At 39.8% G+C, this 72,089-nt stretch overlaps 2 protein-coding genes across 2 annotated transcripts; both read left to right on the top strand.

Annotated features, from left to right (window-relative positions):
- Positions 1-9,843: 9,843 nt before the first annotated feature.
- LOC149121345 (uncharacterized) lies at positions 9,844-11,977 on the top strand. Its single transcript, XM_089317153.1, has 2 exons — positions 9,844-10,882; positions 11,872-11,977. Exons 1-2 carry the CDS (start codon positions 10,347-10,349, stop codon positions 11,885-11,887), a joined length of 552 nt encoding a protein of 183 aa, XP_089173279.1. The 5' UTR covers positions 9,844-10,346; the 3' UTR covers positions 11,888-11,977.
- A 22,025-nt stretch (positions 11,978-34,002) lies between these two features.
- LOC127486729 (uncharacterized) lies at positions 34,003-55,898 on the top strand. Its single transcript, XM_089317152.1, is given in 6 exon segments — positions 34,003-34,321; positions 46,570-46,657; positions 48,447-48,573; positions 48,815-48,907; positions 50,963-52,252; positions 52,255-55,898. Coding segments are annotated over 4 exon segments (2,100 nt in total). The 5' UTR covers positions 34,003-34,321; positions 46,570-46,657; positions 48,447-48,449; the 3' UTR covers positions 52,848-55,898.
- The last annotated feature ends 16,191 nt before the right edge of the window (positions 55,899-72,089 follow it).

Raw genomic sequence — 72,089 nt, 5'->3', positions numbered from 1 at the left:
AACTTGACTCTCACTGGGATTAAACATGACAATAGGTCTGCTCTGATTTCATCATCATTTAAAAAAATCATCTATTATTTTTCACTTTCTGTTTCTGTGTGGGAGCAAACTGTTGAAATCCATACTTAATGTATACTAAGCTGATCTTCTGTATATTAAGATAATCGAAAATGAATCTTGATGTGAATGGAAGGGGAGAGGGAGTGGGAAAGGGGAGGGTTGTGGGTGGGAGGGACGGTATGGGGGGAAAGCCATTGTAATCCATAAATCGTACTTTGGAAATTTATATGCATTAAATAAAAGTTTAAAAAAAAAAAAAAAAGATTTCAACAGTTTGCACCCCCATAGAAACACAAAGTGAAATATATTGTTTGAGTACTCGTTATAGCGTTAAATCTCAATGCACAGCACATTAAGGACAGAGATCCTACATGAGGAGTAAGTGCACAGTGACTCCTGTTGTTGACTTTACCAATTGACACTCCTGTCTATGGCATCAGTAATCTCCCTATGCTCCAGTCATGAGTTTCCAAGGCTATGGAAGCCCTCTGAGGTCTCCGACTCCTATCTTGTTTAGACAAGGTCATAGTCCAAGTGGAGGTTCTCTCCTCCCTTCAGAGAAAGGTACCTCCTTCTTTGAAGACCTGTTCTTTCCACTGGGATCTCACTCACAGAGATCTTTTGCCCGAGTGTCTTGGCTTTCCATGCCTGAAATACTCTCATGGGCTTTTCAGCCAGATCTGAATGCCTTTAGGGCTGATTCTGAGGCCAGAGTGCTGTTTAGGACATCTGCCATTCTATGAGTCTGCTGAGTATCTCGCTTCCCATGTTGGATCACTCTCCCCTTTATTTATTCTATCGGTTAGTGTTAGCAGGTACTAGACTTGTTTATGTGCTCCCTTTGACTCTTAGTCCTTTCATTATGATCAATTGTGAACTGAAATTGATCACTTGGACTGGTGAGAAGGCATTGGTACATGCCACCTTGATGGGATTGAATTGGAATCCCCTGGTATGTTTCTAACTCTACCATTTGGAGCAAGTCAGCTTGAGCATGTCCCAAATTATACCTCTCTTCCCTCTCTTATTCCCACTCTTATGTTTAACAGGGATCACATTTCAGTTAATTTTCAACACTTAAGAATAACTGTGTGATAATTACAGAATTAAACCAGTCATATTAAGTAGAATAGACCAAAAAAACTACTAAGAGGGATAATGTATTAAGTTGTTCATTAACAGTCAGGGCTATGCTGATCAAGTCACCGTTTCCCATAGTGTCCATTTCACTTCAACAGGTTTCCTTTTTGGTGTTCAGTCAGTTGTCACCGATCAGGGAGAACATATGGTATTTGTCCCTTTGGGACTGGCTTATTTCACTCAGCATGATGTGTTCCAGATTCTTCCATTTTGTTGCAAATGACTGGATTTCGTTGTTTCTTACTGCGGTATAGTATTCTAAAGAGTACATATCCCATAATTTCTTTATCCAGTCTACCGTTGATGGGCATTTAGGTTGGTTCCAGTTCTTAGCTATTGTAAATTGAGCTGCAATAAACATTAAGGTGCAGACCGCTTTTTTGTTTGCCAATTTAAATTCCTTTGGGTAAATTCCAAGGAGTGGGATGGCTGGGTCGAATGGTAGGGTTATCTTCAGGTTTCTGAGGAATCTCCAGACTGACTTCCATAGTGGCTTGACCAGTTTGCATTCCCACCAACAGTGGGTTAGTGTCCCTTTTTCCCCACATCCTCACCAGCATCTGTTGTTGGTAGATTTCTGCATATGGGCCATTCTACCTGGGGTGAAGTGAAACCTCATTGTGGTTTTGATTTGCATTTCCCTGATTGCTAATGACCTTGAACATTTTTTCATGTGCCTGTTGGCCATTTGGATTTCCTCTTTTGAAAAATGTCTATTGAGGTCCTTAGCCCATCTCTTAAGTGGGTTGTTGGTTTTGTTTTTGTGGAGTTTCTTGATCTCTTTGTAGATTCTGGTTATTAACCCTTTATCTGTTGCATAGTTTGCAAATATTTTTTCCCATTCTGTCGGTTGTCTCTTCACTCTCCTGACTGTTTCTTTTGCAGTACAGAAACTTCTCAGTTTGATGCAATCCCAATAGTTGATTTTGGCTTTGACTGCCTGTGCCTCCTGGGTCTTTTCCAGAAATTCTTTGCCTGTGCCAATATCTTGAAGGGTTTCTCCAATGTTCTCTAGTAACTTGATGGTGTCATGTCATAGATTTAGGTCTTTAATCCATGTTGAGTGGATTTTTGTGTAAGGTGTAAGGTAGGGGTCTTGCTTCATGATTCTGCACGTGGAAATCCAATTTTCCCAGTCAATAGACTGTCCTTGCTCCAGGAATTGGTTTTAGATCCTTGATCAAATATAAGTTGGCTGTAGATGTTTGGGTTGATTTCTGGTGTTTCGATTCTGTTCCACTGGTCTATCCATCTGTTTCTGTACCAGTACCATGCTGTTTTGATTACAACTGCCCTGTAGTATGTCCTGAAATCTGGTATTGTGATGCCTCCGGCTTTGTTTTTGTTGTACAAGATTGCTTTAGCTATTCGAGGTCTCTTGTGCCTCCATATAAATTTCAGCACCATTTTTTCCAGATCTGAGAAGAAGGTCTTCAGTATCTTGATTGGTATTGCATTGAATCTATAAATGGCTTTTGGGAGAATGGACATTTTGATGATATTGATTCTTCCAATCCATGAGCATGGAAGATTTTTCCATTTCTTGGTATCCTCTTCTATTTCTTTCTTTAAGGTTTTGTAATTTTCATCGTAGAGATCTTTAATGTCCTTGGTTAAGTTTATTCCAAGGTATTTGATTGTTTTTGTAGCTATTGTGAATGGGATTGATCTTAGAAGTTCTTCCTCAGCCATGGCATTGTCTGCGTATACAAAGGCTGTTGATTTTTGTGCATTGATTTTATACCCTGCTACTTTGCCAAACTCTTCTATGAGTTCCAATAGTCTCTTAGTAGAGTTCTTTGGGTCCCCTCAATAAAGAATCATGTCATCTGCAAAGAGGGATAGTTTGAGTTATTCCTTTTCAATTTGTATCCCTTTAATTTCTTTTTCTTGCCTAATAGCTCTGGCTAGAACCTCCAGAACTATATTGAATAGCAGTGGTGAGAGTGGACATCCCTGTCTGGTACCAGATCTCAGCAGAAATGCTTCCAACTTTTCCCCATTCAATAGGATGTTGGCTGTGGGTTTTTCACAGATTGCTTTGATTGTATTGAGGAATGTTCCTTCCAAACCCAGTTTGCTTAGAGTTTTCATCATGAACGGGTGTTGTATTTTATCAAATGCTTTCTTGGCATCTATTGAGATAATCATATGGTTTTTCTTCTGCAGTCTGTTAATGTGGTGTATCACATTGATTGTCTTGCGCACATTAAACCATCCCTGCATACCAGGGATAAATCCCACTTGGTCTGGGTGGATGATCTTTCTGATGTGTTGTTGCATTCTATTGGCGAGAATTTTATTGAGGATTTTTGCATCTATGTTCATCAGGGATATTGGTCTGTAATTCTCTTTCAGTGCTGCATCTTTTTCCGGCTTAGGAATTAAGGTGATGCTGGCTTCATAGAAAGAATTTGGGATGATTTCCTCTTCTTCAATTGTTCTGAATAGTTTGAGAAGAATTGGAGTTAGTTCTTCTTTAAATGTCCGGTAGAATTCAGCAGTGAATCCATCTGGTCCTGGGCTTTTCTTTGTTGGGAGGGCCTTTATTACTGTTTCAATTTCTGTCTCAGTTATGGGTCTGCTTAGGTTTTCGATGTCTTCCTGGTTCAATTTAGGTAGGTTGCATGTGTCCAGGAATCTATCCATTTCTGATAGGTTTCCCTGTTTGCTGGCATACAAGTCCTTGTAGTAATTTCTGATGATTCTTTTTATTTCTGTGGTGTCTGTTGTTACGTTTCCTTTTTCATCTCTGATTTTATTGATTTGGGTCTTTTCTCTTCTTTCTTTAGTTAGTTGGGCCAATGGGGTGTCAATTTTGTTTATTTTTTCAAAAAACCAGCTCCTCGTTTGGCTGATTTTTTGTAATGTTTTTCTTGATTCAATCCTGTTGATTTCTTCTCTGATTTTAATTATTTCTCTTCTCCTACTAGATTTGGGTCTGGTTTGCTGTAGGTTTTCTAGATCCTTGAGGTGAATTGAAAGCTCATCTATTTGGTGCCTTTCCAATTTCTTGATGTAGGCACCTATTGATATAAACTTTCCTCTTAACACTGCTTTTGCTGCGTCCCATAAGTTTTGGTATGTTGTGCTGTTATCCTCATTTACTTCCAGAAAGTTTTTGATTTCTCTTTTGATTTCTTCTATGACCCATTGTTCATTCAGGAGCATGTTGTTCAATCTCCATGTGTTTGCATATGCTCTAGGGATTCCTGAGTTGCTAATTTCCAACTTCATTCCTTTATGGTCTGAGAAGCTGCATGGTATGATTCTAATTCTTTTGAATTTGCTGAGACTTGCTTTATGGCCTAGTATGTGGTCAATCCTAGAGAAGGTTCCATGTACTGCTGAGAAGAATGTAAAATCTTTAGCTGTAGGATTGAAAGTTCTGTATATATCTGTTAGATCCATTTGGGCTATAGTGTCGTTTAAATCTACTGTATTCTTGTTGATCTTCTGTCCTATTGATCTATTTCTGAGAGTGGAGTATTGAAGTCCCCCAGTACTATTGTATTGGGGTCTAAGTCTCCCTTTAAGTCCGTTAACAAATCTTTTAGATAAACCGGTGTCCTGTAGTTAGGTGCATATACATTGATAATTGTTATATCTTCCTGTTGAATTGATCCCTTAATCATTATGTAGTGTCCCTCTTTGTCTCTCTTAACAGTTTTTGTGGTAAAGTTTATGTTGTCCGATATGAAGATGGCTACGCCCGCTCTTTTTTCATTTCTGTTGGCATGGTATATCTTTTTCCAGCCTTTCACTTTCAGTCTGTATGGATCTTTGTTGGAAAGATGTGTTTCTTGTAAGCAGCAAATAGATGGGTTTTGTTCCTTAACCCAATCAGCCAATCGGTGTCTTTTAACTGGACAGTTCAGGCCATTCACGTTCAATGTGACTAATGATAAGTGGTAACTTTGCCCTGCCATTTGCCAAAGATAAGTTCTAATATATGCTTTGAATTCCCTGTGATCTTGGCTGTGAGGTTTCCTTCCTTGGTTTCCTTCCTTTACCTTCTTTCATATTGATGACCGTGTTTCTGTGTTTCTGTGTGTAACACATCTTTAAGCATCTTTTGCAGGGCTGGACGAGTGGCAACAAATTCTTTCAATTTCTGTTTGCTATGAAAAGTCTTTATTTCACCTTCATTCACAAATGATAGCTTTGCAGGATATAATATTCTGGGCTGGCAGTTTTTTTCTCTTAGTACCTGGGCTATATCTCGCCATTCCCTCCTAGCTTGTAGAGTTTCTGATGAGAAGTCAGCTGTGAGTCTGATTGGAGATCCTCTGGGAGTAATCTGACGTTTCTCTCTTGCACATTTTAGGATCTTTTCTTTATGTTTCACTGTGGAGAGTTTAATTACAATGTGTCGTGGTGAGGATCTCTTTTGGTCGTGTTTATTAGGGGTTCTGTGAGCTTCCTGTACTAGGATGTCTCTGTCCTTCTCCAAACCTGGGAAATTTTCTGCTAATATCTCACTAAAAAGGCCTTCTAATCCTTTCTCCCTCTCCATGCCTTCAGGAACTCCTAGAACCCGAATGTTGGGTTTTTTAATAGTATCCTGAAGATTCCCGACAATATGTTTTAGATTTCTAATTTCCTCTTCTTTTCTTTGGTCAGACTGTATCCTTTCCTGTTCTCTGTCTTCTAAGTCCGATATTTTCTCTTCTGCTTCACCCATTCTGTTTGTAAGGCTCTCTAATGTGTTTTTCATTTGATCTATTGAATTCTTCACTTCAGTCACTATCACAGTTTCCTGTTGTACTAGTTGTTTCGTTTCATTTTGATTCCTCCTTAATATTTCATTTTCACGAGAGAGATTTTCTATCTTGTCCATTAAGGATTTCTGTAGTTCAAGAATTTGTTTTTGAGAACTTCTTAATGTTCTTATCAATTTTTTGAGATCTGCTTCTTGCATTTCTTCTATGTCATCATCTTCATAATCTTGAATTGGGGTGTCTTTTTCATTTGAGGGCGTCATGGTGACTTCCTTGTTTTTATTACCTCGGTTTTTGCATTTGTTATTTGGCATATTGGAGATATTTGGTTTCTTCACTGTGGTGCTTTTTCTTGTTATACTATGACTCTAGATTAAGTGGACTAACTGATGAAAAGTTTAAAAAGTCTTTTGTCTAAGATCAGAAATAATACAAATATGTCCATGCTTATCATTTCTTTTCCATGTAATGCTGAAAATCCTAGAGAGAATTATTAGGCAAGAACAAAAATATCATCTGTATATGAGGAAGAAGTAAAATTGTTTCTATTTGCCAGTGATAATAATGAATCCAATAAAAAACTGTTAGAAAATAAATAAATTAAGGAAATCTCAAGTTCTAAAATCAATATAAATATCATTAGTGTTTCTACAGACTAATAATATGTTATCTGGGAAAGAAATTAAGAAAATCATCCCATATATAGGAGCATGAAGAAATAATGTTTTAGGAAATAATGTATCCACATAGGTGAATATTTTATATACTAAAATTATAATACATTGATGAAATAAAGAAGATACAAATAAATTTAAAAAGTCTCTCATAATAAATTGGAGCAATATTATTAAAATAGGCATATGACCCAAAGCAATCTATGCATTCAGTTCAATTCCTATAAAAATAAAAACAATCTTTTATTCAGAAATAAAAAAAATTCTAAAATTTCCTTGGGACCAGAAAATATACTACATAGTCATAGTAATCTTGAGCCCAAAGAACAAAACTGAAGGTATCACACTTCTCCCTTGAAAATATATTATAAAGCTATTGTAATTAAACAGTATGACACCAGCATGAAACAGATACATAGGCCAATGGAATAGGATGGAAAGTCCAGAGAAAATATCCAAGGATTTAAGTCAACTTATTTTTGACAGACATATCAAGGAAGCACAATGTGGATAAGATAGTCTCATGATAAATGGTTTTGGGGAAACTGTAAATGCAAATATAGAAGAATGAAATTAGTCTCTTTTCCATGTCATATACAAAAATCAACTAAAAGTTGATGAAACACTTAAATGCAATACCCAAACTATAAATCTACTGTAAGAAAACACGTGGTGGAAGCTTTACTCTTCTGAGCAGTACTTTCTTGGATAGGACTCTAAATCTGCAGACACCAAAAGCAGGGATGGACAAATGGGATTGTGCAGTTGGTGAGAATGTAAAGTAGGACATCAGTCATCATGGAAAACAAAGCAATGAGAACAGAAAACTGTCAAATAATCCACCAACTGTGTTCCTGGATATATATATACAAAAGAACTAAAATCATTATATTAAAGGGATAGCCCCACTCCCCTGCTCATTTCAGCACTGTTAACAACAACCAACATAAAGAAGTTACTTAAGTATCAATAAAAGGATGAATAATTAAAATATCTATGTGTATATATATATGTAATGAAATACTAGTTAGCTTTAATAAAGAAAAGAATTCCACAATTTGCAGAAACATGGGTGAAATTACAGGACATTATATTGTGAAATAAGCTGAATAGACAAAGACAAATACTGTATTATCTCATGTATATGTGGAATTAAAAAAAATCTCACAGAAACAGAGAGTAGAAAAGTGGTTACCAGAGGCTAGGGTATGGGGCAGGATGGGGAAAGGAAAAATGTTGACCAAAAGGTACAAATTTTCAGTTAGTCAGGAGGATATGTTATAGTAATCTATGAAACCACTTGTTTGCCACAATTAATAATGCATTGTGTATCTAAAATTGCTAAAAGAGTAGTTTTTTACCATAACCAAAGATAATTTGGTAATTAGCATGATTAAATCTTTCTACAAACATACATACATTTTAAAGGTAACATCGGGGGCTAGTGCTGTGGCATAGCAGACTAAGCATCCACTTGCAGAACCAGTATCCCGCATGGGTGCAAGTGCATGGGCTGGCTGCTCCTCTTCCGATACAGCTCTCTGTTTATGGCCTGGGCAAGCAGCAGATGGTGGCTCAAGTGCTTGGGCCCCTGCATCTATGTGGGAGAACCAGAAGAAGCTCCTGGCTCCTCGATTCTGATTGGCTCAGCTCCGGCCATTGCTGCCACTTGAGGGGTGAACCAGGATGCTGAGCTGTGTAGACGCTGGCTTCTGATTTCAGACAACAGTCATCAGGGATCCAAGAACTGCTTCTGGAGGCCCAGGATGGGTGGAATTGTTTGGCCAAGGAGAGAGGCACAGGTTACAGCAACCAAGACCTGGCCCTGGGCTGCTGCAGAAAATCAGCTGGAGCAGCAAGGGCCAAGGGAAAAGGCCAGTGCATGCTGTGGGGACAGCAAGATGCAGCGTGTGACACAGGGATCTGGTGCCGGGAGCTTTTCAGGTATCTTAGGATCAAGGCCGGGGGTGCAGAGGCTGAAGGACCTGGAGCTGCAACAGGAGCAGAGCCAAGCTAAGGCAGCAGGTTGGGGATCACAACTTTCTCAGGCTCGGGCAGCTCCAGTATCAGCCTGGAAAACCAATATGGAACTAAGCTCAGAGCTGTCTGACTCACTGTGCACACTGCAGCCTGAGGGCACACCCCTGGAGATCATTGCCAGTGCTTCCAGAGGAGAGACAAGTGGAAATCAAAGTACAAAGTGAAGCTCCTGGAGAACTGGGCATCCTAGAGACCCAGCTAGAGCAGTATTGCTGTGGGAGCCACCGCCCTTCAATAACAGCAATAAAATTTAAAATGAACCAAAACTGATGTACACTTAAAAATGAGGATGTGGGCCGGTGCCGCGGCTCAATAGGCTAATCCTCCTCCTGCGGCGCCAGCACCCTGGGTTCTAGTCCCCATCGTGGTGCCGGATTCTGTCCCAGTTGCCTCTCTTCCAGTCCAGCTCTCTGCTGTGGCCCGGGAGTGCAGTGGAGGATGGCCCAAGTGCTTGGGCCCTGCACCTGCATGGGAGACCAGGAGAAGCACCTGGCTCCTGGCTTTGGATCAGCGCGGTACGCTGGTCGCAACACGCTGGCCACAGTCTCTCTCTCTGTCACTGTCCACTCTGCCTGTGAATAAATAAATAAATAAATAAATAAGGATGTGATAAACATTGGAGACCATGGGTTCGAATATCTCAGAGTATTTTATCATGGCTCATTAGACAAAAAAAATTATTATTCTCAAACAGAATGGAAAAAAGGCATCTTGGGCCAAATATTAGACAGAATGTAACTGAAGTTTAAAGCCTTTAGCAAAGAACTATGATATTTTGGCAAAAAGTAAGGAAATATTGTACAAAAACACAGCAAACGAGAAATCAATGAGGCAAAATGTATTGCAATTGGAAACTCACACATAAGTTATAAAAGATTTCAATTACCCAGGTATGTTGGCTATATTAAACAACAAAATAATAAAGATTTGGAGAACATAAACCCAATTTTAAAAATCCATATTTGTAGGTTTAGATGAATTAGATTAAAATGAGAACATCATATTTTTATAACTCACTACATTTAATCTACACTACAACTGAAAGTTTTCTTGCCAGATAAAATACAGAAAGCAGTTAAATCTGTTTTAGATATAAAGGGAACACATGGGATGCCACTGCTGAAGGCCAAGGCATTAAGGGGCTGAACCACAGCATTGGCCCCTGGCTTGAAATTTACATACAAGTAGTTTCTCTGCATTTCTATTTGCAAAATTAGTGGCCAGGCTTTAAAGAAATCACACTTGCTACATAAAATAGAATTTTGCATTTAAAGCAAGATTCACAAAAATTAAGTAATAAATGAAAACAGAAACCTTAACTCCCCCCAAATCATACAAACGAAACCTATATTAAATGAAAATTGAGAAATACTCTCTGGAAATTCAATTAACCAAAGAGTGAATAAAAGGAGAGAACACAATTAGGAGCTTGTTTTTAAATTACAATTTAAAAACGACACACTGTGCCCTAGACTCACAGCTACACAAAGAATGGCTCCATGAAATCGCAGATCCAGCATCACACTGGCGCTTGTTAGACCTGCAGAAATTTATGTTCATTTAAAACTAGTAAGTCATTTTCCTGCCGCGCTCAGGCAGAGGGCCGGGGCCGCGGGGAGAGGCGGAGCCCGGGAGCAGGGCCTGGGCGCCCCGCGGGGAGGTCGCGGCCCTGACCTTGACGGGGCTGGGCCCTGCTCCCCTCCCGCCGGAGATGAGGGAAGATGGCCGTGTCTGGGCTGAAGGCCGAGCGGAAGTTCCTGGCGTCCGTCTTCCCGAGAACCACGGGCGATTCCGCATGGTCAGCGGGAAGCTGGAGGAGCTGCACTGCCCGTTCCTGGTGCCGCCGCCGGCGCCGCCGCTGCTCTCGCCGCACCGCAGCATCGCGGATCTGAGCCCTCTTCTTCAGAACGCGCTCCTCGGACCTCTCTCGGCGGCGGAACTGCACTATTATGACATCAAAATCCTGCAAGATTACGTTTTTTACACCACCGGGTCTGATCGGACAGCTCGCATAGCCGTCAGCATGGACGACACAGAAGACGCAACAAATCAGCATCTTTACAGCAGGGACGGGAACTCCAGGCCGCTCCAGATGGTAGAGAGGCGAGGCCTGGGTTCAGGGGCCAAGGGCCTCCCCCAGGGCTGCGCCCTTTCACCAGCGGGATCCTGCCACCTGCTGGGCCCCTCCTGCCTCCCCACGGGTCTTCCTGGGAGAATCCCACCTGAGGCTGCAGTAACCTGCTTAGGGTGAGGTAGAGAGTATTGGCTGTTTATTGGCTTCTGGGCCTTTTCCTTTTCTTCATATTTGTAACTCATTTCTCTGTGTGTCATTTGTGGTGGTTTTAATATTTATCTTGTGAATGTTTACAATTTTAACATAATTTAATCTTTTTAACTCTTGTAGATATTTGTTTTCTACTCTGCTTCTTGCCCTTTAATATTTTTTTTATCTCTTGCTGGTACTTAGTAAGTAGTGGAAATCTTTCTAGTAATCTCATTAAATTTGTTTATTATTTGTATTTTTTTAGATTTTTATGAATTATCTCTATGTAAGTGTCATACTATATGACAGTTTTATTCCTTAGAAATTATCTTTACACCTTTGATTTACTTTTTGCCATTTTATTTCCCTGACGACCCTCCAGTAGGAAGTTGAAGATAAATAGTGGCAGCCTCCTGATCCAGGCTTACTTCCAGGGAAGAAAGCTGTCAGTGGTCCTGTATTAGCTGTGTTGTTCGTTGTAGGTTCCCTTTGTTCTTGACCAGATTGAGGAAGTCACTTTTTGTTTGTTTATTTTTACTGATAGCACGTATTTTTTCACTAGATGCAGAATTCTATTAAATGCTTTTCAACATGTAATCTAACTGATCACGTGATTTCCTTTTTGTATTTTTCACCTGTTTAGATGACCTGGTAACATTAACAAATCTTATATTTTTAATTATCTCTTGCTTGTAGTTTATCTATTATATTTTCATACATGATTTCATTTATTATTTCATAATACTTTGCTTAGCCTATTTGTATCTCTGTTTGTGAAAGGGCTGCTTTTAAATCCTGGTCCACTTGCCTCATCATTGATGTTAATGTTAGTTTTACAAAAGAAATTTAAAAATATCTTCTGCTTATTTACACTTTGCATAGGTCTGGGAATTTTTGTTTGTTTCCTTAGAAGTTTGGAGTATGCCATGTTTAATTTGAACTTAGATTTCACTTTAAAATTGTGTTTCTGAAGGATTTTCAGAGTATAGAATAAAATATTCAAGGACAACTTAAGAGAATCCAGAACAAACATGACAATGAGGGGGGATTTTGGACAACTGGCCTTTGTTTCTGGTAAGTCAATGAAATTTTAAAGCAAATGTGCAAGATTAAATGACAGAAATGGGCTAAAATACAGATCAGTCATTAGTCCTGCTTTGTTCCTTGGACATGTCTGACATGTTGAAAAAGGGAAGTAATCATTCTTCATTAAACTGGGTAGAGGCCGGCGCCGTGACTCAATAGGTTAATCCTCCACCTGTGGCGCTGGCACCCTGGGTTCTAGTCCTGGTCGGGGCACCAGATTCTGTCCCAGTCACTCCTCTTTCTGTCCAGCTCTCTGCTGTAGCTCGGGAGTGCAGTGGAGGATGGCCCAAGTGCTTGGGCCCTGCACCCGCATGGGAGACCAGGAGGGACACTTGGCTCCTGGCTTTGGATCAGCGTGCTGGCTGCAGCGGCCATTTGAGGGATGAACCAATGGAAAAAGAAGAGCTTTCTCTCTGTCTCTCTCACTGTACACTCTGCCTGTCAAAAATAAATAAATAAATAAACTGGATAGAAATGCACTGTTGAACAAAAATAAATATTCATGAAATCATATAACCGTGATGCTCATAGAATGTTCTCATACAGGAAAAAGTAATGCTGTATTTTCATTATGAGATCTGTGATGATATGAGTCTTAAAAGTTAATAGAAAATGTGTACTATGAAAAAAACTATGCAGATATGTAAATATTTTTGCACAAAATACGTATCTTTTAATTCCATTTTTCTACAATCTCAATATTCCATTGTGTATATATGCTAAGCAATCTCCTATGAATCCCATGTTGTTTTTGTACTACCCAGTATTCAGTGTGAGTCTTAACCTACTTCTTCTAAGGTTGTACATTATGACTAAAAAGAAATAAAACATCACATCTGCAGTTGTTAAATTTTGGACTTTTTTATTTTCAAAGCTTTACTTATTTATTTGAAAGGCAGAGTTGCAAACACACAGAGAGATTTTTTCATCCACTAGTTCACTCCCTATATGGCCACAGTGCAGAGCTGGGCTGATCTGAAGCCAGGAGCTAGAAGTTTCTTCCAGGTCTCCCATATGGGTGCAGGGGCCCAATTAGTTGGGCCGTCCTCCACTGCTTTCCCAGGCACATTTGCAGGGAGCTGGATGGGAAGAAGAGCACCGAAGACTCAAACCAGCACACATGAAATTCCAACACTACGGTGGTAGGTTTACCTGCTTTGCTTCAGCACCAGCCCCAAAACTTTGGACTTTTAAATCAGAAACTTCATGGATTGGAACTTAAAGATGCTGATCTTGCTTTCTCTCATAAATATTTGGCACTGATTACCAATAAACTCAGGGTGCCAAACTTCACTATTTGGATTCCTGTCTATGCTGATAAGCATCCACTGCCAGCTGTCTCTTTTATTTGAAATTTGGTTGTATTTAAACACAAAGCGACAGAAATACCAGCACTGCTGACACACATACAATTTATGGTAAAATAAACAGTACTTAAACCTTCAGTTGCAACAGTCTGTAGTTTCTGTTTCATCCTGTAAATTTTCAAAGCAGCCAAAGCCAACAAGAATAAAATGAGGAACAGTAAGACTCAAAGACAATACTTAGCAATACTAGTAATGTCAATGATGTTAAAATTTTAGTTACGTGCCCTGCACAAATTAAGTTCTTTCACATTCTGACCCAAGAACATAGATCCCCAAAACTACCTTAATGTATGCTTAGAAATCTGAAAACAGATGTGGAAAAGTACTAATCTAAACCAACCCTCATTTGACAAGGGAAGACAGGAATCTACATATGCACACTGATTTAACACAGTAACAGGGAAAGAAAGCCAAAGCAAAACAGTCCAAATGAGCAAAACTCTGATTATTGAGATTTCACATAATAAACTTTATAGCTGTTCTCATGGATAATCTGCACATACATAATTATCCTTCATTTTCATAGATTGCATTTTCCAAATGAGGGCAAAATAGTGTCAGTAAGCTCTTTGAAGGGCATTATAAAAGCTATTAGCCAACCTTTTATGTGAGTGTAATCTACACATTCATTTCTCCAAGCTGGGACAATGAAGATACTTAACTAGTGACTGATATGAATCAGGATTTTTTTTAATGGGCAGAGTGGACAGTGAGAGAGAGACAGAGATAAAAGTCTTCTTTCCATTGGTTCACCCCCCAAATGGCCGCCACGGCTGGTGCACTGCACTGACCTGAAGCCAGGAGCCAGGTGCTTCCTCCTGGTTTCCCATGCAGGTTCAGAGCCCAAGGCCCTGGACCATCCTCCACTAAACTCCTGGGCCACAGCAGAGAGCTGGACTGGAAGAGGAGCAACCAGGAAAGAATCCAGTGCCCCAACTGGGACCCAGGGTGCCGGCACCACAGGCAGAGGATTAGCATAGTGAGCCACGGCACCAGCCATGAATCAGGATTTCTAATACCCATTAAAAACACTTGAAGAGAATTACTTACCTAAACTATTTTTGAAAATCAAATTAGGTAAAACTCAAATGAAAAAGACTACTTTAAGCATGTCTCCACTCTCACACTATTCTAAACCTTCTACTCTGGTTTCAAAAATTATCTAAAAAATTTGTTGTCAAACACCATAAATACTAAGAATATAAATCAATGATATGATACCAGAAATTTGGCTAGCTATATTGAGAATTTGAAAAATATTGAGAATAAAGAAAATACTGAGGGGGCAGCATATGGTGTGGTTACAGTAGTCTCATATGAGTCCTGTATATGATTCACATTCACAAATAGGTGTATATGCAAACAAAGACCTAAAATCAACCTTAAATCTACATTTATGGCCATTGCCATGGCTCACTAGTCTAATCCTCCACCTGTGGCGCCAGTACCCTGGGTTCTAGTCTGGGTTGGGGCACTGGTTCTGTCCCAGTTACTCCTCTTCCAGTCCAGCTCTTTGCTGTGGCCTGAGAAGGCAGTGGATGATGGCCCAAGTGCTTTGGCCCTGCACCCGCATGGGAGACCAGGAGGAAGCACCTGGCTCCTGGCTTTGGATTGGCACTGCACGGTGGCTGTGGCGGCCATTTGGGAGGTGAACCAATGGAAAGAAGACTTTTATCTCTGTCTGTCTCTCTCTGTCTAAATCTGCCTGTCAAAAAAAAATCTACATTTATTTCTTCTCCTACATGTAGTTTGCTTATGTTTTTAATCTTATTTAAAATATTTTTAGACATATATTCATTTTATTACTTGTCTGATGCTACATTCTTAATTTATTACCTATGATTCTCACTGCACTCAAATTTTCAGATCAACTTTTTAACAGTTGTTATTGCCTTCTCATTCAAGTTAGCTGAAAACATCACTATAAACTCCACACGTAACTTTATCCCATCATTCATGGTTTCTGGTCTTGAGGGTTTTGCTGTTTTTTTTTTTTTAATACCTTAGATTTTATTATACCATCCAGAATTTTTATTTTGTTTGAATTTCCATTGTTTTTCAAATAAAGTGTTTTTAATTTTATTTGCTTTTCTTTTTTTTTATTTGACAGATAGAGTTATAGACAGTGAGAGAGAGAGAGAGACAGAGAGAAAGGTCTTCCTTCCGTTGGTTCACTCCCCAAATGGCTGCAACGGCTGGCACTGCACCTATCTGAAGCCAGGAGCCAGGTGCTTCTTCCTGGTCTCCCATGTGGGTGCAGGGGCCCAAACACTTGTGCCATCCTCCACTGCCTTCCTGGGCCACAGCAGAGAGCTGGACTGGAAGAGGGGCAGCCGGGACTAAACCCCGGTGCCCATATGGGATACCAGTGCCACAGGTGGGGGATTAACCAAGTGAACCACAGCGCTGGCCCCTAATTTTATTTGCTTTTCAAAGAAAGAGTTTTACATTTTTTTCAAAGTGTTTTTCACTTTATTTGAAGGACACAGACAGTAGAGACAGAGAGATCTCCTATCAGCTGGTTCACTACTTCAAATATTCATAACCGGCAGGGATGAACCAGACTGAAGTCAGACACTTGAAAGCTTGTCTTGGTCTTTCATGTGGGTGGCAAAGATACAGGTATGTGAGTCATCACCTGATCCCTCCCAGAGTTCACATTAGATGGAGTGTGATAGAAAGCAAAGGAGCAGGGACTCAAACTATGCATCTAATATGACACACAGGCATCGAAAGTGATATCTGGGGGCTGGTGCTGTGGCATAGTGGGTTAAAGCCCCAGCCTGCAGCCCTAGCATCCCATATGGGCACTGGTTCAAGTCCCAGCTGCTCCTCTTCTGATCCCACTCTCTGCTATGGGCTGGGAAATCAATAGAAGGTGGCCCAACTCCTTGGGCCCCTGCACCCACTTGGGAGACCTGAAAGAAGCTCCTGGCTCTTGGCTTTGGATCATCTCAGCTCTGGCCATTGCGGTCATTTGGGGAGGGAACCAGTGGAATGGAAGACCTCTCTCTCTCTCTTTCTAACTCTTTCAAATAAATAAAAAAATTAAAAAGTGACATCTGAACTGTTGTGCCCATCACCTTCCCAGTTAAAAAGTTGTATCAAACTAAATTTTGAGCCTATTCAGGGAAAATTACTTATTGTCCTGACAGCTTTCTTGGACTACAGTAGAGCCCGGCCTCTGAGCACTGCCCTTTTGCTGGAACTAGTATGGGGCAGCTCATGGAATCCAAGCAGTCTTATGCAAGAGAGAAAATTGCATACCCATTTGCTTACATATTCATTTTTCTTTTGCTTCTGAAATAACCCTGTAAAATATTCACATCACTTTTATGGAGACTAGCCAAATTAGATTGGTTATACAAAGTGTTTTCATTTTGATACCAGCAGTATAATGATATATACTTAACTTAAAATCAGCAAAAAAGTTGAATAGAGAGAACACCTCACTTTTCATAAAGATAATAGTTTATAAATTGTTCTGCCTTTCTTAAGTGGTGGGAAACCTTCAGAGTGCTTTGAGTGCTTTATTTGATGAAGACAAATAAAGCCGTTTCTGAACAGTAATGCTTTCTTCACCACTTCTTTAATGTTCAGATGACAGAGAATAAAGCAAAAATAAAAGCCTGTGCTGCTGTTATCTTTGAAACTAACTTTATTTAGTGAGATACACACACACAGAATAAAACTCATTTCAAATAGATAATACATGCAAAGGACTGTATATTTCAAATATATTTATAGTAAAAATAATTTTTGTGAAGTTACATAACTCCCAACATTCCTTTCTTGTCAAGGTAACATAAAATATCAATATTTCACAACACTTGATAAAACATAACTATCATTTTAATAACTGCAGAGAAACAAGTACAGCTGGCGCTGTGGCTCAATAGGCTAATCCTCTGCCTGTGGTGCTGGCACACTGGGTTCTATTCCTGGTCTGGGCGCCAGATTCTGTCCCGGTTGCACCTCTTCCAGTCCAGCTTTCTTCTGTGGCAAGGGAGTGCAGTGGAGGATGGCCCAAGTGCTTGGGCCCCTGCACCCACATGGGAGACCAGGAGGAAGCACCTGGCTCCTGGCTTTGGATTGGCATAGCTCCAGCTGTAGCGGCCATTTGGGAGTGAACCAATGGAAGGAAGACCTTTCTGTCCATCTCTCTAACTGTCTAACTCTATCTGTCAAATAAATAAAAAAAGTTATTTTTCTTTTGTTCCTTTTAAGATTATGTATTCACATTTGGTCAATAATTAAGTAGGATGCTTCTCAGTGTGTATTTTTATAGGTCATTTTCCTTGAGTTCACTGACAATCTTACATGTGTAGATAAATGTATTTTGTCCTATTTGGATATTTTTAGCCATAATTTTTCAAATATCATGTCTCTCCTCCACTACGATGTGTATATTGGTACAATTGTTGTTATACTACAAAAAGCTGGAAATATCTTTATTTTTTATTATGTCCTCTACTCAGACTAGACAACTTCCTTTGCCTTCTCTTAAAGTTTACTGATTCCCGTGCATCTTGAAAATTGAAATTGAAACATTTCATAAATAGTTCTAGTATTGCATTTGTCAATTCCATAATATTGTTTCAGGATAGGTTACAAAAAGGCAAACAGAAGAAACACCAAGGTGATGGAATAGGAAGGGAGTTTACTACTCTAATCTAGGGGGAGATAGTTTAAGCAAAATAGAGAGAGTGCAATCTCAGGAAGAGTTAGAAAATGACAGAGGAAACTCCATGCATGTTAGAGGGACACTGCTTCAGCACCAACTTTGAAGAGTGAGGTGACACCAGACTGCAGCATCCAAAGCAACTGCCAATAAAGCTGTGGAGAGACACTCATGAATGCAGCTTGGAGCCCTATGGGGAAAAGTATATCTGTCAACCTACAGGCAAAACAGGGAGGCACATTTCTCTTTCCCCAACCACCCAACGTTACCATCCTGTAACTAGGGCAAGCACCATTATCGACATATACATAACAGCTGCACTAGCTTGTGTCTGCATGTCCAGCACCCAGCTGAGAGGAGATGCCCAAGTCTTGCTGAGAGAATTGGCAGGGGGCTGGGTACTCATGACTGTGGGAACCTTGGATCTTGGACTGTGAAAACACTGTGGCTGCATATGAGGGCACAGGGTGTGACAGAGTCATTGATAGTCACCATGGGCAGCTCCACATGCTCAAAACTCCCTGATCCCCTGATGAGGGTCATTGCTACAGGATCTATACTCACACTTAGGATGGCACAGATTCTTTGTGTGGTTCTTGTGGGAGCAGGGATGAATTTGATATCCACTGATCTAGAGACTACACCAACTGAATTAATTACACTTCTCCTCTGATTAAAAAAAAAGGAGATTCACCATGCCCAATTCTGGTGTCACCCTGGAAACTCCCCTCACCCTGGAACACTGAATAGAGCTCCCTCGCCACCCTCAGCACATATCTCAGGGTATTCACTGACAGACCAGAAACTCCACCAATCCACAGAGGCAGAGTCCAAAGATAAAAACCATCAGAGGGAAAAAACCAACAAGTGTCTCCACAAATTCCTAAGAATAAATGCAATGATTCAAGAAACAAGAATAAGGAAGACAGCATGACAGTTTCATAGGAACACAACAAGACTTCAATACTAGAATGTGGAAATGAAGAGATTAAAAAACAGAATTCCAAAATTTTTTGTAGGATTACTTAGAAGTAATCAGAAGCAAATCAATGAATTAAATAAATCCATACATGACATTAATAAAAATTTTCTTATAGAGATTTTAAAGAGAAATCAAAATGAAATGCTGGAAATTAAGAATTCAATAGATCAAATAAAAATGCAGTGGAAAGCCGTAACCATGGACTCAGTGAGGCAGAAGAAAGAATATCCAAGTTAGAAGACATATCTCTGGAAGTTTTACAGTTAGAACACAAAAAGAACATAAGAAGAAATTGGAAAACTAAAAACACAGTGTTGGAGATTTATGGGCTACTATAAAACAACCCAACATATAGATCTTAGGATTTCCTAAAGATGTGGAAATACAGAAAGAGTTGGAAGGTCTTTTTAGTGAAATAATTACAAAAAACTTCACTAATTTGGAGAAAGAACAGGATGTCAATTACAGGAAGCATGTAGAACTCCTAATAGACATGCACAGAAAAGATCCTCACCCTGACACATGTAGTCAAACTCTCCACAGTAAGACACAAAGAAGAGATTCTAATATGTGCATCAGAGAAATGCCAGATAATTTTCAGAGGATCTCCAATTAGACTCACAGTTGACTTCTCATCAGAAACCCTACAGGCTCAGAGAGAATGGTGAGATATATTTCAAGACTTAAAAGAAAAAAAAACTGTCAACCCAGAATACTGTACCCTGCAAAGCTGTCATTTGTGAATTAAAGACTTTCACAACAAACAGAAATTGAAAGAATTTGTCACCACCTGTCCAGTCCTACAAAAGATGCTTAAGGATGAGTTATACATAAACACACAAATATGGTCATCACTATGAAGGAAGGTGAAGGCAGAAAATATTCCAGTGAAAGTACAAAGGAAATCCAATGTAAACAATAGCATATTTATAGAAAAATGGCAGGGCCAAGTCATTAGCTATCAGTAGTCACCTTGAATGTAAATAGCCTCAACGCTCCAGTTAAAGATACAGACTGGCTGAATCGATTTAAAAAAAAAAAACTATCTATTAACTTCCTACAAGAAAGACATCTCACCAATAAAGATACACACAGATTGAAAGTGAAAGGATGGAGAAAGATATTACCTACTAACAGAAACAAAAAAAAAGGTGTACCCATTCTAATATCAGACAACATAGACTTTAACACAAAAACTGTTAAAAGAGACAAATAAGGGAACTATGCAATTATTAAGACATCAATTCAGTAGGTAGGTGTGACTATAATAAATTTATATGAGCCTAATAACAGGGCACTTGTCTATTTAAACTAATGTTAATGTATATGAGGGGAGACATGGAGTCTAATACAACAGTAATGGGGGAATTCAATACCCCACTCTCAGCAATGGACAGATCAACCAAAAAGAAAATCAGCAAGGAAAGAACAGTTAATTCATACTACAGACCAAATGGACCTAATGAATGTCTACAGAACTTTTCATCCTACATTTACAACATACACATTCTTCTCACCAGTCCATGGAAGTTTCTCTAGGATAAACCACAGGCTAGGCCACAAAGCAAGTCTCAGCAATTTCAAAAAAATCAAATTTCATACCATGCACATTCTCTGACCACTATGGAATGAAGCTGGAAGTCCACAACTCAAGGATCTCTAGAACAAATGCAAACACATGAGACTGAATAACATGCTCCTGAAATGAGCAGTGAATTATAGAAGAAATCAGAAAACTGCTGGAGAACAGTTTATACTCTTTGGTGAACTCCTTACTTAGTATAGAGTTAATATTCTGTGTATAAAGTTAATTGAAAATACATTATAATAAAAAGTAAGAATGGAAATAGGAGAGGGAGGAAGAGGGGTGGGAGAGTGGGTGGCAGGGCAGGTACAGTGGGAAGAATCACTGTGTTCCCAGACTTCATGAGTCACATGAAGTTTGTATACCTTAAATAAAAGCTTTTTGGGAAAAAAGCAAACAAAATATTGTCTTGGTTGCTTCTTCATGATAATACATGTTTAAAATCTTTTCATTTATTTGTATTTAAATATTTTGATTAATAAGTAACACTTGCACAGTTTTCTGGGACACTGTGTAATATTTGAGCACATGCACACAGTATAAACTGAATAATCAGCCTTTCCATTTTCTTAGCTGTTTTTGGTGTTTGGAGCCTACAAACACCTCTTTCTAACCAGTGATCTAACTTGTTGTTTACATGCAATGACAAGTCAGCATATAGAAGACATTCTGCAGTCCCACCTTCACTGCAACATTACTTTTTATTTACATTCTCTATCGGTTCATACATCTTTCTCCAGCTTTCCTTAGTGCTTTGTCAATGATTTCATTTAAGCTACTGAGCATTCATAGGACACTTAACTAAATGTTTAGAAAAGTAATTGTTGTTTCCCCAGCAGTCCAGGAGAGGGAACCATGTAGGAGTTGAATGAAAAGTGCTGGTGAGGAAAGTAAATGAAATTATTCTGAAAAAATGTTTTGAAAAAAATTCAAGAAAACTATTTACTGGTTGAGCATTTAGTGTTGCTGGCATTTAGAGTAGAAAGGTGAGGACCAGGTTCTTTGGAACTTCAGAAAGTGAAATGAATGAAGCTCACAAAGGTGGTAAGTATAACAGCAAATGCTTATTATTAACAAAAGAAAATACACCCCTTATGAGAATATGAGCTGGCCAACAGGCTGGAACCCAAGACATTAAATGTGCATAAGGCCTACACATTTAAAGGGCTGGCTATTTGTTGAGTAGCAGCCTTCAGTGGGGTCCTGAAGTCATCTGCCATGTAGGCCATCTGGTCTGGTGAAAGTCAAAATTGCATTTTTTCTCAGTTTTCCCAGCCCTTCTGTGTCTCCTGCCTCATAGTCAAGGATAAGAACAGGGAGATAGAGACAGGGAAAAGGAAAATTATACTGAGACTGCAACAGGGTTTGGGAATTTGCTTTTCTGTCTCCAAAATTAACCTTTAGCAGTTTCCTGCTTAAAGAGAGAGAGAGGAAAAAGAGAAAGAGAGAGAGAGAGAGGTGAGAGAGAGATAGAGAGATAGAGAGAAAGAGAAAAAGAGAATGAGAGAGAGAAATTAAGGGTCAGGACAGATATATTTGGAGCTTTCTAAGACGTGAATGTGTCATGTGAAGAAGTGAATATAGGCCGGCACCACAGCTCACTAGGCTAATCCTCCACCTGCAGCACTGGCACTCTGGGTTCTAGTCCCAGTTGGGGTGCCAGTTCTGTCCCGGTTGCTCCTCTTCCAGTCCAGCTCTCTGCTGTGGCCTGGGAAGGCAGTGCAGGATGGCCTAAGTGCTTGGGCCCTGCACCGGCATGGGAGACCAGGAGGAAGCACCTGGCTTCTGACTTCTGATCAGTGCAGTGCACAAGCCGTAGTGACCATTTTGGGGGTGAACCAACAGAAAAGGAAATTTTTTCTCTGTCTCTCTCTCTCACTGTCTAACTCTGCCTGTCAAAAAAAAAGAGAAGTGCATATAAGAGACTATGCCGAATATAGGAAAGAAGATGAAGCTAAAGGTTGGGCTGTAGATAGACATGCAGATGTCATCAGCATTCAAATGCCCTGTATTTTTAAAAAGTTTCTATTGTATCTACTTGAAAGGCAGAGTTAGAGAGAGAGAGAGAGAGAGAGAGAGAGAGAGAGAGAGAGGTCTTTCATCCATTGGTTTACTCCTCATATAACTACAATGGCCAGAGATGAGCTGATCCAAAGCCTGGAGCCAGGAGCTTCTTCCAGGTCTCCTACACAGGTGCAGGGGCCCAAGGATTTGGGCCCTCTTCCACTGCTTTCCCAGGCCATCGCAGAGAGCAAGATCAGAAGTGGAGCAGCTGGGACTCAAACTGGCACCCATACAGGATGTCAGTTCTGCAGACCAGGGCTTAAACCTGCTGTGCCACTGCACCAGCCCCTCAAATGCCCTTTAGTGTTGTGATACTGAGTGAGATTCCCCAGGGAAGAAGTGCAGCTAGAAAAAAGTAAGAAGCCAAACAATAAGGTTTGTTGCATCCCACACTGTACAAATCAAGTAAAGCCAAGAAAGTAAAATAAACAGATTAATATGCTCTGGGCACTTGACCTGAGAATATCCAGTAATTGATTTTCCTCATGTAATTTGCAAAGTTAGTGATCAAGGGGCTGCCCAGGGAAGAAATGAAAATACACAAATGAGACATATCAAAAAGGAATGCGGGGTCTGGAAGTGAGGAGCATGGTAAGACCATGTCATGATGTGTATTGGAGGAGGAATCTGCTGTGAGTCAAATGGCAGAGCCAGTCAATAAGGAGACAATCACAGCACTGAGACACACAGAGAAAACATGCTGAGAAGGGGAGGGAGAGAAAACCGAAGGGGGAGATGTCTTTCATGAGAGAAAGAAATCACAGCCAAGTGTCAGGGTTTCCTCAGTCCTGCTGTTGCTTCCAGGTCTAATGTGACTGGCTCTCAATCCTGAAACATGATCAACTATTCACAAAAACAGTGAAAAACAGCAACAGCTCAGGGACTGTTTGAACTCATGCTGATGGTAAAGCATTTGAGCCATTTAGGTATGTCTGTGGGACCTCACTGGTTAATCTTACAAGTCCACTGCTCACAATAAGATTTGCATGTCCAAAAGGATATTCAAGTGATCTCCATGATCTAGCAGATTTTCCAGGATTTCTCATATGCCAACAGTGATATGTGTGAGTCTGATTGAATATAGTATGGGAGGGAGATGCAGAATAGCAGGTATTCCTGCAAATGCACTACTTTTGATTTTCAGTGAATTCTTTGAAATGCTTTATGTATTAATACATTTATGTCTGTTTCATCTGCATTCATGGAATACTCACTGTCCTGGTGATCCTCAGACTAGGTTCCTCGAACTGAGCATCTGCCTTACATGACGTCCAAATTTTCAGCATCATGAGGCTTCAGTTCTGTTACTTTCACCTTGCCATTTCCCTCAACAGCTTAAGATATGCAAAATGTGATGTTTTAGAATTTCTCGGTAGCATTTTTATTTATTTGTTTATTTAAGAGTCAGTGTTTCACAGAGAAAGAGGAGAGACAGACAGACAGACACACACACACGCACACACACAGAGGTCCTCCATCTGCTGGTTCACTCCCCAATTGGCCACAGTGGCTGGTGCTGTATCGATCTGAAGCAGGTGCATGGGCCCAAGGGCTTGGACCATCTTCTACTGCTTTCCCAGGCCATAGCAGGGAGCTGGTTAGGAAGTGGAGCAGCTGGGTTTTTTTTTTTTTTGACAGGCAGAGTGGACAGTGAGAGAGACAGAGAGAAAGGTCTTCCTTTACCATTGGTTCACCCTCCAATGGCCGCTGCAGGTGGCGTGCTGCAGCTGGCACACCACGCTGATCCGAAGCCAGGAGCCAGGTGCTTCTCCTGGTCTCCTATGTGGGTGCAGGGCCCAAGGACTTGGGCCATCCTCCACTGCACTTCTGGGCCACAGAGGAGAGCTGGACTGGAAGAGGGGCAACCAGGACAGAATCCAGTGCTCCGACTGGGACTAGAACCCAGTGTGCTGGTGCCGCAGGTGGAGGATTAGCCTAGTGAGCCACGGCACCAACAGCATCTAGGTCTTGAACTGGCGCCCATGTGGGATGCTGGCACTGCTGGCAGCAGCTTTAACCACTACACCACAGCACCAGCCACTTCAGTAACATTTCACCTGTTAGAATGGGTCTGCCCTAAATTTGTCCCAATGGGATTGACAGTTTCTTCCTCTAAATCCCTATAAAACTTCATAAAAGCATGTGCTTGCATTCATTGTTTTCAATCACAGAAAGTTGTTTCCATAATAACTTCCCCCACATCACTGTTAACTTTTCATGCACATTCAAGGATTCCTGGTATGTTCTGGGTCCTGATTTCAGGAGGTGAGGGATGTCTGTTCCTTGCACTTGAGCAAGGAGGACACCCTGGAGAGAGACTGTTAAACATTTTTATGAGAGACAGAGGAGACAACCCTGTTCCACATGCTGTCCTATGCTCCTTAGAGGCCTATGTACGTGGTATATTTTAAGGAAAGAGGGACTCTATGTATGTAAATAGCACAGGCTATCATAGCTATGGTAGCTCTCATCTGGAGATACTGAGCTTACTTTACTAGTAGAACTGTGACCAGAACTCAGAGTTCCTGATCATCTGTCAGGTATCCAATTGAACAGGATGTCAGAAATGAATTATGAAGTTGTGTTCTTGGTTGATCATTTCTTTCTTCAGTCTAGTACCCTTCTGTGTTTGTCACAGACTTGGGAACAAAAAGTAATCTGAAATGGCCCACTTCTTTGTAGATATTACAGGTAAACAAGGAGTTGTACAGTGTGGCATTGGAAATCCCAATATCCATGAATGAAAGATCAATGTATATCAGACACTTATCAATCAGTGTCTGTACACAGAACTCTTTTTATACTCACTACAGGAATTGTTGTCCTTATTTTATGGTGAAAGTGAGACACAGGAAGATATAGTCATATGGCCAATGTTACACAGCAAGTGAGTGGTGACATGGGAGTACCAACCCTCTAGTCATAGTTTAGTTTATTTCTAAAATCAGAATATCAAAGCTCACTTGAGAAATTTTGGAACGAAGATGAGGTTCATGGTCAGTGCTCAATTATGATTGCTGAATTTCAGTGGTTTTTTGGATTCAGGAAAATGATAGGTCTTACCTCTGCTCCTAGCACTTGTGCAGGGATCCAGTCTCACCTGGAGACTCCCCGCATGAATATGAAGAACTTGAGTAAAGACTGGCCTTTTGCAGTCAGGAGAGTCCTCACAGCCCATCTTGACAATTGTGCTCACATTTACATGGACCCAACCACTTTGGCTGCCAGAACACCCCTCCCCAACAAGGATACTCACCTACAATATGATAGAGGAGTAGCCTGGAGACACAGGTGTGCACACCAAGCAGCACTTTTAGAAAAATGGAAAGTAGTGGAATTACAGAAAGATCCTACAGAGACAGATGCCATCCAAGGGCAGCACCACACATTGGTTGGGAATATGGGCACTGAAGTCCCTCAGACCCACGTCAAATCCTGTAATTCCTATTCCCCTAAACTTATGGTTGGTGTTGTAATCAGTAGCCAATGTCTACACATTACTGCTCTTGGGTTAGAACTTGATCAGCTATTGTTTGAGGATTCCAAGCACTGTAAAAGGAAAGCTAGTAAAGGTGATTGATTCCTTATATCCACAGGTTTTAAGACTTCTTGTGTAATGAGAAACATCACATGGTGACAACTGATGCATGAGCTTCCCTCTGCTGCAAAAGTGGCTGCATGGCCAGAATGACTCTAATGTCTTCCAGAGTAAACCCCACAGAGAAGCTCACCCAAGGCTTCTCTGGTACCTCTAGAACAAAGCTAGAACCTTCCATTCATGGTCCTGAGAAGGTTCATTGCACAGTCACCATCCCAGCCTCTGCTGCTAACACATCTAACCACTGTGCTCTTTCCTGTATCCACACCTGCACTGAAATGGGTGATCATATCCTCCCCTCACCTATAACCATAGACCCTTACCATTTTGCCATACTGCTGACCTTGACAATAATGTACTATCTGTAGTCAACTTGACCACTCCACACCTCCTGTCCCAATTTTGTTTATCTGTACTTACTTGTACCTTTTGGAAACTACTGCCCTTTTCTGTCTCTTCTCCAGTAAACTGTGAGCTTCCCACAGGTAGATCAAGAGGGTATTATCCTTCAGTGTCCTTTTTATTTTTTCAGTGACTGAATGTGTTTTAATAGATGAATAAGGAGCACCATGTGTAAGACAATATTTTCCTTCTTTTAAGATTTTATTTATTTATTTATTTATTTGAGAGGTAGAAGTACAGACAGTGAGGGGGAGAGACAGAGAGAAAGATATTCCTGTCATTGGTTCACTCTTCAAATCCTACAACAGCCAGAGCTGTGCTGATCTGGAGCCAGGAGCCAGGTGCTTCTTCCTGGTCTCCCATTCAGGTGCAGGGACCCAAGCACTTGGGCTATCTTCTACTGCTTTCCCAGGCCACAACAGATAGTTGGATTGGAAGTAGAGAAGCTGAGAATCAAACTGGTGCCCATATGGGATGCCGGCACCACAGGCAGAGGATTAACCTACTGAGCCATGGCACTGGCCCCAAGGCAATATTTTTCTAAGTTTCCATTTTAGTACCTTTCTTCTTAGCAGCCTCTCTTTGGAGTATGCCTTTCTGAGTTTACTGCTAAGATTTTCCCACTGGTTGGTGGTTAAATGTGTCACACAGGGTGGAGATGTACAATTTGGGACATGCTCAATCGGACTTGCCCCAAATGATGGAGTTAGAAATGTGCCAGGGGATTCCAATACAATCCCATCAAGGTTGTATGTACCAATGCCATCTCACTAGTCCAAGTGATCAATTTCAGTTCACAATTGATCACACTGATAGGTCTAAGAGTCAAAGGGATCACATGAACAAGACTAGTGTCTGCTAATACTAACTGATGGAATAAAAAAGGGAGAGAACAATCCAACATGGAAAGCGAGATACACAGCAGACTCATAGAATGGCAGATGTCCTAAATAGCACTCAGAATCAGCCCTTAAGGCATGCGGATATGGCTGAAGAGCCCATGAGAGTATTTTAGGCATGGAAAGCCAAGACACTCTGGCAAAAAAAAATAACCTAAATGAAAGATCTCTTTTAGTGAGATCCCAGTGGAAAGAATGGGGCCATCAAAGAAGGAGGTACCTTTTTCGGAAAGGAGGAGAGAACTTCCACTTTGACTATGACCCTGTCTGAATAAGATCGAAGTCGGCGAACTCAAGAAGCTCCATAGCCTTGGAAACTCATGACTAGAGCCTAGGGAGATTACTGACACCATAAACAAGAGTGTCAAATTGTTAAGTCAACAACAGGAGTCACTGTGTACTTACTCATGTGGGATCTGTCCTTAATGTGCTGTACATTGTGATTTAATGCTATAACTAGTACTGAAGCAGTATTTTACACTTTGTGTTTCTGTGTGGGTGCAAACTGATGAAATATTTACTTAATATATACTAAATCGATCTTCTGTATATAAAGATAATTGAAAATGAATCTTGATGTGAATGGAATGGGAGAGGGAGCAGGAGATGGGAGGGGTGTGAGTGGGAGGGAATTTATGTGGGGGAAGCCATTGTAATCCATAAACTGTACTTTGGAAATTTATATTTACTAAATAAAAGTTTAAAAAAATGTGTCACACAGAATCTTAATGGCTTCAAGTTCACTTTTTGGAGGTCTTTATGGTTAACAGGACAGTATATACACCACAACACTGCATGTCCCTCTACTGGGTAAAATGTTCATATTGTCTACCTCTACTCATACTGCAGAGATGGCAGAGAATATACCTGGATAATAATCATGAGCATGAATAAAAATATCTTTCTATTCTAAATGGCATGAATGAGTAAGAAGAAAAATATAAAACCAAGAAAAAACACTTGATATAAAGGAATTATAATATACAGGAAAATATAACTGAAATTGGAATCCCCTAGCACATTTCTAATTCCACCATTTGGGGAAAGTCCGATTGAGCATGTCCCAAATTGTGCATCTCCACCCTGTGTGACACATTTAACCACCAACCAGTTGGAAAATCTTAGCAGTAAACTCAGAAAGGCATACTCCAAAGAGAGGTTGTTAAGAAGAAAGGTACTAAAATGGGAACTTAGAAAATTATATTTTCAGTCCATGTAGTATTGGGAGCTTTATTTTATAAACTTAGACAGGTTCAACATGTAGGCACATTAGTTTTGAGACACTCTGCTAAAGTCTTTAGGATAGGATTCTTAGTTTTATTAATTTAACTTAGGGATTGATCATGCTTGCAGGAATATTAGAAAAAGGGGGAAAATCTGAGGTTATGCAAAGAGAAGGACTATGGATGGATCATCTAGAAAATCAGGAAGAAACAGTTATGGTAGAATAGCAAGCCCAGGAGACAAATAAAGACCCATTTACCAGGAAAGGACTAAAGTCATGATTAAAAGACACCTTTAAATTTCTACACGGATTGTACTGTCATCTGTGGACTCAACCAAGAAAGAATATGCTTCTAAATTCTTTCTTGATTTCAGCATCACTTATTTCCTTATGGAACACATGATCATGAATAAAAATATAAGCATGAATAAAAACATCTAGCTTCTCAGAGTCAGTTGTCATCTAAGCTCAGGTCCTAGGGGCCACCTGCACTTCCCTGCTCATGCCACTCTGCATTGTCCAACAAGGTAATATTCCTGATGTCTGCAAAGTGTCACCTCATATAAGAGACCATAACCATTGGAGTGACAGCCTATCAGCAATCAGCTACAGTTAGGCCCATCCAAGGGGGAGGGAAACTTGGGGCATAATACAGGCTATAGATGTAAAGGACCATCTTAAAATTCTGCCCACCATACCCACTCTTCTATAAAACTTTGTTTATGATGCAAAAATAACTCATACTATTGGAGAACTGGTTTAAGAGGTGAAGGCTCTTACAGAGGGAAAAATGTAGACCAAAAATATAGACCCTGTGCCAAAACTTCCCACCTGGACACCTTACACATTTTGAACTGGATAATACTTAGTTGGAGCATGGACAGTACTGATTTTTGGAGGAAGATACTGACCAACAGAAGGCAGTGCAGCCCCTTAGGTGAGAGCTAGAAATGGCTCCAGACAGTTCGCAAAACTCTGGGAAGCCATACAGGCCCTGATGAGAACCTTATACATACATCATGGGAGAGCACACAGTAGAGTACATGCCTTCCCAGTAAGGAAGAACTGTGATGATGATTGGCAGGCATTGTCTATTTTGTTGTTGCTGTTGTTACAACTTATAATACTAAGTGTTTTATTTCTGAAGTCATTGGAAACGTCATTCACCTTTGTAAATTTGGATTTGCTGTCAGTTGTTTATTCTTTGCACTTTCAAGGTTGTGAATTAATACTGGAATCTTCTTTGTTGATGGAATCACTTTGTCTTTTTCTTAATTCTCTAAGAGAATTGAAATGATCTTGCTCTTTGACACTCAGTATCTGTCATCCTTAGGAATGAGGGTCCTACTTTTCTGTATCTTCTTTCATCCTTTCATCCTGTATCTCCTCTATTCTCCAGAAATGTCAAGAATTTTCCCCTGCTTCCTGTTAAATATTTTGTTCAAAACAGTCAAGTGTTCCAAAAACTATCCCAGACTGAACTTAAAGTTTAAATACTTTGCTCATAGATAAAAATAGGTCATCTATCACCCAAGGGTCATGTAAAACTTCAGTATGAATTAACCAAAAGGTTGACAGTAAAAACACATAATCAAGGAAAAATAAAGTGTAAGGAAAAGCCAGAACCCAGTGTTCACTGTTCATGAGAGATATCTGACTAGGTCAATAGTTAGACAATAGGTGGATGCTGCTGAGCCTACAGCAGTCTTCTTGCTTCACCTGAAGATACTCAGAGAATGGATTTGTACTTAGTTACATTTCCTCCCTCATTGTAGGCTATCCAGGGATCAAATTGCCAAAACCATCTTGATTTCTTTTGTCTCTCTTTTGAGGTGTAATCTAAAGCTTGTACTACCTGGGCTGGCACTGTGACAAAGTAGGCTAAGCCTCCACCTGCCATACTGGCATCCCAAATGAGCACCAGTTCTTCTCTCAGCTGCTCATGCTCCATTCAGCTCTCTGCTCATGGTCTGTGAAAGCAGTAGAAGATGGCCCAAGTGCTTGGGCCCCTGGATCCATGTGAGAAACTCATAAGAGGCTCCTGGATCCTGGCTTCAGATTGGTCCTGCTCCAACCATTGCAGCCATTTGGGGAATGAACCAGCAGATGAAAGACCTTATTCTCTGTCTTTCCCTCACTCTGTCTGTATCTCTACCTCTCAAATAAATAAAATTTTAAAAATGACTATACTGCTGTCTGGACTCAATAGGAGACCACCTAAAATATACATCTCTCAGGAGGAAGCTGTGACCAAAGTTCCTCCACTAGAATTATACAAGCCAGATTCAATTCCCAGCTCCAGTCACTCTTGGTAACTGTCTGACAGTTATCTAGACTTCTTTTTACACTTGATAGAATGTTTATTTTTAGAAACAAAGGGGAAACATCAAGCAATGCTACATGAATGAAATATAGGCAAACATGATGAGTATTTGACTTGTACTTCCAGAAAATTTCACTATGATTCAGGGAAAACTTTACTATCTTGCAGTTGATCACCTTATAGAAATGTTATCTTTTCTGACATCTGGTCATTGTTCTGTTACGTTACAGTTGTCATCTGACAAGCATTTGGTTATTGCTCATTTAAAATGCACAATTTATATTGAAAGCTTAAAATGCAATTCTTTCTACTTTTCACAACTATGATAAAATATGCATTACTCTTTTCATGCCAATTGCCTCTGAAACTCAAAATAGCAATTTCTCATTTTAATGAAAATCTTTATGTCAAAATAGTAAACACCCAACACATAAGTTGAAGGCAACACTAGATATTTTAGATTGTTGCGACAGAATTTTTTTTAACTTGCATAATAGATAATGGGTATTATAACATGTGCAGACCAGAAAATAACATTTGAAATTCCTTTGGTGAAAAATTAGCATTATTGGTACATGCAGGTGAAAAAATATTTTCAAAGGATAAATCTAAGATTCCACATGATAAGGAAGTAAGCATAAATGAATAATTTAGTGGTAAAACTCCAGCTTTAGATATTAAAGATACAAAAAGAGGATAATCTATACAATTTAGTATCATAACTTTGTATCACCTAAAATCCATGACTGAATGATAAAATTATTGTACATAAAGAAAACATTTAAATTACTTGATGTAACTTTCTAATTATGACAACTAATAAGTAACTACTAACTTATCTCTTTTTTTCAATACAAAGGTAATTTTTTTCTTTGGAAACAAGTTTTACTATGAAGTCCCATAATACAACTCTTTGAGGACAGAGGTCCTGCATGGGAAGTTAGTGCACAGTGAGTACTGTTGTTTATTTAACAAGTAACACTATTATGTATGACATCAGTGATTACCTGAGGCTCTTGATAAGAGCTGCCTAGGTTATGGAAGCCTTTTGGCTCCACAAAATCCTGCAGTATCTAGGCAAAGAGGAAGCTTCTCCTCCCTTCAGAGGAAAATGCATCTTTCTTTGGTGGCCACTTTTTTCCACTGGGGTCTCGTCCACAGAGGGCCTTCATATAGAACATTTTTTTGCCACAGTATCTTGGCTTTCCTTGCCTTCTGAGCTTTTCAATCAAACCAGAAGGCCTTAAGGGTTGATACTGCGGTCAGAGTGCTACTTGGGGTGATTATCATTCTATGAGTTTGCTGTATGGGCTGCTTCCCATGTTGGAGCATTCACATATATATATATATATATATATATATATATATATGACAGGTAGAGTCATAGACAGTGAGAGAGACAGAGAGAAAGGTCTTCCTTCCATTGGTCCACTCCCCAAATGGCTGCCACGGCTGGCACTGCACCAGTCCGAAGCCAGGAACCAGGTGCTTCTTCCTGGTCTTCCATGCAGGTGCAGGGGTCCAAGCACTTGGGCCATCCTCCACTGTCCTCCTGGGCAACAGCAGAGAACTGGACTGGAAGAGGAGCAACCAGGACTAGAACCTGGAACCCATATGGGATGCTGGCACCGCAGGTGGAAGCTTAACCTACTGGGCCATGGCGCTGGCCCCTCCTTTTTAATTTTATCTATTGTTATTAACAAATACTTAGTCCTATTTACATGATTGCTTTTTTAAAATATTTATTTATTTATTTGAAAGTCAGGGTTACACAGAGAGAGAAGGAAAGGCAGATAGAGAGAGGTCTTCCATCCACTGGTTCACTCCCCAATTGGCCTCAACAGCCAGAGATGCACCAATCCAAATCCAGGAGCCAGGAGCTTCCTCCAGGTTTCCCACAACAGGTGCAGGGGCCCAAGGACTTGGGCCATCCTCCACTGCTTTCCCAGGCCATATCAGGGAGTTGTATTGGAAATAGGGCAGCTGGGACTTGAACTGGTGCCCAATATGGGATGCCAGCACTGCAGGCAGCATCCCCACCCGCTGTGCCACAGCGCCACCCTGTATATGATGCTTTTTTTTTTTTTTTTCGGACAGGCAGAGTTAGTTAGTGTGAGAGAGAGACAGAGAGAAAGGTCTTCCTTCCATTGGTTCACCCCCCAAATGGCTGCTACAGCTGGCGTGCTGCACCAATCCGAAGCCAGGAGCGAGGTGCTTCCTCCTGGTCTCCCATGCGGACGCAGGGCCCAAGCACTTGGGGCATCCTCCACTGCCTTCCCGGGCCATAGCAGAGAGCTGGACTGGAAGAGGAGCAATCACCAGGACAGAATCTAAGGTGTAAATGATATGACGTAAGGCATTTAGTCTCTTAATCTGGTTCCTAGAAGATACTCGGCAATGTTGGTTCTGTATCCAGTTCCCCTGTTCGTTTCTGTACTTCATGAATTAAAGGATGATGTCAAATGACTTAAAAAGAATATTAAACATCAATACAACGCAAATAAAAGTTGTTTCCTTAAATCTGGATGTTAAACCATGCCCTCTACACCTCCGATAAAAGTTATGTTGCATTTGTAGTCGTTTATGATTTGAGAGAATCTTTCCAGGAAGAGAGCAGCAAGTCAGATTTTTCTGGGAAAAGACAAGAGTTTATGAAGGAGCCAGGATTTGGGGATCAATTAGCAGCAGTCGGCATCACTCTTAAGATATTGGTTCAGGAAGGGAAAAACACCGATTTGAGATTTTGGGATTGGAAGGAAGGGAAGGAGGGATGTAAACAGAAACAAATACCCTTTGGTTTCCAGTCTGTCTCCACCCCATATTGAAGTCCTTGGGATGGGGCAAGTGGTCTCTTAGGAATGCCATATCCTGGACTCCATTTCCCAGAGTCCCCGGTGTCCTTACGTATTCCGTGCTCCAAATGCCTGTGCGGGTGAATGCGGGAGAAGGCGTGTGCGCCTGCGCGTCACTGCCCACAGGGCTCTGACGAAGGTCACTCACTGAGCGGCTGCGCTGCTTTCTCTTGCATTCGCCGGGTCTCTTGCTCTGCCAGTGCAATCCCAGGCAGCCTGCAGCCTGTCACCCTCTGCTACTCCGCCTCAGGATCTACCGCCTGTAGGTCACACGTGCCAGGGACTTTTCCTGCCCCACACTCCTGCTCTGCTCCCTGTCTGTCCTGAAGAAAGGGGACGTGCGCCTGGAACTTTTCATGGTAAGTATGGGAACAGAAAGGGGGCACGGATGCATCTGTGGGAGAGGGGTGGATGCGAGGGCGGCCGGCGGATCCCAGACGCTGTTTGCTTGCTTCCCAGGGATCCTGGAGGCTTCCCTGGGCGCGGTAGGGGCTGGGACCCGAGCTGTTGCCCCACCCCCACCCCCGCCGCCGCTTCCCCGCCTCCCAGCGCCCGACCAGTCCCGCGCACTACCTTGCTCAAACTTTCCTTAATGTGCCTTATGTAGTGGTTACTAGAGAGGGGGCACGGGTTGGGCGAGCTTTACAAGCAAGGCAAGCAGAGGGACAGCCAAGGAAGGCAGTGAACCTCGCATTCTCTATATTTCAATAAGCCTGACTCACAGGGAGGGTGGGTCGCACAATTCCATCTGGCTAGGCTTCCCGCTGTTTCCCGCGGTTGTCCCTGCAGGGCTGGGCTTGGTGGCTTTAGACAAGGGCCAAAGGGTAGCAGGGGATTGGGGAACAAGGCTCAGAGTAGAATCTGCTTGGTCTCCACCCTGCACCTCATTGGCCCGGGAGGGGGGGCCAACCTGACCGCTGACATACCTGACAGCTGGAGTCCTGCCTAATCGGCTGACTTGTTCTAGGTGGTGCAGCATGGTGGGGATGCCGTAGCTTTGTGGTTTGATGTCTTTTCCGTGTTTACTTAATAGACTTTTTCAATTTGGAGTTTGCGAGTTTGTGGCATGGAAACCTAACTGATGATTTATTTATTTGGCTGCTTTTCAGTTTCTATCTTCACCCTTCTCTCTTCTGTTAGCAAAGATGTCAACTCTTATAACCTGCCACTGATCTCTTTGCAAAGTGAGAAGTGAACTGAAGTTAATGCAAGTCTACTGTGTGGGTCAATAACTAGAGCTATTTTAATCTGGGTTTGCATAAAGTAGAGAACTCTAAAAACATACATACAGAAAAGTAACACTTTTTCTCTGCCCAGTTCCTTATAGTCACCCAATGCTCCACCAAGCTATTTAAAGATTTATTTATTTTACTTGAGAAGCAGAGTTGCAGACAGAGAGAGAGAGAGGGAGAGACAGAGAGGTCTTCTATCCTCTGGTTTACTCCCCAAATGGCCACAACAGCCGGAGCTGAGCTGAGCTGAAGCTAGGAGATAGGAGCTCCCTCTAGATCTCCCACGCGGGTGCAGGGACCCAAGCACTTGGTCTATCTTCCTCTAAGCTGGATTGAAAGAGGAGCAGCTGGGACTAGAACTGGTGCCCATTTGGAATGCTGGTGCCATGGGCAAAGGCTTAGCCCACTATACCTCAAGCTGATTATCTTACAGACCATACTGTTTTAATTAAGAAGTCCAGTTACTTTTCTTATTTTAGGTTCTGTGTTTAAGTCCATGACATTTTGACATGGGAGGATATTAGATTTTCATAATGACTGGTCTGTGCCAGCCTCTATACAAGTTGTCAGTGTGAGGAGGGGTAAGAAAGAAGAGGGAAAAGAAAAAGTGTCCCATCCCCCGACACAGCCGCCCACATAGTGGAGTAGATGTGGCCTTGAAAACTGTTGCTGACTGACTGTGAGTATAATGAAGTTTTCACAAGAATAACTGTGTAAGTGACTTGTGTGTTCTGTTAGAGTGGTTTTGTCACCTATTAGTAATTTATGAATCTCATTTAGCATAATGAGGTCATCTAGGAAGTCAAAATAGAAACTGAATCCTGGATCGAGGGTGTTAGTGTGACAGGTTTTCTCCTCTCAACCCTAGTGTGGTGTTTGTGCCCTTTTCTCCTGTGCACTTCCTACCACAGTGCTTGTGAATGGACGAGCAGTTTGTGTTTCTGCTGGGAAGAGCTGCTTCACACTCATGAAACAACTGGAAGAGCACTTTCTGAGCAACCATGTTGTGTGCCCATTAATATGACTTGGGGGCAGCCAAGAGCAGGACTCGTAGACTTGTCAGGCTAACTGGCTGTCCTTGGCACATCATTCCTTGCACTGCTATAAGTTTCTGGCATGTTATTTAAAATGTGTAAGAGATATGTTTCACATGAGATACATAAGCTGGGAATGTGGCAGTGATGTCTTTAAGGAAAGGTGCCATGTGAGGAAGCAGTCTGGTGATGTCCATTCATCTAACCATTTATGGCAGTCATTGATGTCTGCCACATGTTAGGAGAAGGAAGTCCTCTCTGAATTGCATTAAGCCAGGAGGATTCATATACAGTTTATCAAAGGTTTTTCTGTGTGAGGGAGTATCCAAAATACTCCATTGTATAGTTTTTTTGTTTTTAAGATTTGTTTTATTTACTTCAAAGGCAGAGTTACAGAGAGAGAGAGAGAGGGAGAGAGAGAGATGTCTTCCATCCATTGGTTCACTCTCCAAATGGCTGCAACAGTTGGGATTGGGCCAGGCTGAAGCCAGGAGTCAGGAGGTAGGAGCTTCTTCCTAGTCTCTTAGTTGGGTACAGGGGCTCAAGCACTTGGCTCAAGCACTTGCTTTCCCAGGTGCATTAGCAGGGAGCTGGATTGGAAATGGAGCAGCTTGGTCTTGAACCAGCACCCATGTGGGATGCCAGGACTGCAGGAGGCTGCTTAACTCACTATGCCAGCCCCAGGTGGCTTTTTTCAAAGGGGAGGATAATTTTTTTTTTCTGATATGACTCTCAATATAAAGATTTTAATTTGTAGTAGATGATGGCTGTTGGTTATAATTTGGGTTTCATTAAATTTCTATTTAGTGTATATTTTTGAAGTTAATGAGCCCTAGTATTTATTGTATGTTATCATTGCTTTGATAAATAAACTTTCTCCCATTTCTCATTTAAAATACTTTTTAAAAAAACATTTACTTTGTGTGTTTGAATGACAGAGTGATAGAAAGAGAGGGAGAGCGAGGTTTGTTTCACCCCCCAAATGACTGCAGTGGCCAGGGTAGGGCCATCTTCTGCTGCCTTTCTCAGGAATATTAATAGAGAACTGGATTGGAAGTGGAGCAGCTGAGATTTGAACTGGTACTTATATGGGATGCTGGCATTGCTGGTGGTACCTTAACCCAGTGTGCCACAATGCTAGCCCATCCGTAGACTTTTTTTAAAGATATATTTATTTATATGAAAGTTAGAGTTATACAGAGAGAGAAGGAGAGGCAGAGAGAGAGAGAAATCTTTCACTTGCTGGTTCACTCCCCAGTTGGCCACAATGGCTGGAGCTCCACCAATCCAAAGCCAGGATCCAGGAGCTTCTTCTGGGTCTCCCATGTGGTTACAGGGGCCCAAGGACTTGGGCCATCTTCTACTGCTTTTGCAGGTCATAGTGGAGAGCTGGATTGGAAGTGGAGCAGCTAGGTCTCAAGCCAGCACCCGTATGGGATGCCGGCACTGCAGGTGGTGACTTTACGCTCTAGGCCTCAGTGTAGGCCCCCCCATAAGTAGACTTTTGAAGTGGAATCAGTGGCTATGAAAATGTACAATCTAAAGTTAAATAAGGGAAATAGAAAGAAGCTTCTTCTAACTACAGTTGGTTCCAGAGACCTTTGTTGGACATCGGCTCTGACTGGGCCAATAAGGAAAGTAAAAAAGTCGGAGCTTTAGTTAACATTCTGCTCTAAATCAGAGGTGGGGAATATCCATACTGTGGGCCATTGTAAGGTCCATGTAATCATTTGTTCTGGCCCTGCCAAGGCAACTTGAGGTGGGAATGGATAATCGATCTACAGTATGCTAATTTTTCAGTTGGTAATTTTATATGGTCCATGAATGATATAAATATACAAATGGCCTTGGAATAAAAAACATTCCCTCTTCTTCAAAATGTTAGTGGCAAATCCAGTGCACTTTACACTCCTTTTGTGACCTGTTATCTAAATCTGTAACTCTTTTTCTTTGATGAATTCATTTCTTGTTTATTTATTGAAGAGACTTAGAGGATTCCTGCCCACTAATTTACTACCCAAATGCCCACAGATGCCATGGTGAGGACCATGGCAAAAGCTGGTTGCTGAGAACTCCATCCTGGTTTTCCATGTGAGTTTCATGAACACAATCACTTAAGCAATCACCACTGCTTCCCACAGTCTGCTTTAATAGGAAAATGGATTCAGGAGCCATATCCATATCCAGGAATTGAACTCAGATACTCAAGTAAAAAAGACACAAGATTTTTCATTTTTTTAAAGATTTATTTATTTATTTGAAAGTCGGAGTTACACAGAGAAAGGAGAGGCAGAGAGAAAGAGAGAGAGAGGTCTTCCATCCACTGGTTCATTCCCCAACTGGCTGCAATGGCTGGAGCTGTGCGGATCCAATGCCAGGAGCCAGGAGCTTCTTCCCAGTCTCCCACATGGGGGAGAGGCCCAAGGACTTGGGCCATCTTCTACTGCTTTCCCAGGCCATAGCAGAGAACTGGATCAGAAGTGGAGTAGCTGGTTCTCGAATCGGCACTCATATTGGATGCTGGCACTTCAGGCCAGGGCCTATAAGGAATATGAAATTTCCAAGGGATATATAAATACTGAGTGACTTGTTGAGGCACCAGGGAGGTGAATTCAGGCCACTTGTCTGATTGGAGGGAGGAGGAGAAGCCAAAACATGGTGATAGCAGTATGAGCAATGAATACACCAGTATAAGGATCCATCTGAGTTCCAGTTTCCCCACAGTGGCATTTTCAAAATATCAGTTTAATCTGGTTGTAAATCATGTAAGGATTGATCAGAAAATTAAAGTGGGAAGCTGTGTATTTCACTAATCACTGAGAGTGCTGGAGGATATTTTTTCCAACGGTTTGTTATGCTGCTATACATGGAAGTGTTTTACTAATTTCATTTTCTAGTAGTTCATTATTAGTACGTACAAATGCTTTTGCTTTTTAAAGTTTCATTTAAGCAATTTTAATTAATGTGTACTAGTCATACATTATTATAGGATATAGTGCAATATTTGAACACATATACACGGCAGAAACTGATTAAGCTAGATAACTAGTTTTCCATTTCCTCTTCATAATTTGACCCTACCAGCTCCTCTCCTCCAGTTCTTTACATAGTACCTAATATGGTGCACTCTAGTCATCAAACCGTATTATGGAACACCAGAAGTTACTTCTGCCTCCCTGTGCTTTGCTACCTATTATCCAATACCCCCCTCTCCCTAGCCTCCACCCTTCTCAGCCTCTATTCATTACAATTCAGACCCATTTTTTTGTCACTTCAATATACGACAAGGAACATGTGACATTTGTGTTTCTGTGTCTGGCTTATTTCAGTTAATTTAATCATATCTTTATGTTTTAAAAGATATAAAAATATTTTATTTTTTGTGTCCAAATGATGTTCCCTTGTCCACTGTCTCATTGATAGACAGCTAGACTGGTTCTAAATCATGGCTGCTGTGAACTGTATTATAGTGACTGCAGGAAAATTGCTGACTCTTTGATACTCTTATTTCCTTTTACTGTATAGCCAGGAATAAGATAACTATGTCATGTAGATTAATTTTTGTTTTCTGAGTAATGACCATACTGTTCTTCATAACACCTGTACTAATTTACATTTTTACCTGTAGTATATGAGGGTTTTCTTTTCCCACATCCTCTCTAGCATTTATTTTCTTTTTTATATTGTTGGAATAAGATGCTATAATATTGTGGATTTTTTATTGGTTTATTTATTTGTTTATTAAATATTTCATTTGTTTATTTGAAAGAGTTATATATAGAGAGGGAAAGGCAGAGAGATTGCTCATCTTTTAGCACACTCCACAAAGAGTTGCAACAACTGGGACTGGGCCAGGCTGAAGTCATTAGCTTCATCTGAGTTTCCCACATCAAAGGCAGGGGCACAAGTCCTTGGACCATCTTCTACTGCTTTCCCAGGTGCAATAGCAGGTGGCTGAGTTGGAAGTGGAGTAGCCCAGAGTCAAATTGACACTCCCATGGGATGCTGGCCTCACAGGTGGCAGTTTATTCACTATGCCACAATGACAGCCCCTCTCCCTATCAATTTATAGTCCTCAAAAAAGTCATTGTAAGCATTCACCCCATTTTTTTCTGTTATTATTCAATTTATTGAAGTCTTATTTTTATTTCCACTATTCCTCATATTGCTCTTCCCAAGGTCATTAGTGATTACTGTGTTGGTTAAATGCAATTTTTGTTTTTAATTCCTCATTTATGGAGTGCACTTTGTAACATTCTACTGTGTGCCAAACTCTCTTCTAGGCACAGAATACAGGCTCTTTTTCTCTTTAGGGTTAATATGACAACATGCTTACAAGAAAACATAAAGTACACTTTCATTGAGAATAAATTGTGTTATGAAAATGAAGCATAGTAATGGGATAAATAACTAATCAGAACGAAGAATGGGTTTAGAAGACATCATCTGACACATTTCCTAGCTCCCTCCTCAAACACTGACTCCCTCAGCATACACTGTATCTCATCTCCTTCAATTTCCTCTGCACTTCTGATTACTCCTTTTCAGTTCATTTGCAGTTTCATCTGCTTAAAATCAAATATTGATATTGCTCAGATGCTTACCATTGCAGTGGTTGTCTACACACTTTACAAATACATGCAGTGCTTGGCTAAACTCGTCTACTCCTCATGACTTCATACTTTATGTTGTATTAAATAAATTTACATTTCCCCTGAACATAGAACTCATATATACAACTATGACCTTCACGAGTTCCTCAAAATCAATATGAACAAAAGTAAAACTTGCTTCCCCTTTGGTAAACCTTATCTCAGAATATATCACCAACATTCAACTTTCTATAAAAGGTAAATATTTGGGAATAATCAATTCTTTCCTTTTTTTGTTCACTTATCTATGACTGGATGATTGTATTCCTTAGCTGTTTTTCAAATCTCTTCATTCCACCTGCTACCTCCTTGGTCCCACCTTCCTTATATCTGCTGTCTCCTACATAAATAAAATAGCAATAGTTATCTAAGATGGTTCCCATTCTTGCTCTCAACTTCAGTCCATTCCCCAAACAGAAAACTAAACATGATAGCTGTCACCTATTTCTCTTTCATTTCTTCATCTAAACCACATGACTCTTCCACATCTCACTTCTGCCTGCTTCTCCATCTTCATCTTTTTCAGGGAACCCCTGACCCCAACTCTGCTTTAATCACTGTGAACTTTTGCTCAGTTCCTGCTCTATGCCTTGCCCTTAATATACTACTTGACATGGAAAACCATGGCTCATGAAAACTACAGACTGCATCTTTTGAGGGTCATAATTTCTTGGAGGAATGTAATAAGGAATAAAAAAAATCCTTGATATACAGCAGATATACTATTTTTGCAAGCCACAGAGAAGAGACTAAATAGAAGTTCAGCAGAAGGAAAGTAGTGTGATACAAAAGTTTGTGGGCTGGCACCATGGCTCACTTGGCTAATCCTCTGCCTGAGGCACTGGCACCCTGGGTTCTAGTCCTGGTTGGGCACTGGATTCTGTCGTGGTGGCTCCTCTTCTAGTCCAGCTCTCTGCTGTGGTCCGGGAGTGCAGTGGTGGATGGCCCAGGTCCTTGGGCCCTGCACCCACGTGGGAGACCAGGAGAAAGCACCTGGCTCCTGGCTTCGGATCGGTGCAGCGCACCAGCTGCAATGCACCAGCCGTAGTGGCCACTTGTGGGGTGAACCAATGAAAAAAAGACCTTTCTCTCTGTCTCTCTCTCTCTTACTAACTCTGCCTGTCAAAAAAAAATAAAAATAAAAAGAATTTTTAAAAAAGTTTGTGCAAGGCTAACAGGCACTGGTTAAGAATCTAACAAATTCATTAGGAAAAAAGTAAGAGTTTCTTTACCTCCTTCAATCATACAAATTATTTCCATCTAGGATAAAGAGAAAACTTTCCAATTTTTATATATAATTTTTTCATCATTGTTTTGTGGTTTTATTGTAGAAGGCTTTCTTATCCTGGGTTAAAATTATTGCATGGCATTTTATTTTCTTGTGACAATTATGAATATGTTTGTCCTTAAAATTTGTTTCCCACTGAGTTCACTATTATATACCAAAGTGCTACTGAATTCATTTTGTATTGTCAATTTTACTAAATTCATTTATCAGTTCCAGAATTCTCTTGATGATGTTCTTAGATTTATTCCCATACAGAACCATGTTATCTGCAAACAGAAATATAAATTTAAATTCTTACTTTCCTGTTTGAATAGATATTATTTCTTTTCTTCTTCACTTTTATTCATTTGAATCATTTCCGGTTTCTCTTAATTTAGTTAGAAAAATTATTTTTTTCAAAGAACCAGCTCTTCATTTTTTTAAGGATTGATTTATTTATTTTAAAGGCAGACTTACAGAGAAGTAGAGGCAGAGAGAGACAGAGAGATAGAGAGAGGGAGGCAGTCTTCCATCTACTGGTTCACTGCCCAAATGGCCTCAATGGCCAGAGCTGCACTGATCCAAAGCCAGGAGCTTCTTCCAGGTCTCGCATATGGGTTGAGGGGCTAAAGGACTTGGGCCATCTTCTACTGCTTTCCCAGGCCATAGCAGAGAACGGAACCAGAAGTGGAGCAGCCAGGACTTGCACTGGCTCCCATATGGAATGCCTGCACTACAGGCGGTGGCTTTACCTGCCATACCACAATGCTGGTCCCTCTTCATTTTATTTACTTTTAGTATTGCTTAAGATTCTTCCTTATTTATTTCTGCTTTGATCTTTATTATTCACTTTTTTACTGCCCTTGGATTTGACTCATTCTTGTTTTTTCTGGGTCATTGAGAAGGATAGTAGGGTACTTATCTGATATCTTTATTGTGTTTCTAGATGTTCGGCCAACTGAAGTCATAGTTTCAATTTCTATGTTTCCCTGATAATTGTGGGGACCTTCTAGGTGACTGCAGGAAATGACTGCAGAAATGAGGCTGTATTAGTTTGCTAACAAAATACCACAGATAGTGTGATTTTAATCAGAGAAATTTACTTTTCAGAGTTGTGGAGATTGAAGACAGAAGGTCAAAGTCATAACAAGCTTGATTTTTTTCTAGAGGACTTTCTGTCAATGGACCTCACATATATATTAGTTGATCTGCTCAAAAGCAATTTCTCCAGGTAGAGTCATATTGGCAGTTAGCACTTAAAGGTATGAGTTTTAGGGTGGTACATTTCAGTCTATAACACTTAAAGGGGCTACATGGTCTGACTCACAGACAGCCATCTCTGGGGAGGATAGAGATTTTGAAATGAGTGTTAGGATTCTTACAGTATTACTTTCAGTACTAACTCCATTGAAAGTTGTGCATGCATGCACACACACACAGAAATAAAGAATCTTGCACATATAAATACATACTACAGTGGAAATGCCTAATGATTGCTACCTATAGGTAACATCAATATAATAACCATAAGGTGGCAAATTAGCAAACCATTAAAAAGAGTACTGGAAAGAATGACAACAGAATCTGCAACTACAAAAATATGTGTATATATATATATATATATGATATTCAATATTTATAGTTGCTAAAAGATAAATACTGATGTGTGGAAAATAAAACCTAAATCTTACCTTTCATTATTACAGGCTATGCTACATGAAGAATGTCTTCCCAAAACCATTCACTGGGTTAATGCTGTGGCATAGTATGTTAGGTCTTCAACTGCAGCACCAGAATCCCATATGGGTGCCAATTCAAGTGCCAGCTGCTGCACTTCCAGTTCTGCTCTTGGTAATGGCCAAGAAAGCAGTGAAAGATGGCCCAAACTCTAGGGCCCCTGCAACCATGTGGCAGACCTAGAGGATGTTCCTCTCTCCTGGCTTTGGATCATCCCAGGTCCAGCCATTGTGGCCATTTGGGGAGCGAACCAGTGGATAGAAGACCCTTCTTTCTGCTTCTCCTTCTTTATGTCCATAGCTGCTTCTCAAATAAAAAATAAATCTTTATAAAATATTGAAAAACCTTCACATTTTAAATTTTGGTTACTCAAAGCTAGCACAGGACTACATTATACATAGAAAAGGTAGATCATGAAAATCATAAATGTAATGCATTGTAGCAAAATTTTCACAAATACTTCTGATTTTCTCAGCACTAGATACTAAATTAATGACATAGTGAGTCATTGTGGGGTTTTCAGCTCTTTGACAACCACTTGTAGTACTTTACAGCTTTTCCAAATTTATCACTATGTGTGTTTTTCAAAACATGCACTGGATTTCACCAGTTTAGTGGACATGAATTTGCATTTTAGTGGCACATGTAATCAACCTCTGCAAAGCCTCCAAAACATAGAAATAATATCATGGATCAGTTATGAGACTTACATTTTATTGAGTTCAATTCTTTTAAGCTAATTTGTCATTAGTATGTGGCAATTACAAATATAATTAATAATTAAGCATATAAGCATTAAAATTGAATGATTCATAGAATTTGGAAATGATAGTGTGTAGCAGTGGGGACACATTTTTTAGTATTGATGAGGATTACTTAAAATCTAAATAAGAAGCTATTCTTGTAAACTCCCAAAGACATACGGGAAGTAAAGAAATACCACAGAAAGTAAGAGCAAAGAGACTTGGTGCTGTTTGAAACCTGGTCTGCTTTCTTATCCCCTGTTGTGACACAATGAAATAGAAACATCAGGAACCCTCTCGTCTCTGCCACCAACTGAAGGGCAAGGCGTCGTCATTTGTTCTGACTCCAGTTACCTGTTGCCAAGAATACGTTCTGGGTGAATGTGGCTGAGAGGTAGTGCCCTGTCCTATCTGAATGATGGAGGCTATGTATTTGTCAAGGGAACACATAGATCCCATCTTCCACTACATGTCATGTCCACAGTAAGCATGTCTACTGAAACTGAGCACATTTGTGGTGAATTTAGGTTGGAAGTTTGTGGGATAAGGAAGATTCTCTCTCTCTCTCTCTCTCTCTCTCTCTCTCTCTCTCTGTGTGTGTGTTTCAAATAAGTAATTTTGTTTAAAAATAACTCAATTCAAATTTCTGATATGGCTCAAAGGCCTTCACCTACTTGAGGCACTGCTTCCTGGGAGGTGTTTTTCAGTATGTGATTTTGCAGGAAGTTGGAAAGGGAGCAGTCACTCAAATGGTACTTTGTAGTGAATCTTGGCTAGATCTTACCTCTTCCACAAGCAGGCCCCAGGGTTTTCCAGAAGATAACTGTGTCAAAAAGGAAAACCTGAGAAGGCAAATGCTTTACAATGTGTGCTTCTCGCATGTCCTGATGTCTCATAGGTGAAGGAAGTGAAATGGTGAAATCCAAGGTCTTGTGAAGGGATGGATACAGGGAATGATGTTATTTGAAATCATTTCTGGAAAAGTATACTACATTAAATATATATTATGTATGGTTGTTCCAATGCAATTTTGGCCAAAAATATGAAGTGTAAGTTACATACTTTCTATAGACTTTCAGGTCTAAAAATACAAGAAGTTTTCTAGTGTACACACATATATGGAATCCTGTATGGTACTTTTGAAATCATAGAAAAAGAGTAAATTCAAAATAACTTCTTTAGTGTAAACTTTAGTGAAAGGCTGAAAGGCCTGAAAGAGCATCTCAGGCATGGAAAGACAAGACTTTGTGGAAAAAGAAAAAAAAAAAAACCTACATGGAGGATCTCTGCGAGACCACAGAGGAAAGGAAGAGTCATCAAAGAAGGAGACACTCTTCTCTGAAGGGAGAGGGGAACATTCTCTTTGCTAATGGCTGTGTCCAAATAACGACAGGGTCTATGGTCATGAAAGGCCTCCATATCCATGGCAGCTCACAACAAGAGCCTTGGGTGATCACTGACATCATAAAAAAAGAGTGTTAATTGTTAAAGGAACAATAGTAGTCAGTGTGCACTTGCTCCCCAGGTAGGACATCTGTCCCTAATGAATTGCAATATGAGAATCAACTGCAGATTCTCTCCCCAAACTGTACTCTATATTGTGTGTGGGTGTGGGGGCAAATTGTTGAACTCTATGATTAACATAGAGATGGTCCTCTATATATAAAGTCATACTAAAAATTATCCATAATGAAGGCGATGGGAGGTGGGAAGGGAGCAGGGTAGGGGGCATGAGGGAAAGAACCACTGTATTCCTAAAGTTGTATCTATGTAAAAATTGCATTCATCAAATAAATAAAATCTTAAAAAAATAAATTTTAGTGACAACATAATGTTTATCTCTTTGATAACCTCCTTTATTTGAGTAGTTGCCCTTACAGTTTTTTTTTTTACTATTATCTCATTATTTTACAAAATTTGTTTACAGTGCTTTCTCTTCCAGGTGTGACTCTGGGCACCTTCACATATTTCCAAGAGCAAAGAAAATACATCACCTGGAAGCGGATTTCTTAATTATTCCTCAGCTTATAGTCAGTTTTTATTTTAGGAAATCTATAATTGTTTATTAATTAAAAAGGAAAATAAACATAATTTTATTCTCAGAGAATATCCACAAATAAGATGAATGACAAATGTGGCATGATTATGAAACATTGCATTCATCTAAGATAGGGCAATTTGGTCTCTTTTCTTTCTGTTGCCATGACAAAATATATATTACATGTTTGAGTTAAACCTCAGTGCAAAATATCCAAAATTTTTTGGATCATGATGTCAAAAACTGTCTTTATTGTCACATACATGATGTAGTGGTCAGTGTTTTAGTGCTACTCTGAAAATAAACAGTTAGCATTCTACAAAGGTAAAAATTGCCTGGTACTAAAACACAGATCAGTTAAGTTCGTTTCTGAATTTTTAGAGTAATGCAGTCTTTAATAGTTTTGAAGAGATGAACTTGATTCAGGTATAGGATCCAAAATGTGGGAAAAAGAGTCTAGTGCAGGTTATTTTGTATTTTTAAGATTTATTTATTTATTTTTTTGAAAGGCAAAGTTACATAGATTGGGAGAGACTGGGGGGAGAGAAAAAAAGATATCTTCCATCTTTCTGCTCCATTTTCCAAATGGCCACAATGGCTGGGACTGGGTCAGGCTAAACCAATAGCCTGGGACTCCATCTTGGTCACCCATATTAGGGGATGGGGCCCAAATACTCAGCCTGTCTTTCAGTACTCTTTCAGGTATATCAGCAATGGGGCTGGGTTGGAATGGAGAGGCAGGACTCAAATTGTAAGCTCACAAGGGATGACAGAATTGCAGATGGAGGTTTAACCTGCTACATCACATTGCTGGTGCCTACTGCAGTTTCTTAAACAAATCTTTATGCATTTCTCTCAATTAGTCAGAAATGCAGATTGTAGTGTGGACTTCCCCAAGTACTGTTTTTGGGCAAATAATTCCATTCTTTTCCTTTAATTTGACATAATGTTATTTCAGTTCCTCAGATGTTCATCAGTAGAATAGTCATAGACAAAGCCAAAAGCTATTTTCTATTGTCTGTCTTAAATGAATGTTCTCTCTTATTTAAAAATATTTATGAACTTGATAGCAGAAGAAGTTAATGGACAGAAAGAGAGAGAGAGAGCTCCCATGCATGTATTCACTCCCTAAATAATGATACCAAGCAGAGGTGGGCAGGATTGAAACCAGGAGTTAGGAATGGAGTCTAGGCATGCCTCATTGATGGCATCACTACTGTTTCCCCAGTTCTGCATTAGCTGGGAGCTGGAAACTAGAACAGGCACTGGAAATCCAACCTGGGCACTCTGAAGTAGGGTTTCTCAGCTGGCGTCATAAACACTAAACTAAATGCCTGCCCTCCCTTTGAATTATTTCTCCTCTGCCATATTTGAAGTGACTGTGGATGATGTTTTCCTGGAAATTCTTCTGTGTTCATTCTCATTAAAGCTTCACTGATAGGCTCTTGTCTTTTTCCCTACATACTTCTAAATTCTTCACTTTAACATTGTTCACTCAAAAGTCAGTATTATCCCCCTTTCAGCCTGTTATGTAATCCCCTTGACAGATGTAGCCCTTTTGATCTGAAAGTCCTCTTTCCCTCTAGCTTGGGCATTTTTCACAGTTTTCAGACAATAGTTTGACTCCCTGTTTAATGCTTCTAATGTGGTTGTCCAAATGCTCAAATCTAAAATGAAACCACATCCTTCCTTCTTCCTTCAAACCTGTATACAAGATATAAAACTTTCAGTGTTTGTTTTGTGACAGAGTTCATATGTTGACTGGAAGTGTTCCATTGCAGGTGATGATAGGATTTGAAGACCTGGCTGTGTATTTCACCTGGAAAGAATGGCAGAACATGAATAATGCTCAAAAAATCTTGTACAGGGATGTGATGCTGGAGACCTACAGCATCCTGTTCTCCTTGGGTGAGTGACACCCATCACATTCCCAATGGTAACATTTTTTTGCTCTTTGACAAATAAATAAGCACTTTATAAAGTATAATGTTTGGAAGGTGTAGAATTTGAGAACATGAATAATCTGAATTTCTAACATCAAGAAAGGGTTCAAATTGGTACCTTTGTTGCAGAGCACCTGGACCAAGCTGTAGTCTTAAATAACCCAAGATTGTGAGTTCACAAAATCTGACATTGTTTCCATTAATAGGGCACTGCATGACCAAACCTGACTTGATCTTGAAGTTGGAGCAAGGAGCAGAGCCCTGGATGGGAGAAGAATGCCTACATCAGAGTCTTCCAGGTCAGTCTGCACATAATGGGCAGGGAGGCCAAAGTAGAAGCAGTGCATCAGATGCTGACTGGTGTTCTTTCCATGAATTTTTCTTAAATCTTTCTCCTGATGAAAGCCGGATTTGTATATTTGGTATTCTAGAATATCTAGGGATACCAATGTCTGTCTCTTTTTTTCTTGGTGAAGATGTTCTTTGTATTAAAAAAAAATTCCAATGCTTTTCTGGTGTTACTAAGGCTTTTTTCCAGGTTAGATTCATTCTATAAATTCTAACTTGTCATTCTCCACACTTTCATATCTTTTCCTTCATGCATTTATTAATTCCTTCAGTGGTTGCTAATTGCACAGTTATAGAAACTTTTTTCTTACTTATTGCTAATGGTTTTGGCCAGGCACAGACCTTGCTATTTTAAGCATCTTATAACTGCACCAATAATTGTGAGCTCTCTTTCTTTGTCTCTTTTTCCTTTTGTTTTTTCTCTAGGCCTCTCAAATAAATAAGAAAATGATAGATTGTTGGAAACATTTGAGGAGTGAGCCTGTGGCTGGCAACCCTCTCTTTTATTCTCTTTGTGCCTCAATCTTTGTCTCTTTGGCTTTGAAGTAAATAAATGAGTAAATGCTAAAAGATGATCAGGAGTAAGCCTCTGTACTGTGACATCAAAAATCATAAAGCTAAGCATGAACTTGTATAGGAACATGAAAATAAGTGATCCTAGACTCACCAAGAAATTCATGAGTTTCTCAATTCCAAGGTCAACTAACATTATAGATTCATGTTGAATGGCTCAGATTTGTTTGGGAGAAGAGTTTGAATTATGAATTCTTATTTTTCATTGTCATTGAGAAACAAGAAAATGACAAAACAGCATAGGAAATGGAGTTTTCTGTGGAAATAGGAGACAATTAATCAAAAGCCTCCAGAAACTCAAATTATCACAGAGGAATGTTTATAGAAAGAATTGAGAGGAGATAACCACAGTTGGTGTTTTCAGAATGAGTTAGCAAAGACATTTCAAAGAAAGTGAACACACCCTGGGTTGTAGAAACATATTCTTTAAATTGGTAGGAAGTTTATACCCAAGATAGTATACTGTGGCTTTTCTGTACCAGTAGCAAATATGAGATGCTGAAGATGTCAGATTTACTTAGGAATATGGGGAAGCTGTCAGAAAGTGGAAACAAAAGAGTTTTTCATTTGAAAAATCCTACAAATGCTATTTCCTGGGGAAGACTGAACATGAGGCAATCATACATTCAAATACTGTTCCTTAAATGTGGTCCTGTTTAGAATACAAGCACATTTCATTCTTCTTCACCTTAAAGTAAATGATCCAGTAAAACTTTCTCATATTTCTGCCTGAAATATTAGAGAAGCACAAAGTACACAATTTTTATAAATATAAACTGTAGCAAAAGCACAAGGAAAAAAATTGTTGCTAGGCAATGGGTGAAAATTTTTGCTAAATATTTGTCCATTCATTGAAATCTTGTGTAGTTGTTTCATCTCTGTAAAAAGCAGAATGAAAATGAGAGGAGAGAGAAATCTTTTAACTCACTCCAGAAATGACTGCAACAGTTAGGTCTGACTAGTCTTTAGCCAATAGTCTGGAATTCTATCTCGTCTTCTCTGGTGCATCACAGGGTCCCAAGCACATGAACCATCATCTGCAGCCTCCCAGGTTACATAAGCAGAGAGCTGTATTCAAAGCAGAGCTGTATTGGAGGCAGAGGAGTCTGGTCTCAAACCGGCACTGCTTTTGGGTGCAGGCATCCCAAGCAGGGTTAATACATCTTACCACAAAAGCCATTCTGCCATACCTGAACAGAATTCAGGTAGTGAACAAGATCGTGATTGAACTTTGGGAGACCTATTGATGCAATTCAATATATTAATATATTAAGGAGCAAAACCATATAATGACCATAACTAAGTTTCTCATATTAATTTTGTTAATATCTTATGCCATTTGAATACAAAGTAACTTTCCATTTACATAAGTTAGCAAGGAGAAAGTTATATGTGATTCAGTGAAGTGGTTGTTTGTTTTTTTCTCATTTCAGTTGCTGTGAAAAGGGATGACCTGGTTAGCAACAGCCAGGAATGTCAGGACAAAAGTCTGAATCTTAATGTCAAGAAAAATAACAAGACATCAACTCCAAAGATAGTTGAATTAAGAAAAATATTTAATTTAATTTCAAGCCATATTCCCAAACTAATTATCAGAAAGAGAAATTATTTAAGAATGAAACCCAAAGAATGCAATATATGTCACAATGTGTATCCCCAAAGTGGGTCTGATCAACTGCAAGCTGAAGAGAAATTTGATGCCACTAAGGTGCCTGGGAACTCTCTCCAGTTCTATGAGCCTCTTAGTCAGTGTCACAAGATTCAGACTGTGAAGCAGACATCTGAGCATATTGGACAAGGGAAAGTCTTCACAAGGAAGATGTTCTGTAAATCTGAGAGGGTTTGTAAGGGAGAAACCTGTAATAAGTCAGCTATCACTGTTGGAAAGGCAACTCAAATAGTAAATGCTTTCCACGAAAGCTCTAACCTCAGTACACATCAACAAACCCACACAAGAGAGAAATTTTATGAATATGTTAGGTATGTGGAGCCTATTATTTACCGATCACATCTTGCCATAAATCAGAGACCGCATTTGGAGAAAAAACCCTGTGCAGGTAAACCCTGTGAAAAATCATTCAGTTGTAATTCCTGCCATAGCATCCATCACAGTACTCTCACACAGGGAAACCCCAATATGTGTATTGAATGTGGAGAGACCACTCACCAGGAGTCAGATTACATTAGACAACAGAAAATTCACATACAGATGAAACCTCATGAGTGTATTGATAGTAGAAAAGCCTTTTTCCCAAAACCATACCTCATAACAGAACAGAGAATTCACACAGAGGAGAAACTTCATGAATATAATGACTATGGAAAAGACTTTTTGAACAAATCTGACCTCAGTAATCAACAGAGAATTCACAAAGGGCAGAAGCTTTATGAATGCAATGACTGTGGAAAAGCCTTTGGTCAGAAGTCAAACCTCACAATGCATCAGAGAATTCATACAGGGGAGAAACCTTATAAATGTTTTGACTGTGGAAAAGCCTTTGGCCAGAAGTCAAACCTCATAATGCATCAGAGAATTCATACAGGGGAGAAACCTTATGGATGTAATGACTGTGGAAAAGTCTTTGGCCAGAAGTCAAGCCTCATAATTCATCAGAGAATTCACACAGGAGAGAAACCTTATGAATGTAATGACTGTGGAAAAGTCTTTGGCCAGAAGTCAAGCCTCATAATTCATCAGAGAATTCACACAGGAGAGAAACCTATGAATGTAATGTCTGTAGAAAAGCTTTTGGCCAGAAATCAAGTCTTATAATGCATCAGAGAATTCACACAGGAGAGAAACCTTATGAATGTAATGACTGTGGAAAAGCCTTTGGCCACAAATCAAACCTAATGATTCATCAGAGAATTCACACAGGGGAGAAACCTTATGAATGTAATGACTGTGGAAAAGCCTTTGGCAATCAGCCAGACCTCATTAGACATCAGAGAATTCACACAGGGGAGAAACCTTATGAATGTAATAACTGTGGAAAAGCCTTTGGCCAGAAGACAAGCCTAATAATGCATCAGAGAATTCACACAGGGGAGAAACCTTATGAATGTAATGACTGTGGCAAAGCCTTTGGCCAGAAGTCAAGCCTCAGAATGCATCAGAGAACTCACACAGGTGAGAAACCTTATGAATGTAGTGACTGTGGAAAAACCTTTGGCCAGAAGTCAAACCTCATAACGCATCAGAGAACTCACACAGGTGAAAAACCCTATAAGTGTAGTGACTGTGGAAAAGCCTTTGGCAATCAGCCGAACCTTGGCAGACATCAGAAGTCTCACAGGAGAGTAACCCTATTAATGTAATGGCTGGAAAATACTTTTTCCTGAGGGCAAGCCTAGTAATACATCATAAAACTCACACAGGGGAGAAACCTTATGAATGTAATGACTGAGGAAAAGCCTTTGGAAATATGTCACAACTCAGTGTGTCAGAGAATTAGCAAAGGAGAGAATTGTCATGAGTGTAATGACTGAAAAAGCCTTTTATGAAAAAGCACAACTCCTACACACCAGAGAATTCACACAGGTGAGAAACCTTATTAAGCTAATGACTAATGGAAAAGCTTTTGGCCAAAAATCAGACCTCCTTGAACACCAGACAATTCATGCAGGGGAGAAGCCTTATGAATGTAATGAATGTGGAAAAGCCTTTGGCAATAAGTGAGAACTCAATGCACCAGAGAATTCACACAGGGAAGAAAACTTATGAATGTAATGACTCAAACTTTTTAACTATAATTCAACCCTAATTGCATATCATCAAATTCATATAGGAGAAAACCCTCTTGAATGTAATGTATGTGAAAAAGCCTTTATCTGGAAGTCATACCTCTTAAGACATCAGACATTACATGGGGAAAAACCTTATGAATGTAATGAATGTTGGAAAGCTCTTTGCCAAAATCACACCTTATAACATCAGAGAATTCACAGAAACTTTTGAATGTAATAAATGTAAGAGATCCTTTTGTCAGAAGTAATGCCTCACAACACATCATGGAATTCAAACAAAGGAAAGAGTTTAAGAATATACTGAACATGGAAGAGCTTTTTCCCAAAAGCAATGTAATCTTGTGACAAAGCCTTTTGTTAGAAACCATGCCCCCATACAATTGGGACTCATGTAAGGGAGAAAGCTAATGAATGTTATTAGTGTGAAAAAAGCCATTCATCAGAAATCAATTGTTATAATCAAAGAATTCACACAGGGGGTTTCTTACAAGTGTAATGAGTGTAGAAAAGTATTTTCCTGGGATTCATGCTTACATTGGTACAGAATTCATAAAAGAGGAACCTTCAAATGCAGTAAATATGAGAAAACCTTCAGCCAGAAATTAGATATCAATAGATAGCAAAGAATCCATAAAGAAAAAAAAATATAAGGAATGCTTTAAAATATCAGTCTTCAGTTCACAAGAAGTGACTCAGAAATGAGATTACCATAAGTCATCTCTCAATAGTTAACTGAGAGCTCAGCAAAAGGAAAATCCTTTGACTGTAATGCAATTGGAAAAACCTTAACTGTAAGGCAAGCTTCTGCAAAATTTAGCAAGATTACAGGGAGAAGTCTCTGAAAATGTCATGTGTCTAGAAGAATTCTTAGATACAACCACACCTCATCAAGTGTTAGGCAATTCACATGATGAATTGTGACTGAGATGGGCTAACCATGCTTCCATGTGTAAATTTTGCTAACAAATATTCAACAGTTGCAACAGTTGATTCAACAGTTATTGTAAGAGTTACTTGGAATATCTTTACCAATTGCAAAGTTATTGTTGTATAGCAGTGTTATTGCCTGCCTAGGATTCTTTCTCCACATCATTGTAGTATTGTAGTACAAATAAGTGATATGACCATAGGCATATGAACTGACACATGTTCCAGCCATAATTCTGTACTCCAGCCCTGGGTGATGAGTGTTTCATCCAGTATAGGGAATGAGCATGTGGTCACCTGTATACTCATGTGAACTTCCAAGTTATATGTGTGCATTTCTGGATTAGACTATACTACCTGTGGTCTGTTTGTATATTCAAGTAGAAGTTTTTGCACACATCACCCTCATTCTATAATGGGAGTATCTCAAATCCTATAAATTGCAAGACTTTATCTCCTAAATTTTCCTGTATTACTGAGTGTGCAATCCATTTTGAAATATTTCATTTATGATCCCCTATTTTATTCTTTTCTTCCTTTAATTTCTTGCCCAGAGACAAGGATTTGAGTTGTATTACTCCCTACTGCTAAAAGTGACCCTCAGTTTTATTGAAAATGTGTGTTTTCTTCCTTTCCCAATTTATACAGTCCTTTCTGGATTTTAATCAGATTTACATTCAGTTCAGACCTCAGGATACACTTAGGATGGACAGTCTACCCAAGTTGCATGACTATTCCATGATAGATGGGCTACAAATGCTATGATATCATCTAACTGTAATGTCTCTTTTATTTCCCATCTGGAGGACAATCCTGTATATCATCCTTCTACCTCCATTTCTGCCCATTGGGCAAAGCTCATTGTCCCTGTTCAAGTGCTTCAGCTTCTTTCAAGTCTTCATCAAATCAAATCTTAGTATAATCAGAAATTTAAAAGAAAGTGAATGGTGTGGCTGTTGGCAGTTTCAGTGTGGTCAAGTAATTTGCTGGACTGCCATTTTGTCTGGGTTGGCTTCCATCTTACTCAGAACTAATTTTCCGTAATATTGTATGGCTGAGGACTTTTTCTAGGCCCCCAACTAAGTTGGTGCATTTCTTATGGAAGGTGGGAGTATTATGTCCAAATATTTTATATATGTGATTGTGTTAAAGACCTTTGGATTGTGTTAACTGGGGTTTTCCATGTAGTCCTGGCTGGAATCACATGTGTGCTCACAATCCAAAGGCAAAAGGAGGTTTATACTCAAAGAAAATGAAAATCAATGTGATCATGAAGGCAAAGATGAAAGTGATATAATCATAAAGACAGAGGCTACCAGAAGCTGGAGTTGGCAATGAAAAGATTATTCTGTAGATACTGGCTGGAGCACAGACCTTACTCCCTGCATTTCAGTTTGAGCCAGAGAGAGTGATTTCACTTTTATCCTTCAAATAGTAACAGTATACAGTTTCCTTTTTTTAAGTCATTAAGCTTGGAACATTTTTGACAGTAACAATAGGTAACCAGATTCTCTTGCTGCCAACCTGGAGGTGACTGGAATTTCATGAAACATGAGCACAAAATGGTGGTAGAAGTAAAAAAACTGATCATATCTGGGAAACTTGACAGAAACTTGCTAGTAGGGTCAACAACAGATGGATCAATTAGCTCCCTGATCCATATCTAAGTATTAAAAGATGAAAATTATTTTCTTATAATTATCATTGTTGGAATATAAATAATGTGATGTGCCTCTGGAAGCCATTTCTTAAATATGGATGGAATATGATTCTTTTGGTTTATTTGTTTTATGTCATTTTTGCTTTTCCAATGTTTCTAATCACTGATGCCTCAATAAATTTCTTTCTTCTAAAGTTCATTGTGATATATTTTATTTACAAACAATCCTCAGGGACAGGGAGAGAACAGTTATTGTCAGAAATCCACTAATTCCTTGAATTTTTGTTTTGGAGTTCATTTCCTACATGAGTTATGGGTTCTATTGAAAGAGGTATTGGTTAGTTTGTTGACTGATGATGGCATTATTTCTTATGCCAAGTGATTGCACATTTTCTGGCTTGGAGTCTTGCTTTCCACCAGCTCTCTGGTGGTGGCCTGGAAAAACAGTAGAAGATGGCCCTAGTCCTTGGGCCACTGTACCTGCGTGGGAGAACTGGAAGAGGCTCCTGGCTCCTGACTTTGGATCAGCTCAGTTCTGGCCATTGCAGTCATTTTGGGAGTGAACCAGTGGAATGGAACACCTCTCTCTGGCTCTTATCTCTCTAAATCTGTCTTTCAAATAAATAAAACAGTTCTTTAAGAAAAATCACTGAATTAAAAACGTCAACTTCCTTCCTATAGATTACTTTTTAGGTACTCTTACTTACCACAGATCAGAAATAATATATGATTTTTTTTTTTGGTGACTGGCTTATTTCACTAAGTATAATGATTTCCAGTTGCATCCTTTTTTTTCAGACAACAGGATATCACTTTTTTTGAACATGTGTAGTATTCCTTGGTTATATATACCACATTTTCTTTATCTAGTCTTCAACTGATGGACATCTGGGTTGATCTCATATCTTAGCTCTTGTAGATTGAGTTGAATTGAACATGGGGGTACAGATAAATTTTTCATATAATGATTTTTTTTAATGTAACTGCACCAGTTTACATTCCCATCAACAATGGATTAGGATAGTTAAGGATTTTTTTCCTTCATCCTGGCCAGAATTTGTTGTTTGCTGATTTCTATATTGGAGCTATTATAACTGCGGTGAGGTGAAACATCATTGTAGTTTGATCTGCATTTCTCTAATGGCTAGTGATCCTGAACATTATTTTATGTGTTTGTTGCCATTTGAATTTCCTCTCTTGACAAAAAGGCTGTTCAAGACTTTTGTCCCCTTTTTAATCAGATTATTTGTTTTCTTCTTGTTATATTTCTTGACATTTTGTGTATTCTGATTACTAGTTTGCAAATGTTTTCTCCCATTCTGTCAGTTGCCTCTTCATTTGGCTGAGTTTTTTCTTTGCAGGGCAGAAGCTGCTCCACTTGGTGTAATCCCATTTGTCAATTTTGGCTTTGATTGCTTGTGCTTTGGGGATCTTTTCCAATAAGATTCTTCCTCTGCCAATGTGTTGCAGAGTTCCTCCAATGTATACTCTAGTAATTTGATGGTATTTTGTCATATCATAGATTTAGGTCTTTGATCCATGTTGGATGGATTTTTGTGTAAGGTGTAAAGTAGGGGTTTTGTTTCATACTTCTGTATGTGGAGATCCAGTTTTCCCAGCATCATTTGTTGAAGAGACTGCCCTTGATTCAAGGATTTATTTTAGCTCCTTTGTCAATGATCAGTTAGTTGCAGATGCATGGATGATTTCTGAAGTTTCTACTCCTTCCATTGGTCTACATCTCACTCTCTCTCTCTCTCTCTCTCTCTCTCTTTCTTTTTTTTACCAATACCAGGCTGTTTTGATTTCATCTTGCTGATCTTTTGTATTTTTGGTTTCAATCATGTTTATTTTTCCCTAATATTAATTATTTCCTCCTAATGATTTGGAGTTTGTTTTGTTGTTGCTTTACTAGGTCCTTGAGATGCATTGATAGCTTATTTATTTGGTATGTTTCCAATTCATTGATGTAGGCACCAATTGCTATAAATTTCTCTCTTAACCCTGCTTTTGTTACATCTCATAAGTTTTGATATATTATCATCTTCATTTGTTACTGGATTTTTTTATTTTTAAAATTTCTTCTGTTACCTACTATTCATTCATGAGCATGTTGTTCATCCTCCATGTATTCACATATGTTCTGGAGCTTCTTGAGTTCTTGATTTCCAACCCCATTCCTTTGTGGTATGAGATGATGCATGGTATATTGTTGAGATATGCTTTATTGCCTAGCATATGATCTATTCTAGAGAAAGTCCTATGGGCTGATGAAAAGAATGAGTATTCTTTAACTATGGAATGAAAAATTTTGCAGATTTTAGTTAGATCCATTTGGTCCCTGGTTCAATTAACTGTCATTTCTTTGTTGATTTTCTGTAAGTAGATCTGTCCATTGATGAAAGTGGCTTGTCAAAGTCCTCCATTACTATTGTAGTCTTTGCTTCTCTTTGAACTCATTAATATTTCTTTTAAATACCCAGGTATTTAAAGTATTATAAGGTACCAGGTATTATAAGGTACCAGGTACCTTATAATTGGACTTATATTCATTTACTGTAGTCACAGTTTCCTGTTGAGTTGATCCCTTAATCATTATATAGTGTCCCTCTCAATTGCTCTTAACAGGTTTTTTTTAAGTCTATTTTGTCTGATATTAGGATTTTTATAACTGCTCTTATTTGCTTTCCATTAGCATCAAATATCATTTTCCATTCTTTCAGTTTCATTCTGTGTGTGTCTTTGTTGGTGAGGTGTGATTCTTGAAAGCTACATCTTGGTGAGTCTTGGTTTTTAATCTTTTCAACCAGTCTATATCTTTTAACTGGAGAACTGAGGCCCTTTCATTCAAGGTTATTATTGATAAGTAATGACATGGCCCCGAGATTTTCCCTACATACTCCTATTGTTTACTTCAGATTTCTTTTGTACTTTACTGGGAGATTTTTTGTCTTCCCATTTTTTCATAATGATGAGTATCTTCCTGTATTTCTGTGTGTAGCATATCCTGAAGCATGTTTCATAAGGCTGGATGAATGATGACAAATTCAATTTCTGTTTGTTATGAAAGGTCGTTATTTCACCTTCATTCATAAGTGTTAGCTTTGCAGAGTCTGGTATTCTCTGTTTTCATTTTTTTCTCTTAAAACTTGGACTATGTATCTGCATTCTTCCTTAGCCAATAGAGATTCTGATGAGAAGTCAGCTGTGGGTCTAGTTGGAATGTCTCTGAAAATAATCTGGCATTTCTCTCATGCAGAACTTAGAAACTTTTCTTTATGTTTTATTGTTGAAAGTTTGACTGCAATGCACTGCAGTGAAGATCTTTTCTGCTCATGACTATTAGGAGTTCTGTGTGCTTCCCATACTAGGACATTCTTTTCTTTCTCCAAATTGGAGCATTTTTCTGTAATTATTTTATGGAAATGCTGTCTAAACCATTCTCTCCACTCCTTCAGGAACTCCTAAGACCCATAAGTTGGGTCATTTGATTGTACCCTTTTAATTTCCAAACAATTTTTTAAATTTTATTTAATTTATACAGGTTTCATGTATTTCATATATATGTAGAGAGAGATAGAAATAAGAAAAATAGTGACACTTCCATCCTACCCTCCCTCCTGCTCATGCTCCAACTCTTCTCCTCCCTCACCTATTCCCACACTTAATTTTTACAAAGATCATTTTTCAGTTTACTTTATACTCACTCATAAAGGTTGTTATACTAAATTGTTTAACCCTATACTAAATAAAAGCTCAGCAAATCGTATGAAGAAAAATACATTGCTATTTAACAAAGCAGACAAGAGCTCTAACAAATCAAAAAATCTCAAAATGTCCATTTTATTCAAATACATTTTATTGTAGTTATCACTGATCATGGAAGATGTATGATACCTGTCTTTTTGGGACTGCCTGATTTCACTAAGTATAATGGTTTCCAGTTGCATTCATCTTATTACAAAATACAGGATTTCATTTTTTTTTTTTTACTACTAGGTAGTGCTCCATAATGTATATATACCGTAATTTCTTTATCCAGTTTTCAACTGATGGACATCAGGGTTGATTCCATATCTTATCTATTGTTAATTGAGCTTCAGTGAACATGGGGATACACATAACTCTCTCATATGCTGATTTCTTTTAATTTTTGAGGAGTGAGTTGGCTGGATCCTATTTTAGGTTTTTATTCAATTTCTGAGGTATCTTCTTGTCTTCATAGTGGCTGGACCTTTTGCATTCCTACCAACAATGGATTAGGATACCTTTTTCTCTGTGTCCTTGCCAGCACTTGATATTTGTTGATTTCTGTATGTGAGCCATTCTAACTTTAGGGATTTGATTGGCATTTCCACAATGTTTAGTGATCCTGTCCTGAACATTTTTTAACTGTGTGTGGGACATTTGATTTTTTTTTCAAAAATGCCCATTCAAGTCCATTGCCCATTTCTTAATTGGATTGTTTGTATTGTTGTTGAATTTCTTGATATATTTATAGATTCTAGATATTAACCCTTTATCACTTACATAATTTGAAAATATTTTCTTCCATTCTATCTGTTGCCTCTTCACTTTGCTGAGTGTTTCTTTTGCCAATCAGAAGCATCTCAGCTTGATGTAATTCCATTTGTCAACTTTGATTTTGATTGCCTGTGTTTTTGGGGTCTTTCTCAAGAAGTGTTTGCCTCTTCCAATATTTTACAGAGATTCCCCAATGACTTAGAGGTATTGGGTTGTATATTGATGTCTTTGATCCATTTTAAATGGATTTTTGTGTAAGTTGTAAAGTAGCTTCATACTTTTCCACATAGAGATCCAATTTTCCTGGAACCATTTTTTAAAGAGATTTTTTTTCTTTTTCAAGAAAACTTTTTAGCTCCTTTGTCAAAGATAAGATAACTTTCAGATCATAAGTGACTCTGGGGTCATCTTCTCAGGGGATGGGAGTGACTTTCCAGGATGGGGGACATCACAGGGACTGCAGAGCAGCCAGAGGAACATGGGGACTGGGCGCCCTCCTGGAGCTCCTGCAGCCCTCTTGTTGTCGGCGTCCTGCTGTGACATTTCTCAGCTGCTGCACCTGGCCACAGCCACCCCATTGTACAGGCTGCTCCCACTGCGCCCAGCCACAGCCACCCCATGGCACAGGCTGCTCCCACCACACCCAGCCACAGATACTCCATGGCACAGGCTGCTCCCACTGTGCCCAGCCACAGCCACCCCACGGTATAGTCTACTCCCACAGTGCCCAGCCACAGCTGCCCCATAGCACAGGCTGTTCCCACTGTGCCACCAAGCTCCCATAGGACATCTTTGTCACAGAGACCTTCAAACCAACTCCAGTTCAGAACCACCCTGCTGTCCAAGAAGAGGAAAGAGAGTCACTGAGCCAGGACCCCAACTCCTGGGCCCCAGGGGTCATGCCCTGCAGCCCCTCTGGGGCCCACGTATGAATGTGGCCTCATGTAGATTCAGTGGTGCTAGGGAAGCCAGCAGGTCCCCAGCTTATGTGGACAGTGTCCAGGACCTGTGCAGAAACCCAGGTGTTCCCCAGACCCTCACTCTCCAGAGATCTCCTGTGTTCACACTGGACATTTCCTTCGTGCCCAGCCAAGGCTGCACAGTCAAATTCTCACAAAATGCTCCTGAGGGGCAGCATCACCCTTGACCTTTATGTCCATGCTGGGCCCTGGGAACTCAGCTCTGAGGACTTTGGATGGTGCCATGCTCCTTTCTGTTCTGCAAAGAACCCTCTGCATCCAGGATGCGTAGGCCCTGCCCTGTCACCGTGGCTGCCAGGAAGGCATCGGTGTCCCTGGGAGCAGAAATCACAGTGTCCATGTTGCTGATGGCTGGAGAAGGAGCCCTCATCCCTGCAGTCCTGCTGGGAGCTGCCAGCATAATGATGGCTGAGGCCAGGGATGATTTCCCCTGGTCCACCCACCCCAGGGCCCCCACATCCTCCTGCTCAGGGTGACTGAGGTGCCCTCTCATCCCAGGAGGTCCACAGTGCCCTGCATCAGATCACTTCCTCCCAGGCCAGGAACAGCTTTTGCTGGGTCCCAGGGAGGGTGGGTTGCAATATAACTGAGAGAGAAATGGGAGAACAGGCAGCAGGGGCCCAAGGGTCCTTGGCTGGCCCATTGCGGGTGGCAGCAAAGGTCTCCTCTGCCTGCCAAGTCCTCTGGTCCTAAGTCTGATCCTTGTGGATGTTGGCTTGGCTGCAGCACAAGAGGGAGCAAGTGTGAGCCAGGCCTCACCTCTGCTCCCCAGGTCTCCACTAACTTCCCCAGGAAGTGGCCAAGGCCAGCTGTGCTCAGGGGCCCTGCACAGTGCCTACAGCCTCAGGCCCCAGACCAGTGGGATCATTCCTCTTCCAAGGAGCCAGATGCTTCTTCTAGGGGGAGCCCTGAGCACTACGACCCTCTGTCCAAGAAAGTGTGGAGGGAGCAGTGGCTAGGACTCAACACCGCATGGACAGAGGGGGAGGCCCCTTCCAGCTGGGCTTGGCCACTGAGCTGGGACATGATGACTGCTTCTCCAATGTTGTTTCAAGGGGTCCACACAAAACTGCACACACATTGTCCACGTACCCTTACACAAGTGAGAAAATGGAGATGAAAGTCCAAGAGGTGTGGTGGTCTCTCCAAAGTCCCACTGTGGACACAGCCTGGACTGGGATGAAGCAGCTCTGGTGCTGGGGTCAACACCCTGCCCTGCTCCTGACTCCAGCTGCCTGCTAATGCAGACCCCAGGAGTCAGCTGGTGGCTCCAGTGACTGGGTCTCTGCCATCCAGGATCAAAGGAGACACCATGAAATATGGGTATTGGCTAAATGTGGACAGGGTGGAGCTATCTGAAAATTCCCAGGTGGCTTCATGCAGGGAGAGGCAACACCCTTACCTCAAAAAAGAAACAAACAGCTGAGGGTGGGGAACACGAGCTCTTTCCCCTCCTCTTCCTCCCTGTGGACCATGGCTGCACGTGCTATGCAAGGGATCCCATATCCCCTCCTACACCTCTCCTCCCTTCGGGCAGTCCTCTGGCCCACTTGGAATAGGTATTTCTCTGTGTGGGGCAACTCACACTTATGTGTGTGTGTTCACTTTCTCACCCTTTGCATAAATTTCATTATCACTTTGTGCACCTTATACGTGTCTGCATTCACAAGTCTTGTCTTTGGCTGAGATAAGAGCCAGAAGAAAGATTGACACACCCAAGCCCACATCAGTCTGACTCCAGAGCCTGCCTATATTCAGTTTTTATTCATTTTCATTTTATTTGAAAGGGGGAGAATCTCCCATCTGTTGTTCCAAAGCCCTCAAGAGCCAGGACTGAGCCAGGCCAAAGCCAGGAGCCTGGAACTCCATGTGGGTGTCCCACACAAATGTCAGGGCCCTGAGTCCTTGAGCCTTCACTGCTGCCTCCTAAGGTGCACATCAGCAGGAAGCCTCAATCGGAAGCAGAGCTGAAACCAGACTCCCACATGAAGGTCCCTAAGGCAGAGGTAAGCTCTCCCCAGGACCAAGCCTCCCACATTTGCTCAAGGTGCCCCTGCCCCACTGTTGTGTTAGCTGAGTAGCCATGTATCCAAAGGAATTCACCAATTGGCCTTGGAAAGTTCTCAAGTAATGAGAATCACCTCACCAGGTCTTGCTTCTGGGGAATTCTGGCCTAGGATGGGAGGCAGCTACAGCCTGTGTGTAGCCCCCAGACTGGCTGAATCCCACACAGCCATCATGAAAACTCCTGGAATAGTACAGCATCGCCAACCAATCAAAAGAAGGTCATGAGCGCCACTGACCAATCAGGTCTGTGCACATGAGTGAACACCCACCTCTCAGCCAACAACTTCAACTCTTAACCCATTGGCCTGTCCAGCTCTCCGATCTGTATTCTGAAGATTATTTTTTAAATATTTATTTATTTGAAAGGCAGAGTTACAGAGAGAGAGAGAGGCCTTCCATCTGCTGGTTTACTCCCCAAATGGCTGCTGATTTATGATAGGGTATATTACCACAGAAAGCATCCACTGTCTTCTGAGATGAACACAAAACACTACGGGTTACTGGTTTCTGGTCATGGGTTCCACCAGACCCCAAATAAGGCCATTAAAAGAAAAATTAGCTATGAAATAATCAAATTCTGTATTTTTCCTATCACTCTTTATAGGAAAATATTTAATAATTTAATTTGGATATTATTCTCTGATTTCAGAGCTTTAGGCATTGCTTATTTTCATACAGATTGCAACAAAAATTTTTTTTTTTTTTTGACAGGCAGAGTGGACAGTGAGAGAGAGAGACAGAGAGAAAGGTCTTCCTTTGCCGTTGGTTCACCCTCCAATGGCCGCCGCAGCCGGCGCGCTGCGGCCGGCGCACCGCGCTGATCCGATGGCAGGAGCCAGGAGCCAGGTGCTTTTCCTGGTCTCCCATGGGGTGCAGGGCCCAAGCACCTGGGCCATCCTCCACTGCACTCCCTGGCCACAGCAGAGGGCTGGCCTGGAAGAGGGGCAACCGGGACAGAATCCGGCGCCCCGACCGGGACTAGAACCCGGTGTGCCGGCGCCGCTAGGCGGAGGATTAGCCTAGTGAGCCGCGGCGCCGGCCCAAAAATTTCTTAAAAACAAAAGAATCACTATTAAAAACAACAATTGACATCAGGATTTTAAAAACTTGCCATTAACATTTATCATTATTTGGTAAGTAATTGTGAATTCACATACAGATTAACATTTCAAATAGATTTATGCTTGCATAGTCATTTGACCAAATCTATTTTTGATCTACTTTAAATATATGAATATTAGCACTCTCAAAAGAAACACTGGGGTGTGTATAGTTCCACTTATCTTGTATAGCAAACCATTGGAATGGTGCCTTATCTAATTAATTAGTGTACCTTGACAGACTGGATTCAAGTTTCCCTGGAAACATGGTTGCTTTGGGAACAAGAGACTGTCATTAAGGCAAGTGGGAAATTGGCATACACATTCTGAACAGAAAAAGGCCTTCAGAAAGAGACTGGAATATTTCCCTTTGTAATGCTGAAAAGTCTACACTGCTGAAGACAAAAATGGTGAAATGCAAATACAAGATAGGAAAAGAAAACTTTCATTTCTTGTCATGTTGAAGTTACTTTGTAAATTTAGTGTTGTTTTTCTCTTATGAAGACTTTGTTGTTGGTTTTGTTGTTTTTCCTTCAAGTATTAAGGATGAGGATTATATTTGCTGATCCCAAATCCCCACACCTACTTAGTAAATAGTGGGTGCTTAACATAGATATCAAGTGAATAAATGCAAATAACATTTACATCCAAATGTATGACTTATGAAAAGTTAAAAAGGACTTACCCATTGAGAGATATGTATTACCACTAAGAGATTTTACCTTTTTGATATGAAAAAAGAAGACGATAACAATCTTAAGTAACTGAACTATATGGAAAACTCCTTCTTATTCTTTTTTAATCTTGTAGACAAATTTATCATGTCTGGCAATATTAAATCCTTATTTTTTCAGAACTATGATATTAGATGTAAGGCTATGTTATTGAATTAACATAATTTAGGAAGCTATGAACATGTTTAGAAAAATGATCAATTTTCTTATAAAATTTTGAAGTTAAAATATAACATTGAAAATAATCTGCAAAATTATAATTATAAATACTGTTTAAAGAAAAACAATGGTGAACTTGAATATTTATGGTGTTCTGCACTGCTAAAACCTGAGTAATCTTTACTGTCATGAGACCTATTCATAAAAATTTCATGAAAAAGGAATACAGTTGCACAAAGAATGAAGTTTAGTCTATTTCCAATAATGTTAACTAATTTCAACTGACACACATTTCAAAATTGAGAATATCAATTTGTGTAGCATCAAGTCAATTTGGTCTAAAGGTTTAGAATAATGCTTCATAGTTTAGTAACAAAGTATTATGTTTGCAAGACATAAATAAAACAAATAAGGTAACACTGGAAAAGGACACCCTTCATTTCCAAAGGAGTTAACAAATAATGCATCAGATCCTCCAAGGGTATCAGTTATATAGATTTGAAAGCTGTACTTGTTATTTAATTTCTTCTTCTCAATCAGGTGTTTACTCAGCAAAATCTGCTTTTGTATACCAAATTCAAAACTATGTAATAAATGTTAGGATTTTAAAAAATAACTGGTTGTGCATGTAGCTAAACCAGGTGTGCACTGTAAATATCTTTTCTTAACAGTATTGAGAATAATTTTTATTACCACAAACAATAGGAAGGAAAATTGAATTGTATTAAAAGATAGAGATACCTGAAATAAAGCTTGGATTCTTTAAAAGATATCATGTGCAAGGCCTATCAGGAGACAGGTTTCATATTGAGGTGCCTTTCAGTACTCTCAATGCTAGGATACTCTAAAATTACCAAGGTTAAATAGATGAAATTTCTTATTGTGGATGATTTAATGAGTTTACATTCTCAGTTGTCTATCATCTCATGGTACATTTATCAAATTCATCAAACTAAGAACTTACCTTCTATAAGGGATTTTGATGACTGGGACTAGTTTTGGGACACAATTTTGCACGTGAATAATTGTAGATTTGTCAAAGATTATCCAGGAAAGTGGTTCAGAAATCATCTCAGGGCGGCGAGTCTCTATATATCTCATGTCCCCTAACTTGGAGCGAGCACATTCAATTCAGGAAGATCACTTAGAACTGAGTTTTTCACCATGATTTTAACTGTGAAGTCTTCAGAAACTAAGGAGTGAGGCTGGTGCTCCTGGAGCACCTAATGCAACAACAGCTTGGTCCTCCTCAGCATCTTGTCAGGGTGTTTGCTTAATCTCAGGGTCTCTACTTCTGCTACCATCTTCCTAGATATGGTCTTGTCCTCATAAAGAGAATAGTGAAACACTGGAATTTATGGCTGTGAGAGGTCTGAAAAAATGTAAAAATGCGTGTTATTTGTAGATTTCACCCCCTCATAGGGCCCAGGGTGATCCACATGTTTGGCAGCTCCTGTGTGAAGGGAGTTTAGGGAGGCCAGGGGTGGAAGACAGCAGAATCCTTGCTAGAGCCGCAGAGCTTCCAAAGCTGGGCCTCCTTGTTGCTAGGCAACACACCAACGTGGCATGCAATAGATCCACCTTCTGTGACTTGTGTTACCTCATCCTTCTGCTAGATGCCTTCAATCAAGGACTCCCAGGATGGCCCAGGCTACTGGGCGCCTGTGCATGAGCATTCCCACAGCTGGGTGACAGGTGAGGTGGCCTGGAAGATTCTACATCTCTGCACAGCTGGTGAGAGGGGCTGTGGGGTGGCAGCGGGTGCATGTGCCCCTCCCTGCCTAGCTTCCTCCTCCTGCCCAGGGACCATGACAGGTACATGGGTGCCTGCCAGGTGTGCCTCTCTGCGCCACCTTCCACCTAGACATGGCACAAGGCCATGTTCGGCCACCCTGGACCCCTGAGTGTCTACAAGGAACACCTGTCTTCAGTCCGCATGGCAGGGCTCAGATACTCGGCGCTCAGGGACCTCCTGACACTGGTCCAGGCCCCTGGACAAGAGAATACGTGTGTGTCCTCAGACTCCAGTCTTGCCCAGCCCATTGAAAGAGGTGCCAGCCAAATCCCACTAGCCCAGGTATTCAGGGTCGCCGGTGGGCCCTCTGCGAGCCAGGCCTGGTCCCTGGAGGGGCCGGGTCACCTTCCTTTCAAGTTAGGAGAGAGAGGGAGGAAGCCCCAGCGAAGCAATGAATACAATGGAAGGGATCTGGCCATGAAGGCTGGGGTCTCAGGAAACGGCTCCACGTGGATGTGAACTTTTAGCTCAGGGGTCATTCTTTTCAATCTCTGGGGCTGGTGCTGTGTCTTAGTGGGTAAAACCGCCGCCTGCAGTCCCTGTATGGGCTCTGGTTGGAAACCAGACTGCTGCATTTCCTATCTAGTTTCCTGCTATGACCTGGAAAAGCAGAAGATGACCCAAGTCCTTGGGCCTCTGCACCTACATGGGAGATTCAGAAGAAGCTCCTGGCCCCTGGCTTCGGATTGGCACAGCTCCAGCCATTGTGGTCATCTGGAGAATGAACGAGCTGATGGAAAATTTCTCTCTTTCTGTGCCTCTGCTTCTCTGTAACGTTTTCTTTCAAATAAATGTCTTTTTAAAAAAATCTCTGATTGAAGGTCTCAGTGAAAGCACAAGTGTAAATAATACAGAGATTAAATCTACCTCTTGCAAAATGAATGGGCGATTTTTTGAAAATGACATAGATGCATTTTTTTGCAAATGAAACTGTGGAATTGGCTATAAGGGTTGCTTATAAATGCTGTCAAGCATAAGATTAGCAAACATCCTCTTCTAGGGTTATTAAGTCAAAACTTACTTAAGGGATTATCCCAGAAAATTAATGTAGATGTGAAATAAATTTACAAAACATGGCTACTTAAAGGGTTTCACTGCTACAAAGATGAGCTTGAGATTATATTTTGAAGGTTTAGAGAGATTCATGATTATTCTTGACGTATGTCATTTACAAAACACTTTTGATTGCAACAAGCAGGTTACATGGAGAATATAAAGTAGTTTGCAAACAGTGTTCTTTTGTGGAGTATAGCCATTGTTTAACATGGTGCAAATAAGTGTGTATTGCAACAAAAATGATTAGTCCACACCTCCCCCTAAGAAATGTGCATTGCATGAAAAAATCATGAGGACAATGTATAATAAATCATTTTATTCCCCTAGTTGCATTGACTAATTCTGTCTGTGTACACATTTAAATAAAAATTAGCCAATTTTGGACTTGGATGATTTGAAAATAAATGTAGGTGAATGTGAAAGCAATTAAAAGGAAGCCCTAAATATGGTGGATTTTGAGTTTTTGTAACTAAATAATGGAGCCAGCAAAGGCATAATGCTTACTCATTGATATATGATGTTGAAGATAGAAAGGCTACTCGGTGTTTTCCCTTTCATGCCTGTGTCCTCTAATTGCTACACCTTCCTGGATGCAAATCATACTGTTCCACTTTAATCTTGGCTTACATTTGAGGAAAAATTAAAAAAAGATGAGTTCCCAGAGGAATAAGAGTAAGAAGACAGATTATTACTTCAATAACACAAAATAACCTTTCTTTTAATTTCTCAAAACTGCAGATTCCCTTATTGACACAGGGACTGCTTCAAAAGTACTAACATTTTCCCCTCAGGTTATGATTGGTGTTAAATAACCTGACCTAGACAGGAACAGAAACATAATCTGATGGAAGTTGGTGGAAAACTGTGCCTTTAAAAATTTTATTTTATAGTTTTATTTATATTAGGTGAAAAATTTTCATGTATTTCATGTAGAGAGTTTTAGGAACATATAATAATTCTCACCCTAATCTCACTTCCACTTTCCCTCCTCCTTCTTTCCTTACCCTTTCTTTTAATTTTTACAATGACATACTTTCAGTTTATTGCCTTTGTGAGAAGTGTGGAGAAGGACTTCAAGACAATATAAGATAGAAGAGACAAGATTAAGAAAATTCAACTTAGAAAAATGTAATTTAGTTACCTCTATTAGTAATATGCTCTTGCTTTCTTGAAAAAAGCAATTCTTTGCATTTAAAATGAAATTTACTGGTGATATGTGTGAGAAGTTTTAAATGTCCTGTAGAACTGCATTTAGTTATTTGAGTAATATGTATTTAAGTACATGTGTATCCATATACAATGTTGGCAGTACTAAAGTTAAAATTCAATGTCATATTTCTAAGATTTTTGATTGTTAAATGATGCAATAATTAGAAAATAGTTTCTTCTATACCTTGTTTAACTTAACATAGTTTAGAGAATATATGTGTCTGCCTTTACAGATGCACCCCCAATAGTCCCTGCTAAGTATTTTTTTTATAATGCAAGCCGTTTCATGGCAATCCAAATTTATTGAACTACTGATGCTAAGTTATATAAAATTGCACCACTTTAGTTAAGGCTTTTAGTTTACATTTGGCCACCTCAAATTAGTTGTAACATTAGGTTGGTAAATTTAAATACAGTGGTTCCTTGTTGGATAGACACACAACCTTTACACCCAAACATTAGTGCATACAAAGAAACAAGGCATTGTTAAATAAAACAGCAATAATGACTGCAAATTAGGCCTTGTGACCAATTACACATGATTAAATTCACTTCCCACATTCACATCCACAGTACTCATCTGCCATTTAACATCTCAAACCAAATGTTACACATGTGAAACACTCACTAACAGGCAAAAATTTGCAAATACACTTATGCATGAGCAAGCAAGGGATTCACAGTGAAAATCTACTTTAGAAGCCTGAAAATGATTTACAAAAACTGTTAAATCATCAAAAAAGTTGTTTGAAAATATATACTTGTTGTAGACCCTCACTGTACACACAACTATAAACATTTCCCTATGTAAACAAAACACATTCCATTATATATGCATACCATTTTATTATTGCTCCTACAAAATAACAGCTTTCATCACATTAATCAGAATTTATACCCTAATGTGAGAAATATTTTAGTCTTTACTTTGTATTTCAATTTGTGAATATTACCTGATTATGTCACCAAATCATAGTGTGTCCCGGTGCTAGCACTGGGGCATTCACTTTTTCATTTTGTTGTTAATTCACTCAAAATTCTGTAAGAAACCTGCACCATTTTAGTCTTTAAAATTTCTCAGCCATCTAGGGCCAGGGTCCTCTTATTCTTATAAGGAGACATTTTACCATTTATGGATTTTTATGGGACTATGTTTCCTATTGATGTTGAAATTTTCAATAGTATAGTTGTAGATGTTGGTGTTGCTCCTTTAAGATCATAAAGGAAGGACATGATCTTTTCTGGATTTCAGCTCCTACAATTTTTGTATACTTTTACATGGAATACTAATAGGTAATTATTCATTACATTGGCTCATATTTTCTTGGCACTCATTGTTCCTACCAAAATAGTCACTCAGTTACACAATATCATTTTTATAATATTTACACTCTTTTGTGCCTTTGAATTCAATGCTATAAAATACATAAAATTTCAATTTTTTTGTATAATTGTCCCAATATTATGAGTCCATAGAGATCTTGTTTTTTTATTGTAAGATTATCAGTCCCCTGAAATTTTTCAAAGTTCTTTTGGAATTTTTCATGTACAGTGTATCTCTGAACAGTCTAATACCAATGTACTACTTTATGCTACCAGAATCACATACTTTTTTTTTTTTTTCAATTTTGGGGGTTTTAGGGAACTGAAAAGCATTCACCGGTGATGAATTTTTCACAGTATTATTCTACAGAGGGAATCTTTTCCTTGAAATTCTTCTGTAAAGTGGCATTGTCTTTTCTTGATTTAAGCTACTCTAATATATAGTGTTTTCTAAACATTCCTTAAAACCTATCTTTGATGAACTGCCATGTATTTCCTTGGAACTTTGTAGTTACTCCTACCAAGCCAGCAAGCTCTACACAAAGTAGTCACTATTTATACAGTTATATAAACATCACTGTTTATTTTGTTTTATTTTTATTGCTGTCAACAGTGTGTATAATCAGTATCCTAATGTAAGCAAGTAGTAGGGTTGTTGTTTATTTTTTTTATTACATGCCCAAAATTTCCTGGCCATATTCATAGGCAGTTTTTCTTGACTGTGTCTTGACTATTCTTTCACCCATCCAAGTTGATTTTCTTTTACTGTTTGTGCATTATGGTGAAACTCAATTTAACTTTAATTCTGAAATAGCCTGCAGTATCATTCCAGGTACTATTGTCATTGCTTTAAGGTTTTCCTTAAACCTGAGGAGGGGGTTTGCTTGATTTCAATTCCTGGAATTTTAAAATATTCATTCATATATGTAATTTTAATTGAGCATTCTTATCAAATGTCTTTATACCAGTTTGTTATCCTATTATGGCTCCTACCATATTACTCAATTCTACTGACAGTGATTACAATCTATATTTTATATGAATATATAAATCATTTTCATTTTTAATTTTGTCTTGTCCTATTTACTATCACATGTGTAAGCCATGAGTTTCACAGTTTGTGCCAATCCTAGCACTGAATACGTAGAAAATTTGGTTGGTTTTTCCTATGGGAGATAATGAGCTCACTGAAAATACTGTGGTTTGCTCTAGCATCTCTCAGAAGCCCAGTTTATCAGAGGTCTCTAGTTCCAGTGTAGTGATTAATAATCCTATGAAA

Source organism: Oryctolagus cuniculus, chromosome 17 (genome assembly GCF_051225735.1).
Source record: "Oryctolagus cuniculus isolate XC-2025 breed Fujian yellow rabbit chromosome 17, ASM5122573v1, whole genome shotgun sequence".
Lineage (NCBI taxonomy): Eukaryota > Metazoa > Chordata > Mammalia > Lagomorpha > Leporidae > Oryctolagus > Oryctolagus cuniculus.
The sequence above is the reverse complement of the archived record's forward strand: the minus strand, read 5'-3'. Positions and strand labels throughout refer to the sequence as shown.

Bases quoted from the DNA above. Each gene is read 5' to 3' on its own strand.
- LOC149121345 (XM_089317153.1), top strand. From the start codon at position 10,347: ATGAGGGAAGATGGCCGTGTCTGGGCTGAAGGCCGAGCGGAAGTTCCT.